General features: G+C 38.5%; 2 protein-coding genes across 2 annotated transcripts; one reads left to right on the forward strand and one right to left on the reverse strand.

The window, feature by feature from the left end:
- On the reverse strand, positions 33,206–33,946 carry LOC109823432 (mucin-7-like). The gene is made up of 2 exons (XM_020389708.1): positions 33,631–33,946; positions 33,206–33,570 (listed from the first exon to the last, which is right to left on the reverse strand). Exons 1-2 carry the CDS (start codon positions 33,944–33,946, stop codon positions 33,206–33,208), a joined length of 681 nt encoding a protein of 226 aa, XP_020245297.1.
- LOC109823433 (protein FAR1-RELATED SEQUENCE 5-like) lies at positions 40,303–41,274 on the forward strand. Its single transcript, XM_020389710.1, has 2 exons — positions 40,303–40,485; positions 40,666–41,274. The coding sequence occupies exons 1-2, from the start codon at positions 40,303–40,305 to the stop codon at positions 41,272–41,274; spliced, it is 792 nt and encodes a 263-aa protein (XP_020245299.1).

The raw sequence follows: 72,089 nt of genomic DNA on the forward strand, positions 1-72,089 counted from the left end.
GATAATGTCACATGAAATGCAAAGATTAAACGAGAAGCATCTTTTTGTATACATTGCTTTTATGTGGCTATATTTTAGTTTTAGACTTATTTGCACTTTAATATCTCAAAATCTCATACTTTTAACTACTACTATAGTGCATATGCATTGCACATAGATGTAATTATTTCTTTTTTTATTTTTTTTGACAGGAACTCATGAAGTGGCTTGAAGAAAAAAATAAAATAAAGAGTTAAGAAGACTGAAAATGCATAAAGAGTTAAGAATTTATTCATTGTTGGAAAATGGGTGTAGATCCAAAAACCTCGGCGAGCTTGAGCGACTTCAGGTGAGATCCAGTCGATGGCGCAGGCGAGGTGACGAGCTTCTGGCGAGTCGACACAGACGAGGGCGAGGCTTTGCAAGCGAGGTCGACAACAAGGGCAGGCAAGCTCGTGAAGGAGAGCTCCAGGAGAGGTCGAGCTCCCTCAGGCGAGGGTCTACAGGCTGCAGACGAGCTCGAGCTTGAGCAGGCTGTAGACGATCTCAAGCGGGGTGAAGATCTTCAGGCGAGTGCGAAAGATCAGTAGGCAGGGTCTCTCTCTTGGTAGGCGAAGTGCGGGACAGCCTGGATCCAGCCTGACTAGGGTTTCCTTATAAAAGGGAATCCTAGAGCACGAGAGCCCCTGCCCCCAATTCTTCTTCTCAGCAATTTAATTCCAGAGGCGGCGGCCATTTATTGAGGAGTTCCTGTAGCGGAGATTTTCTAGAAGAAAAATCTCACGTTGATTCTTGTAACGGTTTTATTGAGAAGAGAAGAGATTTTATGAGTTAGTAAAATCTCACGCCTTTTTAAGAAGAACAGATAGTTCATGTTGCTTCTCTTTTGAGAGAATCTCACGTCTTTTTAAGAAGAACAGATAGTTCATGTTGCTTCTCTTTTGAGAGATCTCATGTTTGAGATATTCTTTTTGTAAGCTTGTAATCTTCTTTGATATAAAAGAAATTATTTGTGTAGCTCCCGATAACGTAGGAAAGTTGTCAAACCTTGTTAAAACTCGATGTTCTCTTTTCTTGTAATTTTTTATTTTGCTATAATTTCTTATTTCTATTGTCTTAACACAAGATCCGGTAGGGAAAATTCCGCACGAGGGTTCATATTTGACAGGTGGTCGAGTAGCTTGAATTCCCCGATAACTGGTATCAGAGCTCTTATTCAGATTTGTGTGTAAGAAATGGCAGAAGAAGGCAAATCTAAAATTAAGATGTTTGACGGATCAAACTTTGCCTATTGGAAGTCAAAGATTAAGGACTATCTATACCAAAAATAACTTTATCGTCCGTTGATGGGTAAAGCAAAAGGAAAGAAGAAAGAGGAATGCGACAAGAACTGGAAATATTAGATCGAAAAGCCCTGGGGCAGGTCCGATTAGCCCTCGCAAAATCTATAGCACATAACATATTAAAGGAGAAGATGACGGTGGGGCTTATGGAAGTGCTCACAATAATGTACGAGCAACCATCAGCTGCAAATAAGGTGCATCTCGTCAAAACGCTATTCAACCTTAAGATGGCAGAAGGATGTTCTTTTACGATGCATCTCAGTGAGTTCAACATGATTGTTGATCAACTCATCTCAGTCGATGTAATGACCGTGAACTTCAAAACTAGTTAAAATATTTTTTGGTATTTTAAAATATTTAATTATTATTTTTAAAAGAGCAATTGTATTTTTCTCGATTTTCTAGATTTTTCTATGATTTAAAGTCCAAGTTTTATATTTATTTAAATGGTACTAATATTTATAAATTACTTTTATACGGTAAAAATTTTTAGAATTAATCTGTTATATTATTGATACGGTTACATATTATTTTTAAATAATACGTTGTATTATTAATATTATTACGTATTATTTCGTATAATATATTGTATTATTAATTATGTATTATTTGTGTAAACTATGGTATTATTTTAATTATTTTGTATCAGTTGTCGTATTAGCATAACTAGTACTTTTTACTGTGTATATAATTATCCCATAATTATTTAATTTTAAATATAAGTAAATATATTTTATTTATTAATTATTCTTATTTAATTGTACAATATGTGTATATTTTGACTATTTCGTATTAACTATCGTATTAGCACAACTGGTATGTTTTATCACATAGATAATTATTCCATAATTATTTGATTTTAAATATAAGTATTTATATTTTTTTATTAATTATTCTTGCTTAATTGTGTAATTTCTTACATTATTTCTACTGTTGCGTATTATCAGTTATAATACTACAACTTGTACATTTTGTAGATAATTTTTACGTAATTATTTATTTTTTCGTGATTATTATTATTTTTTATTAATTTTTAGGAACCCTAATCCCCTTCATATATGTATATTTATATATATTTTATATTTTCTTGGGTTCTCTCTCTCTTCTCTTCTTCTCAAAAACCTGCCGCCCCCAACATTATCTCCTTTCTCTTTCCTCTCTCTCATCTACCTCTCTCAGATTCAGTCGGTCTCCCCTCCTTCGACCATGCCGCCTCTCATCCCCTTCGTCGTGCCCATCAGCCCTCCCTGCAGCCCCACCGGCCATCTCACCGCCCTGAGCAGTCGTACCACGCTAAACCCATAGCCAAATCTCTATCTTCTCATCTCTGCTCTCTCTAGCCATTGACCACCACCGCCCTTCCCCTCAGTCGTCACGCCAGCCACTATCAGCGCTCGACCCCCGACCTCGCCGCAGTCCCTCTCCAAACTTATCTCCTCACCCCAGCATTGGAGTTCCTCGCTGCAGCCCAAGCCACGCCTCCGCTAAGCCCAGCCATCGAGATCGACCACCTATCTCCTCCGCTCGAGCTACCACTTCACCACTGCCCAATCTCCTTCCTCGCGACATCGATCTCCTCAACCACGCCTCAGATCCAAACTGTGCCAACACCGTGCCCTCCTCACGTCATCGAGCACACCCCTGTAGTCCCCTTCAGAGCCCCACCTTTACAGCGCCCCCAACCCCGCTGCCCCCCTCATCGTCACCGCCGCTATTGTGCTTGCCCCTAATATCGTCTCTGCCCATGTGTCCAGCCACGGATAGCCGCTGTCGATGCTCAGCCATGTCGCCTCTCAGATCTGAATCGCCATCCGCTACATCACCGAGATTCCCACCGACGTCACTATTTAGATCCGTCGTCTTCAGCGCCGACGTGCTGCACCATCAACATCGATCTGTTCAACGAACCCAAGGCAAGATCCCACTTTCCTTGACTTGTATTTCCATTGTTTATATCTATTATAAATTGATCGCATAGAATAGACTGCGATATGTTATAATCTGTGTGGGATTGTTGACGAACGATACTAAAATTTGATCTCATCAATTGTTAGCCTATCTCATGCTAAGATTGATGCCATGTTAGAAGTAGAGAACATAAAAAATGATACAGCTTCTTTTATAAATGAATATTTATGTTCTACTTCTAATGTTAATGCACATATGTCTAATGATGAGTTGAATATTGTTAAAAATCGCATTTCATCTTTAGATTCAACTCTTAAAATATGCATTGTTAAAAATAAGAAACTTATGGACTTATATGCAAAGTCTCGTGTTAATTCTTTCAAAGCCAACACTCACTATGCACATATTTATAGCAAAATTTACAAATGTTCAATTTGCGGTCGTAAAGGCCACATTGCTAAATTTTGCTATGATGCACACAAATCTTCTAAGACTAATGCTTCTTGTGCATCTCATAAGGCTTCTTCATCACATGCACATGCACAAACTCATTATGCTCATCATAAACATGCACATGTGTTTAAATGTGATCTTTGTGGACGTTTTGGCCATTTGGCAAAATTTTGCTATGATTTGAAAAAGACTTCACTTTTGCCAAATAATTTTAAAAGACCATAGAAGTTTAAGTGTGATCATTATGGTCGTTTTGGTCATTTGACTAAATTTTGTTTTGATTTGAGGAGAGTTTCTCGTTTGCAAAATAATTTTCAAGATAAACCTATTTTTACAAATGAGTCCCGTGCACAACCGTTTGGTCAACATAAGCAAATGTCTCCTTCCCATTGTACTTATTACAACCGTGTCCGTGCACCACATGCGCCCAAGAGGGTTCATAACCCTAGGGATTTGAGCTTGAATGATAGGGGTCATGTCCCTAACCAATCCGACACCAAGAATGCTTGAGTGCCAAAATCTTTTTAAACCAAGTATTTTAGTGTTTATCTTTTTTTTCTTGGTTTTGAAAATTATACTTTAATTTTTTGAACATGAAAATAATTTTTTTTCATTGATCAAATTCTTTTGTTTTCATGATTATTGGTTTTGTTTTGATGAGAGGTTTGTGTTTATATAACCCTCCAGGTTTATTGAGTGTTTATTCCCAAATCTTATTTACCGGATGCTAAAATGTTTATATGGATTGATACTAGCTCAAGAGCTAGATATAATTGCCTCTCTTGATTTTTGAAAATCTATGATGATTTGGTTTTATGTTCTTATATGATTTACTTGTGATTTATGATTTTATTGGTTGATTTGTTTTCATTTGAAAACTTTTTACATGATTCTCACATCTTCTTTCTTGTGATTTCATAAATCTATTTTATACATTGTTTTAATGTTTGTACATTTGAGACACTTTTTCATATTGATATATTTATATGTGTTCTCATTATCCTCTTGTATGTGAGTGATATTTAGCATATTTTTTATGCTTGCTCACATATTTGCCATGATCTTTTATTGCATATATTCTATATGACATTTTGATAGGGGGAGCAATCCCTATATTTTTATACTCACTCATGCATATTGATAGGGGGAGCTTTCGCTCTCTTCATTCTTTTATTTTTTCTTTATGCATACGCGGACTATATATAGGCCCAGAGGCTGTCCGAAAAAAGCCCGCCGGCATCCGGGGCCTGCGCCCGCGAGCACGCCCGCGGCTTGCCGAGAGAGCCGGCCAGATCCCGTGTCCGGGCGCCCCAGGCCCGCCCGAGCCTTCCGGCGTCGTCCCGGCGGCCGCCCGGTCCAGGCCCTGGCCCACGCCGAAAGGTAGTTTTTTCTCTTTATATGCTAGTCTATAATTATATGTATAATATATAATTAATATGTATTATGTGTATAGTGCTCGTGCGTGTGGTGTGGTTCAGCTTGTGGTGGGTATATATATAGTATATTATATATAGTATTATATATATATACTATATATGTGTGATGTGTGTGTGTGGTGGCTGCTGTGTGGGTGTGTTATGTAATATATATCATATATATTATATACTAATATATATATATAGATACTATATATATATATATATATATATAATACAAACATATATCATTATATACTATATATTATACTATATATATATATGACTATATATATATATAGGAGAGAGACTGATGTGATGACGAGAGCAGCAACGGGGCCTCCGGCGTCTATCAAGTCTCGTCCGTGAATTTTCCCGAGCGCGACAGATAGGTCACTTCTACTTCCTCCGTCGACACTCTGAGACGGCCGTGAGGCCCTTCTTGCTCGGAGCTCCCGGCTCGCGGCCCGCATCCAGGCGCTATTACGTCATGGCGCGCCACTCTCTATGCCCCTCCTTGGCGCGGGCCTTCAGCCGTCCCCTCGCGCCTCGGCACTCTCGGCTCGAGCCAAGCGGCAGTGGCTTCCCTCCCCCGCCGCTCCCGGACTCATGCCTGTGCCATCACGCGGTTTCTCCCCCGTCTCTCCGCAGCATCGCCCCTTCCGGCCTCCTTCCCAGGTGCGGGCATCCCCGCGCATGTGGCCCACACAAGAGTACACTGCAGAACGCGTTCGCAACCCTATCCTCCGCTTCAGTTGCTCGTACGAGTAATTGTTGAGACACCTATCCATAAGCCCCCACCGCTCATCTTCGCCTGAATCATGTTATGGCTGCTCATAGATTGAGGGCTAATCGACCCTGCCCGTAAAAAAGGCTTTATCGACTTCTTCAACTATTCCACGTTCTTGTCCGCCATTCCTCTTTCTTCTTTCCTTTTTGCCGTTTACTCCTTATGACCCTTCATCAAACGGACGCATATAAGTTATTTTTGCTATAGAACGCTCTTACTATCTTTGCACTTCCAATCTCGGCAAATAGCTTCTGATCCGCTCAACACATCTTGAATTTTAGATTTTTGCCTTTCTTCTTCTGCCGCCAATTTCTTACACACAACATCTGAATAAGCAGCTCTCGGATACCAGTTACTCGGGGCGAATTCAAGCCTTACTCGACCACCTGCTTCAATATAGAACCCTCTGTAGCCGGAATGTTTTCCAATCCTACCGGAGATCTTGTGTCTAGCACCAATGCTAGAAATAAGAAATTATATGCAAATAAATAAATTACAAGAAAAATGAGAACATCCTGAGTCTTCTCCAACAAGCTGTTTTGAGAACTTCCCTACGTTATCTGGTATCCTACACAAATTCAATTTCTTTCATATCAAACACAAGATACAAGCCTTTACATAAAAGAATTTATCTCTAAACTTGATGAGCATCTCTCAATAAAGAGAGAGCCAACATGAACTATCTGTCCTTCCTTAAAAGAACGTGAGATTCTTCTCAACAGAAGAAAGCCAGACGTATGAACTTATCTGCTTCTTGCATAAAAAGCGCTAGATTTTACGTAACTCATAAAATCTCTTCTCTTCTCCAATTAAACCGCTACAAGATATCAACAGATGAGATTCTTCTCGTCTTGAGAAAATCTCGCTCTACAGGAACTCCTCAATTAAATGGCCGCCCCGCCGATTAAATTGCTGAGAAGAAGAATTGGGCCGGCGGGCGGCCGCTCTGCTGTGCCCCTCTAGCGATTCCCCTTTTATTAAGCGGAAACCTAGTCAGGCTCGGCATCCCATTCCGAGCGCTGTCGCGCGAGCACTTCGGGACTTGCTGACCAGTGGAGGAGAGACCCTGCCACGCCCTTACTGATGCTTTTTACAGCGAACATCGCCTGAAAGATCCCTACCGAGGAGAGATGAGAACGCAGAGAGAGAGAGAGAGATTTGGGGGATTTCAGCAGCTTCTTGTGGTTTACAGCGAAGGGAATCATTCTTCAGCACACCTAAGGCGAGTAGCATCTCGCCCAATCCGTCTCCCATGTTTTTAAGAGTTTTTAAATGTTTTTCATGAGGTTTATTAATCCTAAGAATTATTTTCAAGTATAAACCGATGTTCTTATTAGTGTAGATGCTAAAAATCATGTGTTTCAAATCTCTAAATTTCTCACCAACGAATTTATGATGAAACCCAGATCTGGGAATTTATTTAAAGAAAAATAAAAATAAGTTTTATCTTGATTAATTACTCTCATACATGTTTAGTGATTTAATGTTACACTTAACATGCAAGATTTTGTTTCCCATGTTTTATCCGAAATTTTTCACTGTCACATATGCTTAGAATTGAATATATAAATTCGGGTTGGATAGATTTTAATTTTTGATGAATTTTCACAAAATGATCACAGTATGCTCGAACAGGGAAGCCCCCTGATCAGTCGACATTGGGTTGACTGATGTCTTCAGTCTACCATGGGTCGACTGATGTCTTCAGTCGACCATGGGTCAACTGATGTCGTCAGTCGACCATGAGTCGACTAACTAGTGAACTCTTCCAGCCCTCTTCTTATGAGTTGTTTCGGGCTAACCACCGTATCGTTTATATTCAAATGAGATTCACTACTTATCTCTTTGAGTACGAGGAGCCGCCTCGTTTATTGGGTATTAAATTGCAGTATTTATATTTTTCACCCACACATGTAAGATGATATTTTGACACAAATGTTGACCTGTACATAGAAATACGTGTGAGATTTGGATATGCATAACTTTGCACATATATACATCTGTGACACTGCCTAATATGAATATATATAGTCCACGTGTAGGACAAGCTTTCACCTTTCAGTCCTCGTGTTGGACTATAATCCATTAAAGCCCTCGTGTTGGACTATAATCCATCAAAATCCTCGTGTTGGACTATAATCCATCAAAATCCTCGTGTTGGGTTATAATCCATTACAGTCTTATGTTGGATAATTGCTAAACCTTGAGTATGATTCTTAACCGAGTTTAGAACACGACATATTATATGAGGCTGGGACATGATAGCTACCTAGGTTGGATATGACTATTATTGTAGCTTGACAAGTTTACGTTTATCAGTAGAGATGGGTTTGTTTTCTTTTTTTTCTGTATTAGACATCGGGTTTGGTATTTAGGGATTTACAATTTGAGATACAAGGTATATACATGAGGGTTTCCTTGTTTGGATTATTTTGCTCGACGTACTTACGCTCGTGTTGTAATTTCCTAAGTACCGAAACCCATTATTGTTAGGATAAATGATCTTATATTATTATGTATTAACTGTATTTTCATATACAACGAGCCCTATCCCTTGGGGTTGGTTGTGATGTTGCTCACTAGCGCTTTAATGCTCGTTGTCCCTCCCCTTTTAGGTAACGAGCCAGGAGCCCGGAGAATCGCAGGTTGAGGGCGATTCTTATTAGCGCCCGTTTATCCTCTTATTAGATGTATTTCATTTTGTGCTCCACTTGAGACATTTTTAGACTTGAGAGATTTATATTTTAGAGTTGTAAAGGCTGTGTGCCTTATTTCATGTATCAGATGTTATGTACTTTGAGACATGTTGAGATCTCCAGACTGTTATTATTCATTTCAGACATTAACTATGTATTCCAGCTTATTCGGTTGATGAGGTGTATTAATTCAAGTTCTATCATTTCATCATGTATTTATTGTAAAATCTTTCACTTGCTTTGTACCTACACCTGTTGTTGATTCTACTAGAGAGATAGTAATTATGATGGTGAAATATGTTATTGCACGGTGTGGTGCATGGCAGGTTTGACATTCCTGGTTTCACCTCAGACTGCAGCCTTGTGTGAACCCAGGGGCGTCACATAGAATATCAGAGCTCTAGTTCCAGTATCCTTAGGATCATCCTGTGTCGAGTCGTGGAGCTAGGATAGAGCACAGTTGGTATCAGAGCCAGGTTCCAGTATCCTTAGGATCATCCTGTGTCGAGTCGTGGAGCTAGGTTAGAGTTTCTTAGGATTCGTGTATAGAGTCCGCTAAGGATTTCCTAGTATGAGTGAGGACGGTATATGCGTATATCTCAAAATTTTGAGAAATTTTTTTTTTATGACAACCATTTTTTTTTTGCTTAAAGTATATGCGTGAATACTATATGATGTGAAAATCGTATTGTGATATATTACGTATGTATATATGTCTACTTTGACTCATGAACTTTTATTTTCTTATGACCAGAGAGAAATGGCAGGATGTGGCAGACCTCGCACTCGCAGAGCTGCTCAGGCAGAGTCGCAGCAGGCTCCACCCGAGTAGGAGCAGGCACCACCTGAGCCGCAGTAGGCTCCCCAGTACCTTATTGATCTCATGGCTTCCATCATAGCTAGGATGGCAGCGATTGAGGAGCTTGTGGCGAGTCATATCACGCCACTGACACCACCACCACCTCCTCCAGTAGTTCCACCACAGGGGATATCAGCCGTCCCAATCAGAGAGAGAGACTCAGTGGAAGCACCTACAGCTATTCCACCAGCGGTGCCGAATAGAGCCGCGGAGCAGGATGTTTGGCTCTGCATGATAGAGAGGTACCAGAAGATGAGAGCACCGGAGTTCCAGGGCTCTTTCAGACCCACTTGTAGCCCACAAGTGGAAGGAGGATATGAGTAATGTCCTAGACATACTCAATGTAGAATCAGTTCAGAAGCAAAGGCTGGCATCATATAGTCTGAAGGGGGATGGCGAGAGATGGTACCGGTTCCAGTTTCCATCAAAACAGCGGATGATCCTCACTTGGGAGGATTTTGTTTACTTCTTTGATGCACATTATGTTTCTTCCGCAGCACGGACTGGGAAGGAATTTGAGTTGTCCCGTTTGACTCAGGGGGACATGTCAGTTGCGGAGTTTGAGAGCAAGTACTAGGAGTTGCTGCATTTCACGGGGATGTGGCAGACAGGAGAGCGTCAGGCTCAGATGTTCCTAGCAGGGCCTCACCCTATTCTTCATCGATACCTCGTCTCGAGGAAGTTCTATTCAGTCCGGGAGGTAGCTAAGGCCGCCACCTCATAGGAGAATGAGGCGACTATGTTTCAGAAGGACAAGGAGGGGAAGACTAAGGCAGGATAGATTAGAGACAAGGGGAAGAACAAGAGGCTCTTGTCAGGACATCAGCAGCAGCAGCAGCAAGGCCCTCATAAGAGGGGACCCCAGTAGGATCAGAGGGCACATCAGCAGCGTAAGTTTCAGGGTGTTTGCTTTAACTGTCGCAAGGTGGGACACAAGGCATCAGAGTGTCGTAGTGTACCAGCAGGAGCTCAGCAGGGCAGGGGTCCGAACCAGCAGCAACTGCGACAGCAGGGTCGAGGTCAAGGTCAGCAGGTCAGGCTTGAGGCACCACCAGCAACGCAGAGGCCAAAGGGGCAGAATTGAGCAGTCCAGGAGGCCCCCCAGGGGCAGATTGTTCCATATTTTCCAGCACCAGCGGTAGAGCAGTCTTCAGCACCAGGCAGAGTATATGCAGTGGTTCCTCGTGATCATGGTGCCAGTGGTGCAGTTGTGGAGGGTACGTTCCTCGTGAATTCCTTTCCCGCCCGTATTCCTTTCGGTTCAGGAGCTTCACATTCTTTCATTTCGTATGCTTTCATGGTTAGACTCTAGCTCGTAGCTTATTCATTAGACACCCCTTTATCAGTCTCCACCCCTCTAGGAGAGGTATCACTTCTGGAGAGCGTTTGTAGGAGGTGTATTATCAGTTTAGACGAGTCCGAGTTCATAGTCGATCTGATAGTTCTGCATATGTCCGAGTTTGATGTCATCCTTGGTATGGATTGGTTGTCATCCTACCATTTTAGTATTGACTGTTTTGCGAAGACAGTCAGATTACGAGCATCCGATGGGTCCGAGATGGTTATGGCCACTTCTCAGGGCAATCGCTTTGCGGAGTCGTTTTTGGCGTTCATCGATGAGGTGATGCGACGAGATCAGAGTTCTGATTTGTTGGAGACTAGAGTTGTCTCGGATTATCAGGATGTCTTTCAGGACATACCTGGGTTAGCTCATGTGAGAGAGGTTGAGTTTTGTATTGAGTTGTAGCCGGGCACAGCCCCGATATCCCACGCACCCTATCGCATGGCACCAACTAAGATGAGAGAGCTTCAGACCCAGTTGGACGAATTGTTAGCTCAGGATTTTATTCGTCGGAGTCATTCTCCGTAGGGCGCGTCGGTCCTCTTCGTGAAGAAGAAGGACAGCAGTATGAGATTGTGTATAGATTATCGGGAGTTGAACAAGGTCACAATCCGGAATAGGTATCCACTACCTAGGATTGATGACTTGTTCGACCAGTTACAGGGGCACAGTTCTTCTCGAAGATTGATCTTCGTTCTAGTTATCATCAGTTACGGGTTTGGGAGATGGATATCCCCAAGACCGCTTTCCTCACGCGATATGGATCTTTTGAATTCTTGGTCATGCCATTCGGACTGACCAATGCACCCACGGTATTCATGGACTTGATGAACCGGGTTTTTTGTCCCTTCTTAGATCAGTTCGTGATTGTTTTTCATCAACGACATCCTCATTTATTTGAGATCGGAGGCAGATCATGAGCAGCATCTCCGATTAGCTTTGCAGACCCTACGGGAACACGAGTTATATGCCAAGTTCAGCAAGTGTGAGTTTTGGCTTTCAGAGGTTAGATTTCTCGGCCACATCATCAGCAGAGAGGGCATATCAGTAGACCCAGCTAAGGTTACAGTAGTGCTTGATTGGGAACCACCGAAGACGGTTACGGAGATTCGTAGCTTTTTGGGTTTAGTAGGTTATTACAGGAAGTTCATCCAGGACTTTTCAAAGATTTCAATGCCACTTACACGCCTTATGAAGAAGGGTGTACAGTTTATTTGGAGCACAGAGTGCTAGGAGGCCTTTGATACATTGAAGGCTAAGTTGAGTACAACACCGGTTTTGACTATTCCGAGCAGCGACAGGACATTCGTCGTCTACACAGATGCATCTTTGGAAGGATTGGGAGGTGTCCTGATGCAGACTCGGAGAGTAGTAGCTTACATTTCACGGAAGTTGAGAGTGCATGAGCAGAACTATCCTACTCATGACTTAGAGTTAGCAGCAGTGGTATTTGTACTGAAGTCATGGAGGCACTATTTGTATGGAGTGCAGTTTTAGTTGTTCACAGACCATCAGAGTCTGAAATATCTTTTCTCTCAGAAGGAACTCAACCAGAGATAGCGGAGATGGATTGATTTTATCAAGGACTACGAGTTCGCGATTCAGTATCATCCGGGGAAGGTGAACGTCGTAGTAGATGCTTTGAGTAGGAAGCGTCGACATCAGGTTGTGGCTTTGAGATGCTCGTTACATCGAGATCTTATCACCCTTAGCCAGTTTGATTTTAGACCTGAGGTTGGTGGTACAAGTGCTTTTTTGGGAGCTGTGTCAGTGCAGCCATCTTGGAGTGACAGAGTTGTCAGAGCTCAGTTGGAGGACTCTTTGATCCAAATCCGTAAGGAGGAGATTTCTAAAGAGCCTAAGGCCGATTAGACCATTGAAGCAGATGGAGGTCTACGGATGAAGGGTAGATTGGTTATGCCAGCCAGTACAGAACTGAAGAGGGAGTTATTTGATGAGGCGCACCGTACTCGGTACACAGTACATCCAGGGACTACCAAGATGTACAAGGACCTGAAGAGACATTTATGGTGGAGTGGCATGCGAGGAGAGATTTCAGAGTATGTGGCTAAGTATTTTACCTATCAGCAGGTGAAGGCAGAGCATCAGAGACCGGCAGGGACACTTCAGCCATTGTCTATTCCAGAGTGGAAGTGGGCGGATATTTCTATGGACTTTATTATAGGGTTGCCGAAGTCGAAGAAGGGGAATGATTCGGTTTGGGTGATAGTGGACCGGTTGACGAAGTCAGCACATTTTATTCCAGTGAGGACTACTTATACAGCCGAGGCGTATGCGAGGATCTTCGATCGAGAGATAGTTCGATTTCATGGAGTTCCAGACACGATCGTGTCGGATCGAGGATCAGTATTCACTTCACATTTTTGGAGGAGTTTCTAGGACTCGTTTACCAGCAGGCTATCTTATAGCAGTGTATTCCACCCACAGACGGATGGTCAGACGGAGAGGGTGAATCGGGTGTTAGAAGACAAGTTGCGGGCATGTGTCATTGACTTCCAAGGTAGCTGGGAGGATCATATTTTATGTTTGTACATTTGAGACACTTTTTCATATTGATATATTTATATGTGTTCTCATTATCCTCTTGTATGTGAGTGATATTTAGCATATTTTTTATGCTTGCTCACATATTTGCCATGATCTTTTATCTCATATATTCTATATAGCATTTTGATAGGGGGAACAATCCCTATATTTTTATACTCACTCATGCATATTGATAGGGGGAGCTTTCGCTCTCTTCCTTCTTTTGTTTTTCCTTATTCATAAGGACATATATAGGGGTGTCCAAAAAGCCCGCCGACCCAACCCGGGCTGTGGCCCGGGAGGCCCGTCCAGGGGCCTGGGGCTCGGGGGGGCTTGCGCCGAAACCGGGCCCAGACCAGGCCCGGCGGGGCCCGATCGCGAAATAGGTATTTTTTTTTATTTTTTTTATTATTTTTTTTTATATTTTATATTGTATATATATTATTATATATATTATATATATATTACTCTCTCTCTTTCTTTAGTATTATATATTAAGTATACTCTCTCTTATATAAGTTATAGTTGCTCATTATATTTATATATATTTATATTTATAATATATATTATATATTATATATATATTATTTTATATTATTAATTATATATATATATATTATTATATATATATTATATATATTATTATATTATATATTATATATATATATATATATTTTTATATATATATAAATTATATCACACATATAGATTCACATATATGTATATTATTACACATATATATACACATATGTGTATATATTATTATATATATATATATATATAGTATATATTTTATTATATATATATATATTACTTATTACATTATATATACATATACTTTACATATATGTAATAACATATATCTACATAATTATATATATATTATATATATATATATATATATTATATATAATATATATATAATATATTATATTATATATATTATATTATTATATATATATATATATTATATATATATATACATATATACATATATATACATACTATCTAAATTATGTATATACATATATCTACATATATATATTATATATATATATATTATATATATATATATATATATAATATATAATGATTATATATATATATAATACTATATATATAATATATTATATATTAATATATATTATTATATATATATTTTGTACACTAGTATATTATATAATACAGCATATATGTAATATATATACTATATGGTATATATATATATATGATTATATATATATTATATATCTATTATATATATATTATATATACTATATATTATATAATATATATATATATTATATATATATATATATATTACATAATATATTATATATTATATATATATATATAGGTTAGACGTGTCCAAAAATATATATGTATATATATATATATGAATATTTATTGGAACCTCTATAAAAACCTCACTATCCTAAAAACTAAAAACCAATCCTCTCCATTGGATCTAGATTCATCCAATGGCTGAGATTATAATACTATTACAGCTGCATAAGGGTAATCAGGTAAAATTAACAGCCACCAAAGAGAGGTAATGAATGCCTGTGTCTGTTGAGTTCTCCATGCAAGTGTAGTTTTTCATTTCCCCGTGTGATCTCACGGCTCAGGCAACCCATCAGTCACGAACAGCAGATCTCTCACTCCACAACCAGCATCTCTCGTTCATCATCCTTCAGCTCTCTCTCAATCGAGAAATCGTCTTCTAGTCACTCCACAACTAGCATCTCTCCTTCATCGTCCTTTAGCTATCTCGTTCGTCGTCCATCAGCTACATTCTTAAACATTTTATGGAGATTTAAATGAAGAGCTTGAATTCATGTGAGCACGTTCTAGTTGTTAAAGCTTGAATTCGTCGTCCATCAGCTACATTCATAATATATTCACATGTTTACTGTAGTGAATTTGGATTCATTGTAGTGAATCGAGATTCACTACAGTGAATCCAGATTTATTATATTGGATCCAGATTCAGTATATTAAAACTTAGTCATATGATTTATTATCTAGGAGCTTACATTCTTAAACATTTTATGGAGATTTAAATGGAGAGGTTGAATTCAGTTGAACACGTTTTAGTTGTTAATCTAGATTCACTATATTGAATCGAGATTCATTGTTAGAGACTGCATTGATTTTCATAATGTCTTCACATGTTTACTGTAGTGAATCTGGATTCAATGCAGTAAATTAAGATTCACTCCAGATTAATTAGCAATAATCTGGATTTAATGAAGTGAATCTAGATTCACTCCAGTGAATCCAGATTCATTGTAATGGATCCAGATTCAGTATATCAAAACTTAGTCATATGACTTATTATCTAGGAGCTTACATTCTTAAACATTTTATGGAGATTTAAATGGAGAGCTTGAATTCAGTTGAACATGTTCTAGTTGTTAGAGACTGCAGTGATTTTCATAATGTATTCACATGTTTATTGTAGTGAATCTGGATTCAATGCAGTGAATCGAGATTCACTCCAGTGAATCCAGATTCATTGTAATGGATCCAGATTCAGTATATCAAAACTTAGTCATATGATTTATGTTGTTTTATTTTTAGTTGTAGGCAGCAATGAACAAATAAAGGAACCACATGTTATAAATGCATCGGACAGTGATTTTAGGGAAGATGGAATGGACGATGTTAGCTCGATTCCTTTTCAATCACCAGGTGGTGGTATGTATTGGAAACCTCGGGTTGAAGCTGAATTTAAACCTTATCTAAACCAAAGCTTCCGATCACTAGAGGATGGTATAGTGTTTTACCGAGAGTATGGACGTAAAAGTGGGTTTGAGATCAGACGGCATACAGAGAAGAAACATGAGAATGGTACAGTTCTTCTTAAACACATTCTTTACAGTAGAGCTGGCAGAAATGAATCAAAGATGGATGTTGATTTTGAGGATTTTAGTAGCATTTGGAAAAAGAGAATGAGAACTGTATCTAGTAGATGTGGTTGCAAATCTAAAGTCATTTTTAAGTTCGATGGTTTGAAAGGATATAATGTTATCTCATTCATTGAAGAGCATTCTCATTTTTTGGTGTCCGGGAGTGGGAAACAATTTTTGAAGTCAAATAGAGATCTGGGTCTCGCACATAAGAAACTTGTATTTGATGGTGCAAAATCCAACATGGGGCCTAACAAAACATATAAGTTTGCTAAGGAGTTGTGTGCAAGTTATTCTAATGTTGGTGCTACGTGTACCGAGTTTAAAAATTAGAGTAGGGATGTGAAGCTTTATATTGGTGATTGTAGGCTGTCTAAAAATCACAATGGATAGCTGATCCCTATCAAGCCCCAACAATGGAAGTTACAATCAGACGACTTTCTAATCATTGCATCCGCAACTCTACAATCGCTACAAACACGGCCTCATATTTGAGATGATTGATCTTGATGGCTTCATTGCATCCGCAACTCTACAATCGCTACAAACACGGCCTCATATTTGAGATGATTGATCTTGATGGCTCCGACAACAACATGACTAATATTATATTAGCAACTATTAGAGATGCTGATGAGTAGTATAATGATTTTAGAAATAAAAAGTTAGACTTAGTTGATAAGTTGCTTGGTAGAGAGCTGTGGGCAAATATTCGTCTAAAAATCACAATGGATAATTGATCCCCATCAATTGCTTGGTAGAGAGCTGTGGGCAAATATTCGTCTAAAAATCACAATGGATAATTGATCCCCATCAAGTTCCAACAATGAAAGCTACAATCAGATAGCTTTCATGTCAACAAACGAAATCTGCAAAAGGAGGACTTTTCACATAGATCGAGAAGAGTTACAATTCAACGATACTTCCGACAACTGATGAAAACTCTATTCAACAGTCTTCACAATCTACAGTGAAAGTTACAATCTGACGACTTTTACACCCCACAACGTCTAAAGCTAGGATTACTGAACAACGGTCATTGCAATGCTTTGTAGAAGAGGTTACAGATCAACTAACCCCTTCTAAAACGCAGAAGTCATCCCCGTGTTACAATTCTGGAAATGCAGGCAACCCCCGCGTTTCCAAGCTGCAACAAGCAAAACGCGAGCGACCCTCGCGTTCTTGATGTTCAACCAACACCCGACCCCCGCATTTCCAAGCTGCAACAAGCAAAACATGAGCGACCCTCGCGTTCTGGATGTTCAGTCAACACCTAACCTCGCGTCTCAATTCTAAGACACGAAGTTAGGATCCTGAACGCCAGATTTGGCGTTTGACTCGTTCAAATATGAGTCGAACGGTTTTAGAACTATTTTCCCACGATCTGAGGAAATCACGCCCACTTAGGAGCGGATTTAGAGGGCAGTTACAACCTCTTATCCACCTATAAAATCTCAACAAACTCAACTGAGTTAAGGGCTGGCCTTTTGGAACGGAGAGGCAGCAGCAGAGAGGATTCTTCAGGATCTCAACCGCACAGAGAGGCAGGAGAGGCGAATTCCTTGGAGATAGAAGATTTGAATCAAATTCAGAAGATCAAATCTAAGAGGATTCTTCAACAACAGAAGATCTGCTAGGTCATTAACCGAATTTTCGGTTCTAACAACTCTCGTCACAGAGTTCTAACTCGTTCAGAGTTCTTAAACTCGTTAAGAGTTACCCATCAAACTTTCCACAGAAGTTCAACGTTCCCACGAGATAAGACGGTCGTATCGTCAATGGAGAGCAAATTAGACGCGAACAATCGAAGGAGGCACTCCATCGCTACCGAGAAGAACCCAGTTTTAAACAAAGGGGAGAACCAAATTCGTTCTCTTCTCTTTTATAATCAAATTGTAACCGGGATCGAAGAAATACAAGTCAAGTTTCTTTTATTCTCTTTATTGTAATTTTTTCCAACATACAAAAGATGGCGACTCTGCTGGGGACTAGCTTTTCTGACGAAGAAATGGTGGCGCAGTCCAACGTCCACCTCATGGGAACGACTGTTGAAACTCTCGTCATGGAGTTTGACCAAGCAAAATACGAGGAAGCCCTCTCCTCTGGATCGCTTAGCCCTAAGGCTAGGCGTGATGTCCGCAAGATCTCTAAGGAGGTCAAATCTGTTGTTGAAACACCAAAGAAAGTCCTCTCCTTTGGCCAAAAATCGTCAAACAGCCCCTCCGCTTTAGGAGCGGGCTCAGCCTCTGCTGAACTCGCACAGCGAGTCTAATATCCCGCATCTGCGTCAGCAAGACGCACTTCAGGCCATAAATGGCCTCTAGGGGAGACAAGCTCCATAAATGTCAAAGATGCTGCTACTAAGGCTTTGAAGCAAGCCAAGAAGAATGCCGTTCGCAGACGGAGAAGATCCATACGGCGAGCACATTTGCGCGAAAGCCGAATGTTGGCCCAACGCGAGGATCGCGTTCTTGAAACTTTACCCGAGCATAGCGTTCCCAAAACAGAACGCTCGCTTCGCGGCAACGAGCCCGACTACGAGCCTCGGCTGATACAGCTGAAATGCGACCCTAAATGGCGCGTTGTTCCCTCAAAACGCAGCCCTCAGAAGGAAGCTGGCAAAGATAAACGTGGCCCTCACGTGCGCGTTCAAACGAAACATGACCCTCAAGAGTCTGTTTTACCAACCAAACGCGACCCCCAGGGGCGCGTTCAACCAAAACATGACCCTCAGAGGTCTGTTTCACCATTTAAACATAGGCCCCGGCCTAATGTTGGTAAATCCAAATGTGACTCTCACGTTTTTTGTCAAAAACGTGACCCTCGCATTTCTCCCCAAGCACGCGACCATCAAGCGGTCCATTAAGTTCAAAATGGCCCACATGGGTTTGAAATCCATGTTCGACGAGAGCAGGGGGTGCCATCCCCTTCACCTTGTTCGGAAAGGGATTCCTCCCAAGTTTCTGATTTGCGGGAATTATTGTCAAGAGGAAAACCAGCGCAACAAGCAGCTCACTCATGCCAATGCGAGAGGCTTATCTCAGCAGTCCTTTCAGAATGCCATTATTGCGCATCCGTACCTCGGCAGTCCGTATTCGACAGGTTGACGAACGTCGTTAGACCTGCCAAACGACAACGCCGATATAAAAAGAAGACAGCTAAAGCGGAATACCCTCAGGCCACTATCAATATGATTAGCCGAGGGAAAACCTCGCATACCGATTCTAATGAGTCACAAAGAAGTCATTCCCCGACTGTCCGGGAAATTTGTGACGAATTCGAAGGAGTATACCGGCGTACTCGGACTCGGACAGGAGCTATCCGTCCGGTTAACTATCAAAAGTTAGCTAAGGGGCTTACACTGAGTGATGAACATTCGGCAATTGCTGAGTCTCAATCTTCGAGCTCTGTTGGAGCACAAAAGATTTCTGTTTACATGACAGGAAACTATGAAGACTTAGCTAAGAGAGTTGACGAACATCACGTCATGCTCCAAGCGCAACAGGAGACACTTCTCCAAGTAAATGATATGTTGGCCCAGCTCCTTGCTGAAAAAGGCCAAAGACCCGAGTCTTCCCGGAGGACTATGTCAAAGGGAAAGCAGAAGGCGCACGAACATTCAGATCGTGAGACTCACAACCTAGAATCTTCTTCTGAAAATGAGAAGGAGATGGAAAAAGAGAACATTCAGATCGTGAGACTCACAACCTAGAATCTTCTTCTGAAAATGAGAAGGAGATGGAAAAAGAGTTGCATCCTTAGTCCGCTAAAGTGGATGAACTGGAGGCTCGCCTCAACGCAATCGCCAACAGAAGCGAGCTCTGCGAAGAAGGAGTAGTGCGGCCTTACCCTACTGAGTGGGATACAGCTCCCTACCCACCGAAGTTTAAGGCCCCTACCTTGCAACCGTTCGATGGCACAGGATCGCCGAATCAGCACATTTACTACTTCAAATCTCAAACTGGAGATGTGGTAGCGAACGACGCTATTCTAACCCGGCTATTCATCGGTACCCTCAAGGGTGTCGCCTTTGAGTGGTTTATGAAACTGCCTGCCGGATCTATCCAGAAATGGGTGGACCTAGAAAGGCTATTCTTGGCCAGGTTCTTTGAGGACGACACAGAGGTCTCAGTCCCGACTCTTCTCGCCACTAAGCAAAGGAAAGGAGAGTCCATCAAGACCTATGTTGAGAGATTCTGCGGCATGGCACTGCGATGCCCGTCAGGTATGACCCAATTAACCTTGGTTGAAACTTGCAGGCATAACTTACAGACCCAGCTCCTTGCTCAGATGGGAGTAGCGGAGTGTCACTCCTGGAGACAACTGGTTTCACAGGGAGAACAAGCCGAATAGATCATGGCGCGAGTTAAAGCTGAAGAAGTGTCGCAACCCAAGCCGCAGCAGCAACGCAATCAACACAATGCCTAGCGGTCTAAGGGAAAAGAGACTATGGCGGCCGACGCCAGCACGAGAGCACCACCTCCTGCTAAACAAGGCAAGGCGCCAAATCAACAAAGAGCGCCCAAACAATATTCGTTTAAAGAGGAGCATGTGGATACCTTGTTCCAGTTGCTTCGAAAGAACAACAAGCTGCAGCTGCCTGAAGTCAGGAAGCCAGACGAAGCGGGGAAGGTGGATGACCCTAACTATTGTCGTTATCACAGATTCCTTGGACATCCTACCAGAAAATGCTATGTCTTCAAAGACATTTTGCAGAATTTGGTGAATACTAATGTGCTCACTTTAAAACCCGAGCAGAAGACCGTATCCACCAACTTAATAGCGGTCCAATTTGGTGACTTCTCACCGGTAGCAACTGCAAATGGTGTCATTCCCGTCTATAAGGGAGAGATGCATATGAAGAATGCTGACTTGCACAGTCAGAAAGACAGGGGGTTGGTACCCCTCACTACCTCAAAAGGGGAAATTATGTGGGTCCACCCTTATCTGCTAGGAGATCAACAGTGGACGAACACCTCGTCCAAAAAGAAGGGAGGCAAGGCTAAGTCTTCCAACATGATTAGCCCCTCCGTCACTGAGAATGATGACCACCTTAAACCTCTTACTGATTCAGAAGAAGAGAGGATTGCCCTGGCAGCGTACCCAGGAGATAACCCTGGAACTCGGTCAGTAAAGGCTTACTTGAGAGACTACAATCAGAACGCTCAAGAAGCTGAAGAACAGCCCCAAGACGCTGGGGGTTCGGTGCCAAAGAAGTCGGTCGATAAAGGGAAGCAAAAAGAACTCCGGTTCAACAAAAATCTCCACCAGGAGCTTGGAGAATCGAGCGCTCCTTTCCAATTTAATGTCATGGTGCAGCTGGCCAACATACCGGCCAGGATTACCCTATATGAACTCTTGAGGTTGTCCAAGACTACCAAGGAAGCTCTAATTGAAGCCTTAAAGAACACGGAGAGCTTTATTACACAAGTCGCTCTAATCCCTGAAGCTTCTGAAGATCAACCTTGTCTGCAATGCCTACAAGCAACAAGAAGTCTACCATGCATATCATTCACTCAGGAAGACATGCAAGTCAAGCACAAGCATGATAGACCGCTGTACTACATGGGGTATATCGGATCCTCCGAAATCAGTCATGTTGAAGTTGATCCAGGCTCAGCGCTTAGCATCATGCCTTACAGGGTCATGCAGGTCTTAGGAATTCCTATGTACCGACTGAACACCACCCAGACTACCATCTTCGGGTTCAACGCTAATAGCACCCGACCCCTGGGAAAAATCAAACTCAGATGCCAGATCGGAGATCTTAAGTCCAAAGTGACTTGTTACATCATAGATGCGGACACGTCCTACAATCTTTTGCTAGGACGACCATGGATACATGCAAACCGTATTGTCCCATCTACCCTGTATCAGGTCATGAAGTATGCCAACGACGAGGGGGAAGTCCGAACCTTAATTGCGAAAAAATACCCTTTCCGAGGAGTGGAAAATTTCCACACCGACTCTGTCTTCTATCTGGAGTCCCAGGAGAAAGAAGATGTGGACAGCGGTAACGAAGCTGATATCGAACCGGATCCCAAAGAAGATTGTCCATGGGAGTTAAACTTCGATGTAATGGGTCAAGATGAGAGTAATAATAATGTACCGAGCGAGGGCGAGTGGTGCATTAATGAAGATTTTATTTTGGCGTACTTGTCTGATGTCTCCTCTAAAAATAAACAAATAAAGAATGATCCTAATGCAGGTACCAACCCATGGCACGTACTGTGCACAGAGGCATCGCTCACATTGCCAATCGAGTCATCCTTCGCGTCAGATGAAGAAGCAGAAGATGCACAAAAGGCTTTCTTAAAGTCCCGTCCAAAAGGAAAGGGCAGAGGCCGATCCATTTTGGTAAAGTTAAACCTGAACAACTCAAACGAGGAAGTTCAGAGGAAGATGATGGAGTTCCCCAATTCCATTACCATGAACTCAATTCTATACGCTTAATGAAACGAATGGGGTATAACTTTAATGAAAAACAGGGCTTAAACTTCGGGAAAGGAAGACGAACACCGATCCAAATGTCTCTCACTCCCGAAGGAAAACCTCTGGACTACTATCAAAAAACCGTAAGAGGCGTGGGTTACATCACAACTCCCTCTGTCTCTGAAAATGAAATCAGTAATTATCTGTGTCAGGACCATTCATCCGGAACATCTTCATGGGAATCCGATGTCAGTGTCGGACCTTTCTTTAAAAGTCTGACTGTGAATATGGTTTCGACTAGTCATCCAGATGAAGACGCAGGGGGTGATGAAGTTAATCGAATCAACCAATGATCCTTGGATCAAACGCCTCAACATCTTGCGGGATATACGCTTCGAACAACGCGAACCACCTACTAAAGATAAAGTGATCCAGGTCAACATGGGAGACGAATCTGACCCTAAGCCTATTTTTATAGCTGAAAACCTATCATCATCCGAGAGAGAAGACCTTATATCTCTCATTCAAGAATATATAGATGTCTTCGCTTGGAATTATGAAGATATGCCTGGCCTTGACCTGAAGGTTGCCATGCACCATCTTAACATTGATCCGGATGCAAAACCCGTTAAACAACAACAACGCAGGTTTCGTCCAGAAATCATGGAATCAATTGAGTCAGAAGTTAAAAAGCTTATAGATTCAGGTTTTGTTAGGGAAGAGCAACACCCGGACTGGGTGGCCAACATTGTCCCAGTGCCCAAGAAAAACGGTAAGGTCCGTATATGCATCGACTTTCGTGATCTTAATGCAGCCTGTCCAAAAGTCGAGTTCCCACTTTCTATCACAGATGTTATGATTGACAACACCTGCGGATATGAAAGGATGTCTTTCATGGACGGATTCTCCGGATACAATCAAATCAAGATGCACCCGGAAGACAAAAAACATACTGCTTTTAGAACACCACTGGGGGTGTATTGCTACACAGTGATGCCCTTTGGCCTGAAAAACGCAGGTGCAACTTATCAACGTGCGATGAACACGATCTTTCACGAACACCTACAAAAGAAGATCGAGTGCTACGTTGATGATATAGCAGTAAAGAGCCAATGTAAATGTGATCATCTTGCAGATCTGAAGACAATGTTCGAAATCATGCGAGCACATCAGCTGAAGATGAACCCGACAAAATCGTTCCTCAGAGTATCGAGCGGAAAATTTCTGGGATTTATCGTTACCTCCAAGGGAATTTCTCTTGATCTGGAGAAAGTGCGTGCCATCCAAGACATGCCACCTCCGAAGAATGAAAGTGCGTGCTATCCAAGACATGCCACCTCCGAAGAATCTCAAAGAGCTCAAGGGTTTGCAAGGCAGACTGGCCTACATTCGAAGATTTATATCGAACCTTTAAGGGCGTTGCCAACTTTTCTCTAAGCTCATGAAGAAAGGAATATCCTTTGTTTGGGATAGAGAGTGTCAAAAAGCATTCGAGGAGATTAAGAGATATCTCACTCAACCGCCAGTTCTCGTGGCCCCGATATCAGGAAAATCATTCCTGTTGTATGTGAGAGCCATGGACCATTCTCTTGGAGCTTTGTTAGCCCAGAATAACGATCAAGGTCAAGAGCAAGCCATCTATTACCTAAGTAGGACCATGATGGGAGCCGAACACCGGAATAATCCGGTCGAAAAAGAATGTCTCACCTTGGTATTCGCAATTCAAAAGATGCGACATTACCTAGTTGGACAGACAATTCAGGTCATCTCTAAGGTGAATTCCTTGAGAGTTCTGATGACGAAACCATCATCTCTAAATTGCCGGCTCACAAAGTGGGCCATTCTCTTGTCATAATACGACATGCAGTTCATGCCTCAAAAGGCGGTCAAAGGTCAAGCACTGGCAGACTTCCTAGCCGATCACCCAGTATCGGGAGCGTCTAAGTTGTATGAAGAATTACCCGACGAAGTTGCCGAAACTTGTGTTACTCAAGAAGCTATGCAAGTGTGGAAATTATTCTTCGATGGTGCGTCTAGAGCAAATCCTCATAGAGCGATCACCGCAGGAGTAGGAGTAGTATTAATCTCTTCGAACGGTCACGTAATCCCAAGAGGATTTTCCTTAATCGAACCCTGCACCAACAATGTAGCCGAGTATAGAGGATTTTCCTTAATCGAACCCTGCACCAACAATGTAGCCGAGTATAATGCTCTGCTATTAGGAATGCAATTTGCTGAAGAACTTAATATTCAGCACCTCGAGGCTTACGGTGACTCTCAGCTTATCGTTAATCAAGTCAGAGGGGAATACGAAGTACGTCATGAGGATCTAATCATGTATTACTTTGCAGTACTAAAGCAAGCGGAGAAATTCGAAGATTTCTTTATCGAATATATTCCACGAGCTCAAAATGCGTATGCAGATGCTTTAGCCACTTTGGCAACTTCACTAGCCTTGCCACCAGGGGTTAAAACAATGATTCCGGTCACGGGACGCGAACTATACTTTTCCAAGATTCCTATGGAGGAAAACCCAGACAAGACAACGACAGGAGAAGTCTGTACAACCTCTATGGAGTTCGAATCTAGGGATTGGAGATTCCCATATATCGACTATGTCCTGTACGGAATCCTGCCCGATGACCCTAAGGAAGTGGCCTCTATCAAACGAAAGGCCCTCCGATTCTATTACGATGCAGTTTCTCAAGTCCTGTATCGTAAATCGTATGATGGAGTTTTGCTTCGCTGCCTCTCTCGGAAGGAGGCAAAAGAGGCCCTCAAGGAAGCTCACGACGGAATGTGCGAAGCTCATCAGCCCAGAGCTAAATTAGGAGATCGCTTCCGACGAATCGGCTATTATTGGCCAAAGATGTTCTCAGACGCAGCTGACTACGCTAAACGTTGTCACGCTTGTCAAATTCATGGGGACTTCATCCACCAAGCACCTGGGAACTTACACCCCACATCGGCGTCCTGGCCATTCGAAATGTGGGGTATGGATATCGTTGGACTGATTTCCCCTCCGACATCCAAGGGACACTGGTTAATTCTAGCTGTGACCGACTATTTCTCCAAATGGGCGGAGGCAATCCCGTTGAAAGAAGTCAAGACTTCAAATATAATCAAGTTCATCAAACATCACGTCGTCTACCGTTTTGGAGTCCCGAGACGAATAGTTCATGATAATGGGACACAATTCGTCAGTTTTGGGTTTCAGAGATTTTGTGACAAATTCAGAATCCAAAGTGTCGTATCTACGGCATATTATCCGCCAGCGAATGGTCTTGCAGAAGCTTTTAACAAAACCGTTGTGAAGCTTCTCAAGAAGTTTGTTTCCAAGAGCCGACGCGATTGGGATGAAAGACTCGGCGAATGTTTGTGGGCCTACCGCACAACAGTGAGGACCCCTACGAGAGCTACACCGTTCTCTTTAGTATACGACTGTGAAGCTGTATTGCCACTTGAGATTCAAATCCCTTCCCTGAGAGTCGCAATTACAACTGGACTAACAGAAGAAGAAAAACATCAACGATGTCTGCAAGAACTTAAAGTCTTAGACGACAAACGACTTCAAGCTCAGCAACAGATCGAATTATATCAAGCCCGTATTTCTAAAGCCTATAACAAAAAGGTTAAAGAACGGATTTTTAAGAAAGGCGATCTAGTTTTGGCCAACAGACGACCCATGGTGATGACACACAAAACCAAAGGGAAGTTCAATTCCAAATGGGAAGGGCCCTTCGTAATAGAATCAGTCTATTCGAATGGAGCTTATCGCCTCATTGATCAAAAAGGAGACATGCTCATGATGCCAATTAACGGGAAATTTCTTAAAAGATATTTTCCATAAATCATGTAGCCCCCTAAACTCCAGCCAAGTCAGGCTGGGGGTTGCTAATTCATAGTGTATTTTAGGAATAAATTTTTTTTTCCTGTCTTGTATGTCGTCATGTTAACATTACACCTCTGACGATTGAAATTTTCTGGAATTATTCTAACTAGTAATAAAGAGAATTTCGTTTTCATGCTAAGTTAACACTACAGCATTTGCATTACTTTTCATTATCCTGAAATAGATTTCAACAAAAGAAATGATGAAAGGCAAAATGATATCATTTTTATTCAATATTGTTAATTTGAATACAAAATGAAGACAATCGAAATGAAAATGATACAAACTTATTCTCTAGCTACAAAGCAATGCAAATCCTAGGCGTTGGGGCCCATCAGCCTAAAAGACTTGAGCTTAGACTTCAAAGCCAATATTTTCTCCTCACGAGCCTTTTTGACTTCCTCTGTTATCTTGCTCTTGAGCTCCTCTTCATTTGGTGCTACTTCTGCAATCTCTCGCCTAATCTTGTCGGCAGCAACAAGTTCATCGTAATAGCCTTTGAAAAGCCCATCACAGTAAACAGCTAACTCTTTTATAACTTCCATATCGTCAGCTAACTGAGCATTTATCTGAGGTAGCTCAACACCAGCACGGGTAAGCCCTGCTGCAGTATCTCGGATACCCATAGCAAAACCGCCCAGGTCCACTTGTACTTGGAAATGTTCCCCACGCAGGCGGGCAATACAAGATTCTGTTTCAGACAGACTCTTCTGAAGAGCCTCTTGGTGTTGTGCTTTCAAAGCTTTGGCCTGATAAAGAGCCCGATCCACTTCTGGTTCTATGTCGTCGCGTTGTAGCATTGAAAGGAAGTCCAATTCATATTCTAGAATAACAATGCTCTCACGACAATTGTCAGTCCATAATGCATTCCCCTGGTTCCTAATCTTGGCGAGACACTCCAGCAGATGGGGTTCAAAAACCTTGAAACTCACGTCCCCGAGGCTAACGACGTCTATAGTTATTTGCACCCAATGCTCTAATCGTTCGATAAGCTTCCTCAAAGTTTCCGAGCTTGGGGGTGGAGCAGTCGGATAAATAAAGCAATTTGCATAATCAGTGCGAATGGGGCGATGGTCAGCTTCAGAAGATAATTTTTCAGGCATATTTGACAATGAACCTGGGGTGGCCGACCCCTGCCCGCCTGTTGTCATCTCAAGACCGGGAGGAGTAGCTTGAAGCATAGTATCCCCTCTGTTCTCAGGAGATGCAGCACGCGCCGACCTTATGGCATCCCCCATTAACTTGGCCCTTTTGGAATTTTTGGCCATGACAGATATTCGTTTATGAATTCTCCTGTCGTACTCACTTTCCTCAGCAGCAGAAAGTGCCTTCTTACCTGATCACGAAGAACGGAATTCAGGATCAGACGCTTCTGCAGGAATCTCTTCAGTCACCTTGTCTTCGGGGGAATCAGCAATTGGTGTTCCCTCTTCAATCCCTATAGGGACCTCTTCCTCAGAAGGTTCTATGGTGGGTGAATCCCTAGGGGCTTCAACGGCTCCGGTCGCTTCCTGTTAGACGAGTTTTTGTAGAACTGCTCTTCGAACGATACAATTCTCGAATCTTATTTATACAAGAAGTGTAAATATCATATCCAGGGATTTGAGAAGCTTCATCATACCAGTTGCGAAAATCGACAGTAGTGGAGCAGCCAGGCGGTGAATTGGGTAAAGTAAAGTGCGCGTGGGTCCCCCCAGCGGAGAAAAAGTACCATGTGTGAGCTCCTTCATACAAATTCCCAATTTGAGCTAACGACGGGTTAGGATTGCCAACGTAAAGTTGATCATATCCAAACTGTCTGGCGAACCGAGAAGGCACATAAGGCTCAATGATGCACTTCTCCCGCAAGCGATAGACCAGGTAGCCCAACCTGATCATAAGAAGCCAGCTAAATGTGCCCTCTTCCAAAGAAGACGAGCCCTCAAAAAGCAAGTCCATGAAGCGGGCATCCTCCACGTCAGCTCCGTCAAAATTAGGAGCGCAACAGAAAATCCGGTAATTGTCTTCCCGGGATAGAAGCTGTCGAGCCCTGACTATATAGGAATTATTCCATGTGGCTGACTCCAATCTCTGTACGAAGGGAATATAAGTGTCATCACCCTCATGTATTCCCGTCATCAACGAAGGGCAATGCAGCACGAACCAGGCCACCAAATACGTATACGGCACTGGTGTACGTGGCTGAGGAGTTTTCCCGGCTTTCTTTCTATTAGCCTTGATTCCCGAGGCGCCGAGAAGCTCGGAAGTCAACATCCTTAGGCCGTTTTGTATGCAGCTGACCATAGCAATAAGGAGGCTCACATGTCTCCCATGCGCCAATAAAACAGCCGGGTATACAACCTCAGCTAATATCGCCTCTATTAGCCTCGACGGTACCACACACCGCTTCAACCAAATCATGAAGAAACTAGCAAGAAGAGCCATGTCAGAAATAGGAACCATGGCTTGGTAGTAAAAGCTTTCAAATTCGACACCAGCCTCAAAATCATCCTCTGCAGGCTCTGTCTTGTAGGTAGCATTGGAAGCCTTAATTCGAGCTTTGGCGTCCTCAGGAGAAATAGCTGCAACACGAGACACGGCTATGGCTTTCCGGTTTAAGTTATGAAAGAGGTATTCCGCCCACGTGGTATGCATAATGCCCCCCTCCACGTATCCCAAAGACTTGAGCGCATATATGGAAGTGGCACATCAACTCCCAGAAAGTAGACTAAATTTCAGGATGTGCTGCCCTCCATAAGGAGAGTTCCTCGGTGGTAGGAACAAATTCTTCGTATGGCACTCTGTCAAACGGCAATCCCGATACTACCTGCATCTCATGAAGAGCGAAACCTAACTCCCCTGTAGGTGTGAAGAATGTGCAGTTGTCCGAATTGTATCTCTCCAACATAGCAAAGAAATTGTGATAACTCTGCACGACTCCCCGTCGAGTAGCTAACACGGGAACTGTGAGACCCGATTGAAAAGAAATTGTGATAACTCTGCACGACTCCCCGTCGAGTAGCTAACACGGGAACTGTGAGACCCGATTGAGCGAGTGGTTCCTTAAGCTCCTCAAGACCCCGTCGAGTAGCTAACACGGGAACTGTGAGACCCGATTGAGCGAGTGGTTCCTTAAGCTCCTCAAGAAAGAAGTCAACCATAAGGGTCCACTAACCTCCTTCTCCAGAATAGACCCATCCGGGGGATCTGAACATCTGGGTAGAGAATTCACCCTGAGTTGCAAGGAATTGGCGAATAAAGATGTTCGCTGGACGTGGTATCTCCTGAACCAGACCCCTCTTCTCAAATAAGCCGGGTCTCAACCCCTTGAGTTATCCCCTGATTTGTGTACGAGCTCGCCGACCAAATCCAAGCGACACATTCTCTTTCTCTTCGACTATGTCGAAGGTCAAACCCCGACGACAGCTCATATTCAAGAAATAGGAGAGGGGATACATCCTCTTCATGTTGGGGAGGAATAAGAAGTGATTATCAGCTCTCCGCATCATCTTTGAATCTTCTGCATGTGTGAGGTGATCATCGACTGGTATACGATCTCCGAATATGAACGCTGGTTTGGAAAACTGGGCACGACCGGTAGGGGTCTCCATGTCTAAGTCAGTGATTAGAATCCTGAGAGTAGAGCATCGAGAGAATTTAATCATGTCCGCTCTCTCCGAGTCAGGGAAGGTACACAGTGGAATTCTACTCTGAAGACTGAATATTTCATTTGCGTCAGGTCCACTGATATATCCAAAATGATGCTCTGGTGAAAGCGACACGTTTGGGAGAAGCACTGCACAATCAAAAGCAGAGGTTAGCAGCTAGAAGCGAGCTGTTAACATAAATACAAAATCTCAAACGCGAAAGTCGAGCCTCGCATCAGAAATCTCAAACGCGAGAGTCGAACCTCGTGTTGAAAAACTTAAACGCGAGAGTCGAGACCCACATGGAATCCCAACTCCACGTTTTCATCGAACAGAAACGAGTAATCATTCTCGTTGTCAAGAAGCCATCTAGGGTTTTCAAAGAACTTGCCAAGGAAAGTTATTTCGGTCAACACTTACCACGACAGGGGAGCTCCTGCGACGGTGATGACGACGACGATGTTCCCGCACGAACAAGAACACCGCCAGCGTCCTCAGCCGACGGCGTTTCGGAAGTCGCTCCAGCGACTTTCTTGGAGCTAGAACCCATTCTCCGAGGCGCCATCGATACAGTCGTTTCGGAAGTCGCTCCAGCGACTTTCTTGGAGCTAGAACCCATTCTCCGAGGCGCCATCGATACAGTCGATCGGAGGAAACGCTTTTGAACGAGGGAGACGGAGTACATCAGAGATCTCACCGAAATCAAACGAGAATTCTCGTTCTTGGAAATAGCCGAAAATTTAGAGAGTCAAGCGACTCTTGACGTGACCACTCAGGTCTATTTATAACAGCCGTCAAGCTGTTAAGATGGCACGGGATTCTAGGAGTGAATCCCAACCATCTTTGAAACGCGAAGTTCACAACCGCGTTCAAATTCCCAAGTGCAAGGCTCAAGCTAGCGTCACGAAGGCTTATAACCTCGCGTTTTGAACCTCAAACGCGAAGGTCACCTTAGCATTGTAATTCTTCTAAATGAAGGACCTACACCTGTGTCTTCAAACACGACACTTATTCCTCAAAGTCATGAGCCCTCTTAACAGAGTGTTAATCAAAACCTCTGTATCTTCTCAGCAGAATCTGAATTCTCATTGGGTTAATATTACACCCCAGACAGTCATCACCCCTACAGAGTTTAAGTTTAGCTGGCATTAATACCATTACGGCTATAGCTCCTCTGTCAGAATCCACTTATTGATTCTCATTAATAGAACGATAAGTCTCTAAAACCATTCAGATCATTGTCAATTTATTAGCTCTCCTCAGCAGAGTAATAAATAACCAGTTTCCAGTGGGATAATAAAATTCCTCAAAATCTTGTTCAAATCACAAGTATCACAATTCATCGCTCTGATGATAAAACACTTAGCCATTCTCCCCAGCGAGACAAAATATATATATATTTTCTCCACAGATGTCATGTTAAAATCACACCTCTGACAAAATTAACTTATCGATTCCCGTCAATAGAGCGATAAGTCCTCAAAATTGCCCTGATCGCAATATTTTTCCTATCACGTTAAAATCACACCTCTGACAAAATCAACTTATCAATTCTCGTCAATAGAGTGATAAGTCCTCAAAATTGCCCTGATCGTAATATTTCTCCTGTCACGTTAAAATCAAACCTCTGACAAAATCAACTTATCGATTCTCGTCAATAGAGCGATAAGTCCTCAAAATTGCCCTGATCGCCTTATCGATTCTCGTCAATAGAGCGATAAGTCCTCAAAATTGCCCTGATCGCAATATTTCTCCTGTCACGTTAAAATTACACCTCTGACAAAATCAACTTATCGATTCTCCCAATGGAACGATAAGTCCTCAAAATTGCCCTGGTCGTAATATTTTTCACGCTAAGTTAAAATTATACCTCTGGCGCTTATAGACTTCTTTCAGTGTTCAAAGCAAAAATAACACAGGAAGAATTATACTAGTCAGCCCCATTATGGGAAAATAATAAAGTATTAATCCTCAGTAGTTTGAAATTTTTTGGAGTTATCTTAAACGATAATAAAGAGAGTTTTCTGCATCAGAACCATTGTGGAGACCTATTCTAAGTCGGGAATACATCTCGGTCATTTCTCGTGATTTGTTGCTTAAAATCAGAACATGATAAATGCAAGAAACAATGAGGAATCAATATCACTTTTTATTCAAGAACCAAAAGAAAGTGATACAAGACAAACTTGTTCTTATCAAAAGAACATTACAAGTGCAAAATTCACTCGCGCATCAAATCAAAAGAAATAAGTTGGGTCCTAACTTCAGTTAGCTCCTCCTCGTGAGTGGCTCGCACCATGGCTTTAGCCTTTGCCCGGAGTTCTTCCTCACTGGGTATGATGATAGCCGCTGCTTCATTCCTGGCTTGTTCCAAGGCTCGAGCCTGCGTGTGATATTCCAAAGCGCCAGTAGCATTTTGGATGCTAAGGATATTGACAATGTTTTCTTCACGGGAGAGTTCAGCCTTTAATCGCAGGACTTCAGCCTCAGCTTCAACAAGTCTATCACGAAGCGAATTCATAGAAGTAGTCGAGCGTTCTAACTCTTCTCGCTTCCGAATATTACGCTCGTGAAGCTCCGTGATTTGACGCTCTCTTGTAGCCAAGTCCCGCTCTATCGCCTCCCGACGAGCCACTTCTGCAACTTGAAGACCAGCCAAAGTAGATATAATTTGTGGCTGAAGCTCACGAGCCACTTCTGCAACTTGAAGACCAGCCAAAGTAGATATAATTTGTGGCTGAAGCTCTCTGCGACCTAAGGCTTCAAAATGCTGTAATTGTTCTTCCAAACGAAGGATAATCTCCGAACAGCGCTTGAACCACGGAGTGTTCCCCACACTTCTGACTCCGTTTAAGCCTGCCTCCAGAAGAGGTCTGAAGGAATTAAAAGTTCCCTGACCACTCACCATATATTCAATCACCTTCTTCGCAAGGCTATTCAAATACACCAAGGAAATTTGAAGGAACTCAGGTGCGCCCGCAAGACTTGAAGTGACACTCGGGGATACTCCCCTAGCCATTGAAATTGGTGCAGGAAACATTCAATTGTGATGGGCTTGAGGTCAAAGCCATCATTGCCCTTGCCTGAGATGTGCTTGGCCGTGCCTCTGCTGGAGTAAGTGAGATCTTCAGCAATGCGGTAGGCGAAGAAACTACAGTGGCTGAGGCAGGCAGAGGCTGCTCTTGCGCAGGAGCTGACACCTGCACGAGCTGTTGTTCCGGAGGAGAAGTCATGGTAATAGCCCCAGGTAATGCTGCAGTTGAAGCAGTTGCCATAGGTGAGCCTGGTAAGCGTTGCTCTTGTAAAGGAGTTGGCACCTGCGCGACCTGTTGTTCTGAAGAAGGAGGAGCAGTAGTAGTCCCTGGAGGAGGTGAACCTGCACGAAAAAAAAAAGGTCAGAACGCGAAAAAAGCATGTGGAAGAATTTGAAACAAACCCGGCTTATCGGTGAGATAAAAAGGAGTATAACTAGATGCTTTATTAGATGGAGCCTTGGGAGCATCATCAAAAGTAGTGATATCATCCATGGAATCATGTTCGTCATCACCTTCACCGTCACCTGACACGTTGCCAATTTTAGCATCCTCATCACCTCTATCTTCGTCAGCTGCATCACCAATCAAGGAGCCTTCATAATTAACTCGCTCCTCATCATCCCGGGTAGCTGAAGGTTCAGGAAGATTTGTGCCAGCAGCTGGTTTAGTCATAAGTCCTGTTGTCGGACTAGGACTTAAACCACAACCTTGCGACATTAGTGCTGAAGGAGGAGGGGATGGATTCTCTTCGAGACCCCCTGTTCTAATACAGGAGACTTAGGAAGGTCCATCATCGGAGCAGATTCTGCATCTGCAGCCATTAATTCACCCTCTTCGTCCTCGGGGGATGGTAAGAAGAAGCTTCGCTCGATAGGGCTGGGCCATGAGAACGGAGCCCAGTTCTATATGGCAGGCCTGCAACTGAAGATTCGTGTTGGTCTTCATCTTTAGCAGCTCTAATAGCATCAGCCATCAACTTGGATTTTTGCTGGCCTTTAGGTGGAGGAGACTCAACCATCAACTTCCAACGGATCTGCTTATCGTATCGGCCGGCTTCATCCGCAGAGAGTTTTCTTTTCCCCGCTGCTTTCGTTGTGGGAGAATCAACCACTTGTTGCTCCTCTACTGGAATAGGCTCAGCTCCTTGTTCTTCTTCGTGCCCAGTAGGCTGATTCTCAACGGATAGAAACTCGTCAATCCCTCTCAAGCGGGATGTCTTTGACCCCCTTCTCGAAGCATACATATGCCTGATGTCTTTTAGGCAAGACATATTCAAGTTGTAATTAGGAGTCCAGGAAGCGGCAAAATACCAGTTGCAGAAGCTCATGGAAGTGTAGGAGTTAGGTGTTTTGTGGGGAAGCCTGAAGATTGATCTGGTACAACCTGCCACAGAATAGTACCAAGCCCTAGTCCCTTCATATAAGTTGCTCACAACTGAGAGCTGAGGTCGAGGGTTCCCAACGTACAACTGATCATACCCAAATTGGCGGGAAAACCTATAGGGTTGGTAAGGTTCGAGGAAACATTTATCACCCTGTCTGAAGATCAGATAGCCTGGCCTGATAGAGAGAAGCCAATGGAAAACACCCCCGCTCAGCTGGGTGAATCCGTTAGGACCCGCCACGTCCTGATACTCTGCTCCATAGACACAGCCTTCAAAATCAGGGAAACAACGGAAGATATGGTAGTGGGTGTCTCGCGATAAGATTTAGCGAATCCTAACCATATAACCTCCCTCCCATTTTGCAGATTCTAGTCGTTGCACAAATGGGATAAATGAGTCTCCTGGGGGAGAGGCTGCACTCATTAGGGGAGGGCAGTGAAGCACATACCAAGCCATTAAATAGGTATAAGGCAATGGCACCCTGGGGTTGGGAGTTTTGAAAGCCTTGTTACCCCCAGACTCAACCTCTGTAACATCAGTGAAATCCAAAGCCAACTCACACAGTCCATTCTGCAAGCAACCCACCATAGCAGTAAGGAGGCTCACAGGCCTCCCATGCGCCAAAAGAACAGCTGGGTAGATCACCTCAACAGCAAGAGCATCGATCGGCCTGGTAGGAACGACGCAATGCTTGAGCCACAGTATCAAGAATCCAGCCAACAGCGCCGTGTCAGAAATAGGAATCAAAGCTTGGTAGTGGAAGCTTTCAAATTTCGTATGAGCCGGGAAAACATCTTCCTTGGCCTCGTTGGTGTAGTGGGAGGTAGCATCATTAATTCGGGCTTGGACCTCCTCCAGAGTGCTTGCAGATAATCTGGTCACTGAGGCTCCCTTATTGGTCAAGTTCTGGAATAAATATTCCACCCAAGACACTTGTTTAATGCCGCCTCCTCGAGCCCCCGTCTGCTGCATACAAATGTGGAAGTGACACATGACTTCCCAGAGGGTGGAATAAATTTCGGGGCTGGTCTTCTTCAAAATATTAAGTTCCGCTGATCCCGGAACAAATTCTTCGTACGGTAAATCCCCAAGAAGGAGACCCAAGACTTCATGCATCTCGTGAAGAGCGAAGCCTAACTCCCCCACAGGGGTGAAGAAAGTACAAGTCTCAGGATTATACTTCTCTAAAATGGAGAAGAAATGAAAGTGGCTCTGGATAATCCCGAACTTAGTAGCCCGTACAGGAATCTGCAAGCCAGCTCGAGCAAGAGGTACTTCCAACTCCTCCAAAACAAACTTAGTCATCCGGGTCCACCACCCTATCACCAGAGAATGAACCCAGCCAGGAGTTCTAAATCCTTGCGCGGGAAACTCTCCTTTCTTTGCCATAAACTTCTTGACAAAGGTATTCGCCGGACTGGCCACTTCACCGACAGGATATTCTTTAGCAAACAAGCATGGCCGTAAAGCTGTCACTAGTCTGTTGTAACCAACTGTGCGGACCCCTTGAAAAGTCAGGGTTCCGAGAACAGCTCCATCCTGATCTTTAACCAGGGGCCAATCCATACGCCTTGGGATGGAAGCGCACTGAAAGTAGGATATGGGGAACATCCTCTCCATATTGGGCAAGAAAAGGTTGCGGTCCCCAACTTTCCGCAGCCACTTGTAGTCCCCATCATAAGCAGCGCCTGCCTCGAAGTCAACAAAATCCCCGAAGAGGAATCCAGGTGTAACCAATATCCTAAGGGTCTCAGGAGAAGCTTGGGTGATTAGTTCCACGCGACTCTTCTCCTTAATTCGGAAAACTAGGAGTTCTTGGCGCAGGTTGAAGGTCATATTCAGATCCACACCACCTTCGTGCCCAAAATAGTGGTGAAAAGGGAGAGGCTCGCTGGTATGACGCACTGCAAAATAAAGAAAAGTTAGATAACGCAAAGGCAAATTTTAGACGCGGAGGTCGAACCTCGCGTTGAAAATCTCAGACGCGTAGGTCGAACCTCGCGTCAAAAAGTTCAGACGCGTTGAAAATCTCAGACGCGTAGGTCGAACCTCGCGTCAAAAAGTTCAGACGCGTAGGTCGAACCTCGCATCAAGAATCTAAGACGCGAAGGTCGAACCCCTCATCAAAAATACTAAACAACGGAGTCCAGCCCTGCGTTATTGAAACGAGTTTCCTCGTTGATCCAAAGATCAGAACTTGCCGAAGCAAGTTTAATGACCACGGAGGTCGTACTCACCACCGATCAAAGGAAGTTAGGGCGGCACGTTCGCCTGAGCAGTAGCGCCCGGCCGACGCGCAGACGGCACTAACCCCTGAGCCATGGCGACGTCGGACTTGGAGGGACGAGGAACAGCCTTCTTGGGTGCCATGGATCTCAGTCGAAAGAGAAGATGAGCAGTTCTCGTCGGAAATGAAAACGAAAATTTTTGTTAAAGTTTCAAGAAGAGTCGAATGACTCTGATTTGACCCCCAGCGGTCTATTTATAGACCGCTATAGGCTGTCAAATCGGAACGAGATTCTAGGCCAGAATCCCGCCCAAACTCGATCTCAGCGATCGAGTTGGTTGAGATTCCAAACGCGAGGCTCAACCACACGTTCAAATTCTTAAACGCAGGGCTCATCCACGCGTTCCAATCCTCAAATGCAGAAGTTATCTATGCATTTGGACCATTATAATAGCAGCTCCTCGACTACCAAGGCTACGACACAGCCCCAGATAAATAAAAGAAGAGCTAACAGCGATCATCAAGGTGACCAGAGCCGAGAAGAAACAAACGACTCCGCTGGGGAGTCTATTGGAGGAGTACAGATAGATTACAATCAACAACATTGAAATCATCTGGCTCGATCAGACGGAGTGAATAATCAATCCACTAAATTTTGGGATCCAAAGTATTCTGAAAATTCGTCCCAGACAACCGCGAACTTTCGAAAACTTTGGAGGGGGTTCTGTAGGCTGTCTAAAAATCACAATGGATAGCTGATCCCTATCAAGCCCCAACAATGGAAGTTACAATCAGACAACTTTCTAATCACTGCATCCGCAACTCTACAATCTCTACAAACACGGCCTCATATTTGAGATGATTGATCTTGATGGCTGTGACAACAACATAACTAATATTATATTAGTAACTATTAGAGATGCTGATGAGCAGTATAATGATTTCAAAAATAAAATGTTGGACTTAGTTGATGAGTTGCTTGGTAGAGAGCTGTGGGAAAATATTCGTCTAAAAATCACAATGGATAATTGATCCCCATCAAGTTCCAACAATAAAAGCTACAATCAGATAGCTTTCATGTCAACAAACAAAAGCTGCAAAAGGAGGACTTTTCACATAGATCGAGAAGAGTTATAATTCAACGACACTTCCGACAACTGATGAAAACTCTATTCAGCAGTCTTCACAATCTACAGTGAAAGTTACAATCTGACGACTTTTACACCCCACAACAGCTAAAGCTAGGATTACTGAACAACGGTCCTTGCAACGCTCTGTAGAAGAGGTTACAGATCAACTAACCCCTTCTAAAACGCGGAAGTCATCCCCGCGTTACAATTCTGGAAATGCAGGCGACCCCCGCGTTTCCAAGCTGCAACAAGCAAAACGCGAGCGACCCTCGCGTTCTTGATGTTCAACCAACACCCGACCCCCGCGTTTCCAAGCTGCAACAAGAAAAACGCGAGCGACCCTCACGTTCTGGATGTTCAGTCAACACCCAACCGCGCGTCTCAATTCTAAGATACGAAGTTAGGATCCTGAACGCCAGATTGGGCGTTTGACTCGTTCAAATATGAGTCGAACGGTTTCAGAACTGTTTTCCCACGATCTGAGGAAATCACACCCACTTAGGAGCGGATTTAGAGGGCAGTTACAACCTCTTATCCACCTATAAAATCTCAACAAACTCAACTGAGTTAAGGGCTGGCTTTTTGGAACGGAGAGGCAGCAACAGAAAGGATTCTTCAAGATCTCAACCGCACAGAGAGGCATGAGAGGCGAATTCCTTGGAGATAGAAGATTTGAATCAAATTCAGAAGATCAAATCTAAGAGGATTCTTCGATAGAAGATTTGAATCAAATTCAGAAGATCAAATCTAAGAGGATTCTTCAACAACAGAAGATCTGCTAAGTCATTAACCGAATTTTCGGTTCTAACAACTCTCGTCACAGAGTTCTAACTCGTTCAGAGTTCTTAAACTCGTTAAGAGTTACCCATCAAACTTTCCACAGAAGTTCAACGTTCCCACGAGATAAGACGGTCGGATCGTCAACGGAGAGCAAATTCGACGCGAACAATCGAAGGAGGCACTCCATCGCTACCGAGAAGAACCCAGTTTTAAACAAAGGGGAGAACCAAATTCGTTCTCTTCTCTTTTGTAATCAAATTGTAACCGGGATCGAAGAAATACAAGTCAAGTTTCTTTTATTCTCTTTATTGTAATTTTTTCCAACATACAGTGATCGAGATGCTCAAATGATCATCGAGAAGTTCACGGATAAGAAGGAGATGTGTGATGGATTTTTCTATGATTATGCAGTCGATGAAGGAGGTCGATTAACTCGCATTTTTTGGGTAGATGTTATTGGACGAAGAAATTATGATGTATTTGGAGATGTGATATCATTTGACTCTACATATTCCACAAACAAGTAAGATTTTATAGTTAATCTCTTACGATTTTCAATGAAGAATCTGGATTCACCTTAGTGAATCGAGATTCACTATGTTTGATTGAATACAAATTCACTCTACTAAATCGCGATTCACTTGAGTGAATCTCGATTCACTCCAGTGAATCGCGATTCACTGTAGTGAATCTCGATTCACTGAAGAGAATCGAGATTCACTCAAGTGAATCGAGATTCAACTACAGTGCATATTGCAATAATCTCTTACGATTTTCAATATTGGAATTATATATCATACTGAATCTTATATTTTTTTTTTGTATGTAATACAATAGGTACAACATGAAGTTTGTTCCATTCACTAGGCTTGACAATTATAAGAAGTGTGTTGTATTTGCAGCAGGATTGATAGCTAAAGAGGACATTTATAACTATGTCTGGATTTTTGAGGTATTCATGAAATGCATGATTCGCGAGCCAAAGTGTATTGTTACAAATCAGTGCCCTGCCATGAAGTACGCTATACCAACCATCTTTAGAGAAGCACGTCACCGTTTGTGCATGTGGCACATCATGAAGAAATTTAACCAAAAGGTAATGAATCCCACATATAAACATCATGAATCCTCATTAGATAAATATTGAATCTTTCGTTATATATTTATATTGTAGTTGGCAAAATGCATTTTGAAGATGGATGATTTCAAGAGCAAGATAAATGCACTGATTTGGAGTATAGATATAGATCCAGCAACATTTGAAGTAGGTTGGAAAGATGTTATGAAAGAATTTAAGCTTCAAAGTAATGAATGGTTGTGTGAACTGTATAACATTCGGGAGTCATGGATTCCAGCCTATTATGCTGATGATCCAATGGCTGGATTATTGCGTACTACATCAATATCAGAGAGTGAGAACAGTTTCTTTGACAAATTCAACCGTAGATCTGACACATTGATAGAATTTTATCTCTGATACGAGAGTGCTATGGATAAGCAAAGGCATACAAACGCAAGATTAAACTATGAAGGAACAAAGTCGATGCCAAGAATGGACACGCCATTGTTATTGGAGAGGGATGCAGTAGAGTTGTACACTCGAGCAATGTTTTATGAGGTACAGAAAGAGATAATGTCATCCTGTTATGATATGAGTATCAACAGTATATCAGAACAAGATGGTGTGAAGATTTTCTCCATAAAGGACAAAAAGAGACATGGAAAAATATTTGAGGTAAAACTTAATAATGGAGATTGAAAAAATAAAAATTGAATCGCGATTCAATAGAGTGAATTGCGATTCAATGAAGTGAATCTCGATTCACACCACTGAATCGCGATTCAGTGACTATTTCATGCGCTTGTCATTTTATTTTTTATTCAGTGCTAATATACATTGTTTTTTGAATTTTAGGTGAAACACGTTGTTTTGAACAATGACCTGCAATGTACTTGTACGATGTTTGAGAAAATAGGTATAGTATGTAGACATGGGTTTTTTGCACTGAACCAAGCTGATGTAACAAAAATACCAAGACATCTTGTTGTGAACCGATGGACAAAAGGTGCTGAGATGAGGCATTCATTGCAGTTCAAGGAAATATCAGAACAGTGCAATGCAATTGAAGTTACAAATCGCAAGTTGAATGACATATGGTATGATTTCCAATCCTGTGTGAGTTTGGCAGGTTTAGATGGTGAGAGACTTGACTACTTGGAAGGGAAGTTGAAGGAGTTGAAGCACAGTTTGCGTGAATCTAGTGGGAAATCTGACACACAAAACAAAAATGATGTAATGGAGTTTTTTGTTGGCTCAAAAATACCAATTGAAGTGATTGTTAAACCTCCCATTGAAGGTAGAAACAAGGGGTGTGGACGGAGAATTGTTGGTGATTATGAGAAATCAATTAGTCAACGAAAGAAGAAGGTGCCAAGGTTGTGTAATATATGCAAAAAAAAACTCGATTTTCATGACAAATGGACATGCCCATTAAAGAAAACATTACAGCAGAGTGATGTTTAATTTAGTTGTCATATTTCGTTTCAAAATCATGTTTAGTAATACATTTCTTATTAGAATTGCTGAATTGTGTAATTCTTAACGACATATATTTACTAGATTATTAATTACATGGTTACGTTGTGTCATGTTAGTATATTGAATAGAGATGTACTCATATAGCATGTAAATTTCATTATTAGTAGTTGTATTATTTCAATAGGAATGATAAAGTAGTTGTATGCAGTCATCAAATTAAAATTGATTCGCTTTAAGTGATTCTAGATTCATTGTAGTGAATCTGGATTCACTGAATTGAATCTGGATTCACTATAAGGATTCACTATAATCATTCAAACAATCAAATTATTTGATTGATTCGCTTTAAGTGATTCTGGACTAACTATAGTGAATATAGATTCATTGTAGTGAATCTGGATTCACTGAATTAAATCTGGATTCACTATAGTGAATCTAGATTCAATCAAATAAATTACTAATAACTTAAGATAATATTGAACAAGTGAATCCAGATTAAATACATTCAATCCACAATAAGTATGATTAATTTACTAAATCTTTCATTGTAGTGAATCTGGATTCACTATAGTGAATCTAGATTCAATCAAGTGAATAACTAATAACTTAAGATAATATTGAACCAGTGAATCCAGATTAAATACATTCAATCCACAATAAGTATGATTAATTTACTGAATCTTACACAAAACCTTGAATTATAACTCACATTGTCTGCTTAAATGAAATTCTTTCAATTGCATTCATTACCTTCATAGTATTTTTATATATCCAAACTATTCACAAATCTAGAAATAAAATTATGACAAAGCTATTATATATTATAAAGTATATTTACATAGAAAAGCAGATCAAAACAAACTGTTATATTCAATAACATTAATTGACAATGTATATCAAAACAAACTGTTATACTTCAACAATTCAATTATGCTGATGACAGAATATCATTTTCTATGAGATCTTGTGGTCTTCCTCCTCTCTTGTTTGACATTGGTAGTTTCAGCATGGTGCTGTTAGGCTTTCCTGATGACTTCTTTGGCCAATTCATTTGTTGGATCAGTAAGAATTTGGCAACAGTATATAGACCTCAGTCTATGTACGTAGCTGATTTTTTAATCGCTCCTGTCGATATGAACAATAATTCAGTTCAAGATTCAGTAGCTATATTCTAAATTTTATTAATTCATAAAGACTAACTGTTAATTATCAATACAATATTAGTTTAAACACTTACACCCTCTCTATGGAAACCAGAGTTCCAATTTGCTGTACCACCGCCCATGTAGGTCTCCATATGTCTCATGACAAAAATACCACAATCAAATTCATTTTTGGCCGTTCTCCGCTCCATCTCAAGTCTGTCAGTCTTTAATCTCTTTATTTCACTCGACTTGTGATGTTTTTTGTGTGCCAAATATCTCACAAAATTCTTGTGCTGTTTAATCAAAATTAATCAGTGTCACATAAAAAATCCAAATTATCATACAGTAATGTCTAATGTAATATACAAATTGTTTTGGTTGTTTATATGGAAACAATATTCATGACAGTGAATCTCGATTCATTGGATCTACTTCGCCAGGATTTAATAGAGTTAGTTCACCTGGACTCAATCTAATGAATCTGGATTCACACTAGTGAATCTGGATTCACTAGAATTAACTATAGCTAGTGAAGTGATTTCCTAGTGTGAACACAGATTCACTAGCTCTAGTTAATTGAGATTCACAGAAAGATGTGAATCCAGATTCACTAACTCTAGTGATCGAGATTCACTAGAGTTAGCGAATCTGGATTTCTCTGACTCTAGTGAATCGAGATTCACCAAAGTGAATCCAGATTCACTTATTACTGTATTCTGCCAGTAAATGCTTAAAGCACATACGTAACGTGGAAAAACATACTAAATCCTCAGGACGACCTTGATATTTTTCCTTGTAGTCTGGATAGTTTTTGCTATTATCAATCAGCTCCATACTTGGATTCTTTAGCCCATAGCACACAATGTAGAAATGCTCAAACACATTTATGGGAAAGAAGACCTAATGGTTGTGAAATTTAATCAAGCACACAATGTAGAAATGCTCAAACACATTTATGGGAAAGAAGACCTAATGGTTGTGAAATTTAATCAGTGATTTTACAGATATAGTTAAAATTGGGTTAAAGAACAAAAACATTGTCTTCGAATCTTTACCATATCAATCTCATTAAACTTCATATGTAGATACAGAGTAAGTTGCTCATCCATCCGGGAAGCAAACCTATTGTATCTCAATTCATCATTGGACTCATCTGTCCAATGAATGTTGCAAAACTGTACAACATAAAACTGGTTAAATAAAATGTAACTCAAGTGTTAGTTTAAATAATATAAAGGAAGATACGTACGGCTGTCTCAACATTGCAGAAGAATCTAAGTGGAGAATTTTCAGATTTCATTTTTTCTCTGCTGTTCAAAATATAGGACAAAATGCTGATTAAATTTGCCTCAATGTCCTCAGAAGGAAGGAAAGTCTTGAAAGCAGGTAAGAAACATTCAATTTGTCTCCACTTAAAAACTATTTCACTGAAAAAACAGTAATAATATTCAATTTAATAAAGGGACAAAATACTAAAAAGAGGGAGTCTCACACCTAAAAATAAAAGATCAAATAAGATTTATGAACTCACAAATTCTCTTCTTCATCAGATTCATCATCTGAATGCCTTGCTTCTTCTCTATGCACCCAATTCCATATAATTCTTTCCAGCTGACTTTGCCTAGCAGTAATCTCAGATACCCTCTGCACCCATGGTGACCGAAGAGACGTTGCAGGCTTCACCATCCTCTTTTCTTTCCCCCTTCCCGCATGTCCCTTATTTTCGGTCACCTGAACTTTCTTACCTTTACGTTCATCTACTGCAGCAGCATCTTCAACTTGTTTATCAGTTCTTCCTATAGAGTCATCAATGATCTCATATTCACAAGCTCTAGCAATCTGTACAACATCAATTATTTCCACTGTCTCAGTCTGAGTATCCTGTGTCAGCCCAAGAGAAAAACTAGGTTCTTCAGTCTGTGCATTTCCAGATTCGTTAAGCTTGCGCCTCACTGGTCTGTCAACCTTACTCATGCTAACAGACACTATAATCTTATCAACCTCTTGAATAAAATTTGGGGAGACTTGTGTTTGTGGTAACTCAGGTGATATTGGATCACCAGCAGGGGAGCCATGCATATCTCTACTCACCTCGGTGTTCACATTAGGGGTATCATCAACAATGTTTCCCCCAGTTGTTTCATTATCACAGGTACTTCCACGATGTCCACACCCCTGCACAAGAACATTTGAAACTCTCTGTTGAATTTGAAAGAGCTCGTTATCATTGGGGAACAGCTTTCTCATTGTCTCACACTCTGCATCATATCTACCTTTTGCAGATTCTAACTCAGCAGCTCTCTGTTGCACCCTCTCAATACAATCCTACAGTTTGAATATCACAGACATTGGTCACCATAAATTATTAACATGGCGAGAGACTAGATTCGATAGATTGAGATTACATTCAATGTATTTGAATCGAGATTCAAATTACTGAATCCAGAGTCGACTAAAGTAAATCCAGTTTCACTTTAGTGAATCGAGATTCAATAGCAGTGAATCCAGATTCACTTCAGTAAATCGAGATTAAGTATCATTGAATCCAGATTCACTTAAGTGAATCGGAATTCAGTTTAACTTAATCGATAACAACTGATCTGAAACAAGATTCAGTATTAGTAAAACGATTCATTGAACTGAATCGACATTCAGTTTAAGTGAATCTCGATTCACTTTAGTAAAACGATTCATTGAACTGAATCGACATTCAGTTTAAGTGAATCTCGATTCACTCCTACTGAATCGAGATTAAATTGAATAAACAAAGTCTTGCAACTTAATTTGCTAACCTTTCGAATTGTCTCAACACTTTTAGGAGAGTTTCCAGTACCACTCTGCATTCGAGATGAAGGTGCAAGTTCAACCCTCTCTGTAAATGCACCTTTGCCAAATGAATTTGTACTTATTTCCTCTGCCTGTCTTTCCTTTAAGGCCAAGTCAGTCCAGCCTAAAAATGTAGGGGTTGTTCTCTCAACCAACCTCCTCCTTTTGAACAGAACCCAATTGGCATAGAACAGCTAGAAAGATGGAGATAAGAAATAAAGCACACCAATTAGTAATCATCAAGTAAAACTACTTTAACTACAGTAATGTAAAAATAAATCAATATTATACAAGTGACTTACAATCAAAAATGCATGAGGACCCGTGTAGAATTGTTTTGTCGGGTCTACCTTCCACTTGTGTTGGCTTTCTATCATTGAGTCAAGCAAGAAAGAATACCAATTCTATTCAGAGCACTGATCAACATTGTCACCAAGAACTAGAATCTGTTGGTTGACATACGGATTGCTAAGCGATTGGATCATGCTGTTGTGGAAGAGAACCAAGAAATTCAGTTTAAAAAGCAGGTTAACATCAGAACTCTGCTTTAGTTTCTCAGACACAGCCCCTGGAGTAATTTTCCAACCAACACTGTCTGTGAATTGAGCCCTCCATTCATCCACCAATGCTGACTTCCCAATACTAAAGGCTGATATACGCTTCCTGCCCAGAGGTAATCCCATCACTTGATGTACATCTTCCTCTGTGATACTGATTAATCCTCTGGGAAGATTAAGCGCAACGGCCTCACTGTCAAAGGACTGCAGAATCTGGTACCCTAACATATGTGGCAGTTCCTTTAATCCAAATTATAAAAGACCTCCAAGTCCAGCTAGTCTCACCCATTCTTTTTGGGACTCAGAGAGTGACAAGACCATATCAGAGAATATCTTTGGAGAGACCCGTATCCTAGTCAACTCCTTAGGTTCAGACTTCATATTTGCTTTTTTCACAACCTTCTCCAGTGACAAAAATAATATAATTAGATCAAATTATCCATCAGTTAATACACAAAAAAAATTAAAGATGTTTAGTACACCAACCTTTTTCATCCTCTTCCTTCCTTTTGTGATCTGTTCACTGTCTTGATCCCTCCTATGCTTTGATGTATCCTCACTGGCAGGATTATTTGGGGGGTTGATGAAGTCATCGTCACTACTGGGCACGTTCACAGTGCGTGTTGTCCTATGTTTCCTGTCTGATTTCTTTTTATCTGGCAATTGAACTTGAAGAGGTATAGGTGTAAATACCTCAACAATCTCAACACATGTTGTTTGTTTGTTCCTTGAGCTAGATCGTAGACCTGATAAACCCATGACAATTCATTTTTTAATGAGACCAGCCTTTGAATAATGCATGGTAAGCATGAAGGTGGAATCACATTATTGAATCAAGATATTATAATCTGAATCGCGATTCACTCCAGTGAATAGCGATTCGTTGAAATGAATCTCATTTCACTCCACTAAATCGTGATTCACTTGAGTGAATCTCAATTCACTCCAGTGAATCGCGATTCACTGTAGTGAATCTCAATTCACTACAGTGAATCTCGATTCACTCAAGTGAATCGAGATTCAACAAAATGTATTGAGATTCAGCAAAGTGAATCCAGATTCAACATAATGTATCGAGCTTCAGCAAAGTGAATCCAGATTCAATGATATGAAACCAACTCCATGCCATACCATACATTGTTTTAGTCGCTCGTCCCTCAACACAACAAGGAAAAACTGATCATCGCTACAGTTTAATTTCACTGTTAGTATACATAAAGCATATAATTTTCCATCCTATATACTCGGCCTCGGATCATATTTGGGAAAGTTTCCATCCTATATACTCGGCCTCGGATCATATTTGTTATTTTTTACAAACAAACAAACAATCATGATAAAGTTGAAGTTTAAAGAACGATCATTTTTCCACAACTGGCCAGAAAATCCAATATATGAATCTCGATTCACTATGAAGAATCTGGATTCACATTAGTGAATCGAGATTCACTATGTTTGAGTGAATACAAATTCACTCCACTAAATCGCGATTCACTTGAGTGAATCCCGATTCACTCAAGTGAATTGAGATTCAACTACAGTGCATATTGCAAAATCCAGACAACCAAAATTAATCGCTACCCATTTAGAACAAATGAAAACATCTTACAATATTAAAAAAACTTAACTTATTCTCACAAGAACAAGTAAACTGTAAAAAATAAAAACCCTAAACTAGAACATGCATCGATAACATTTTATAAAGCTAAAAAAATAAAATAAAAAACTATTCAACAACATGCAAGTGATTCATCTAAAAATTTCGAAACTTTCCTCACTGAATCTATGAAAAATGTTCAAACTTTGATAAAAATATACATTTTTAATATGAGGGTTGGAATCGTTTTACCCCTTCTTGAAGACGAGGGTTTTGGAGTCTTTGAGTTGTTTTTCTTCATCTCGAGCGTCGAAGGCTTGCTGTTCATCTTCGTTCGAGTTGTAATGAGATGTTGAAAGAAACCGAAGTGTTGAGATATCGACGGAATGTGAAGAATTTAGTTGTTCGGGTAGATAGAAGATGAAACTGAAAGCTTGATAGAGTGAAACTGAAAGGACTTTTTCGTGAAAAAGAGTGTTTGACTGGTTTTGCTAATTAATTACAGTGTGTTTCATTAATGAATCTTTCCTAAATTATCCCTTTTACATTTATTTTGACAGCTGATGTGTATTTATTTTCAATTCTGCCATTTTCAATTTTGACTATTGGATGAAATAGATTGTAGGGTTAGGATTGGTTTTTAGTTTTCTAGGTTTTTATTAGAACCTCTCCCGTCAATCAGCACGGTGGAAGCGTGGAGCGAGACGGCGAGCAGCAGATTCGAAGAATCCAGTTTTCAGCTCGTGAGTCGACTCACAACTCATCATGAGTCGACTCATCAGGTTGAGTCGACCCATGACTGTCATGAGTCGACTCATGATATCAAGTCCCGTTGTCAAAAGTTTCTGCTGAGTCGACTCATCAGTTTATAAGTTGACCCATGAGTCATGAGTCGACTCATAACTGACCATGAGTCGACTCATCGAGGGTGTTCTTGTTTTTGCGGTTCGGGTTTGTTTGGGTTTGTGGGTCGGGTTTTAACTGTTCAAATATTATCTCCTCTACCCGAAAACACCTCTTTTCATCAGTTCTCCCCAGAGAAACCCTAGCCTCCTTTCCCCCTCTAAACCCTAGTTCGTTTTTCGGCGTTTTTGGGAGATTTTCGGGGGATTTCAGTAGCTTCTTGTGGTTTGTAGCGAAGGGAATCATTCTTCAGCACACCTAAGGCGAGTAGCATCTCGCTCAATCCCTCTCCCATGTTTTTAAGAGTTTTTAAACGTTTTTCATGAGGCTTATTGAGCCTAAGAATTATTTTCAAGTATAAACCGATGTTCTTATTAGTGTAGATGCTAAAAATCATGTGTTTCAGATCTATAAATTTCTCACCAACGAATTTATGATGAAACCCAGATCTGAGAATTTATTTAAAGAAAAATAAAAATGAGTTTTATCTTGATTAATTGCTCTCATACATGTTTAGTGATTTAATGTTAGACTTAACATGCAAGATTTCGTTTTCCATGTTTTATACGAAATTTTTCACTGTCACATATGCTTAGAATTGAATATATAAATTCGGATTGGATAGATTTTAATTTTTGATGAATTTTCACAAAATGATCACAGTATGCTCGAACAGGGAAGCCCCCTGTTTAGTCGACCTTGGGTCGACTGATGTCTTCAGTCGACCATGAGTCGACTGACTAGTGAACTCTTCCAGCCCTCTTCTTGTGAGTTGTTTCGGGCCAACCACCGCATTGTTTATATTCAAATGAGCTTCACTGCTTATCACTTTGAGTATGCGGAGCCACCTCATTTATTGGGTATTAAATTGTAGTATTTATATTTTTCACCCACACATGTAAGATGATATTTTGACACAAATGTTGACCTGTACATAGAAACACACATGTAAGATGATATTTTGACACAAATGTTGACCTGTACATAGAAATACGTGTGAGATTTGGATATGCATAACTTTGCACATATATACATCTGTGACACTGCCTAATATGAATATATATAGTCCACGTGTGGGACAAGCTTTCACCTTTCAGTCCTCGTGTTGGACTATAATCCATCAAAGTCCTCGTGTTGGATTACAATCCATTAAAGTCCTCGTGTTGGACTATAATCCATCAAAGTCCTCGTGTTGGACTATAATCCATTACAGTCTTATGTTGGATAATTGCTAAACCTTGAGTATGATTCTTAACCGAGTTTGGAACACGACATATTATATGAGGCTGGGACATGATAGCTACCTAGGTTGGATATGACTCTTATTGTAGCTTGACATGTTTACGTTTATCAATAGAGATGGGTTTGTTTTCTTTCTTTTTTTTTTGTTTCCAGTATTAGACTTCGGGTTTGGTATTTAGGAATTTACAATTTGAGATACAAGATATATACATGAGGGTTTCCTTGTTTGGATTATTTCGCTCGACGTACTTATGCTCGTGTTGTAATTTCCTAAGTACCGAAACCCATTATTATTAGGATAAATGATCTTATATTATTATGTATTAACTGTATTTTCATATACAACGAGCCCTATCCCTTGGGGTTGGTTGTGATGTTGCTCTCTAGCGCTTTGACGAGCCAGGAGCTCGGAGAATCGCAGGTTGAGGGCGATTCTTATTAGCGCCCGTTTATCCTCTTATTAGATGTTTTTCATTTTGTGCTCCACTTGAGATATTTTTAGACTTGAGAGATATATTTTAGAGTTGTAAAGGCTGTGTGCCTTATTTCATGTATCACATGTTATGTACTTTGAGACATGTTGAGATCTCCAGACTGTTATTATTCATTTCAGACATTGACTATGTATTCCAGCTTATTCGGTTGATGAGGTGTATTAATTCAAGTTCTATCATTTCATCATGTATTTATTATAAAATCTTTCACTTGCTTTGTACCTACACCTGTTGTTGATTCCACTAGAGAGATAGTAATTGTGATGGTGAAACATGTTATTGCACGGTGTGGTGCACGGCAGGTTTGACATTCCTGGTTTCACCTTGGACTGTAGCCTTGTGTGAACCCAGGGGCGTCACAATATATATATATATATATATATATATTATATATATGTAAGTAATATAGGTATATATAATATATATATAATAATATTATATATGTATAATATATATATAAATAATATATTAATTATATATATATATATATTATATATTATTATATAAATAATTTGTTTATGTGTAATATATGTATATGTAGGATTTGAAATAGATACACTAGAACACTAGAGAGGGGGTGAATAGTGTTCTTTTAAAGTTTATACAAAGTAGATTTTAAATTGCAAAGAAAAATGGCAATCTCAGAAATTTATAAACACAAACACAAATATTTATACTGGTTCCACCAATCCGGTGTATAGCCAGTCCCCAAGCAAATCTCGCTTGAGAGTTTCCACTATGATTTTGAATAAACTTACAAAATCAAAAAGCAAACCTGACCAATTTGCAAGTCCCTGTAAATTGCAACACCAATTGACAAACACCTTGCCAATTTGCACACCAATCTCTAAACCAAGAGATTAACAACTCTCACAACTTGAGAGAACTTTTGAAGCAACAATTTCAATTCCTATAAGCCTTGATTTGTAGTGTAGTGTAGTAGTGGCTTAGGAATGATTCTAACTTCTGTAAATTTCCTAAACAATAAGTATTTGAATGATGTTCAAAGGCAATTTCAGAAACTTTTCTTTTTGTTCAAAATCTGAATATTTTTCACTTGAAAAAATGCACAAAGATCAAAGCTTATGGGTATGTAAGTCTCTTCATTTTTTCTGAACAAATAACCTATTTATAGCCCTTGAAAAGACAATTTTTTGAACTTTAAAACGTTTAAAAACGGCTATAAACAGTCATATATTCAAACTTTAAATTCTGGAAAAACTGTATCTGCAGTCGACTACAAGACAGATTAGTCGACTACACTGAGTTTAAACAGACTCTGTGAATTTAGAAAATTTCTCAGTAGTCGACTATAGAGTTCCTTAGTCAACTATACTGTAATTTCACAGAAACTTGGAAAATGAATTTTGCCTTCTGTAGTGGACGATAATGTCAATTAGTCGACTATACTATAAAATAAAAGAAACTTATGTTTCTGTCATAAACTTGAGTAGTCGACTATTATCCATATTAGTCGACTATACTGTAAATTGGCAGAAACATATATTTAAGACATATACATGAGTAGTCGACTAATATTCTAATTAGTCGACTACTAAGAGTTAGAAAATGATATGAATTAAATGTTTTGACACTCCATTATTAACTATAACGCTAATGATTAACATAAGGGATTTCTATAGTTAACCAACACACTAAGCCTGTGTTAGTGTGTTCTAATATTTATGTGTGTGTGTGTGTGTGTGAGTGATCAAGGCTTGTACAATAATTCTAAGTAAAAAAAATATAAAACACATTATCTCATATATTCTTCATCTTTTTCACTTCATAATGCCTTGAATCTCAACTTGCACTTGTTCATATTTTGATATTGAAAGCTGCATATAAGAGTTAGTGCATTTGTATAACACACATTGTATAAATTGTTATCATCAAAATAATACCATGGAGATATGATAATCAACATTCTCCCCCTTTTTGATGATAACAAATAATTTATGCATAAGTATATATATATTATAACCAAGTTTAAACATTATGAAATAACCATACTTACAAGTTTGGACATTATGAAATAACCATACTTACTAGTTTAAACATTATGAAATAACCATACTTACTCCCCCTGCATATATGCAATCTAATATAGATAATCATTTCTCCCCCTTTGTTATCAACAAAAAGAGATAAACATATATGCTAAATATGACATTATTTCTTCAACATGAGCTAATACTTCAAATAAATCATCCAGATTATGAACATAGTCCATAACTTCACCCATCCAAATTGGTAGGCAAAGACTTGCCATAAAGACCAAAAGTTCCACAATGTTCATCATCATGATCTATTTAAAATATATAGCACATATATTAACTATCCAAACAACATCATAGTAAAGTAAACACACAATCAACATACTTGACATTGTAGCAACATAACTAACATATTACATATGTCTTAATAACAACTCACAACTACATAGTTTTTTATACTTAAACAAAAGATAACTAACAAAATAACATAATTTTAATAACAACTCACAACTACATAGTTTTTTATACTTAAACAAAAGATAACTAACAAAATAACATAATTGTTTTGAAACTCAACATTAAAACATCCAAATATAATATGATGCATGCATAAACTTCTAAGGTGCTGGAGGAGGTTGCTGTCCTTGAAAGTATGCACTAAGCTTTGTGTCCAAGTCATCAAACTTCTTGATTAGCTCTTCTTGATTACTAATAATATAGGAATTCTGAGAATATAGAGCTCTTTGACCAGTTTCAAGTTCAAGAATACGTGCACTTAGTGTGTTGTATTGCACATCTGAAAAACATGAAGGTTCTGTAGGATATGGTGGTGGTTGACTAGAAGAAGTTCCTGCTTGAGTTGAAGATTATGGAATATCTTGTGGAATTTCTTCTTGATGTGGATGAGGTTCATCTTCAGAATTTTGTTCTTGAATTTTAAAATTTGTTAACTTCATCCTAGTTAGGGCATTGGAATCAAAGAATTCAATGGAACGGACAACAGAATTTTCAGATTGAAGATACGCATGAAATTTGTCAAAAGATTTTTGTTAAAAGGCACCATAAGGAAGAAATCCTCTTGGTATTGTCAGAAGATTGTCAAAGTAAACTTCAGCCCAATTAACTTGGATATTTCCTATTATAGCATATAGAGCTTTTGCTAAGTCTAGGGAAATGAAATGGAAACTCCCAGTTTATGGAAACAAGTTATACGCTAAGATTCGTGCAATGAACCTAGGAATTGAACGAAGTTTGTTTGAATTATTTAAAGGTTTACTATAACCAGGAAGAAATATATGATTAGATAAAAGATCTGAATCATTCATCCTAGTTGACCTAAGAGAGACTCCTTGATAAGGAATATTGAAAATTTTTCCAATTGACTTTGTAGTCAAGTCAGTTTCTATTCCTTTAACAAGAGTTTTAAGTTTTTTAGAACCACCAATAGTTCCAACACATTTTATATTTGTATAGAACAATTGGACAAGAAAAGGATATGTGGGTTTTCTATATTCAGCAGAGAATAATTCAAGCAATCCCACATTATCAAAATATGATCCAAAGTTCCAGGGAATAAAATCATCAAATTTTACAAATCGTCCTGGAAGAACTTCAAAAGTGGATATTTTGTTAAATTCTTCTAGTAAATCAGGACTTTTTAAGTAAATGATGATTTCATCGTTAATATTAGTATGGATTTGCTTAGCTTTCTTAGCTCTAGACATGATGAAACCGAAAAATAACAGAAGATACAAACATCAAGTTGAGAATTTTACCACAAACTGTTGAACCCCTAGATTAGTCGACTATAATTTGGTGTAGTCGACTACAGAACCTGAGAGACTGCAGAAAAAGATGAACTTAATGAAAATTTTGAGGAGAAAGACGATGCCCTAACTTGGAATCGGTGGGTTCAGAAGAGAGGAAGAAGAAGACTCGGTTTTGGGATAAGTTAGTGGGTAGTTTTTAGGTTTTTTTTTTAAGAATTGCATTGTATGGTCCAGATTTAACTGTAAAATAAATGAAAGGTGAAGATTTTATCTTAGATATGTGGCTAGGATTGATAGAGTTAAAAATCTATGGTTGAGATGAACTCTACTTAAATGAAACGGGTATTGGGTTTTGGGTTTGATTAAAAAAATCCAATAAGCTTTAAAAACTGTAAAACTGTGAATTCAGTATTAGTAGTCGACTAGTAACAAAAGTAGTCGACTACACTGTAATCGACAGAAAGTTAATTTTTAGATTTTGACTCAGAGTAGTCGACTATAGGTGAAATTAGTCGACTACACTGTAAATCACAGAAAAACTTATATGCAATGCTTGTGCATGTAGTCGACTATAGGTCAAATTAGACTACACTGTAAATCACAGAAAAACTTATATGCAATGCTTGTGCATGTAGTCGACTATAGGTCAAATTAATTAAGGGTATGTATGCATATGTGTTGGTTTTAAAATTTTAATTTAAATCTTCAATTGAACATATACCTAATTCCCTTCTTAATTTAACATAAATTTCTTCTTTTAAGGGTTTTGTTAATATATCTGCTATTTGTTTATCAGTAGGTATAAATTCTAATGAAATGTCACTTTTAAGCACATAATCACGTAAGAAATGATGTCTAATATCAATGTGTTTTGTACGTGAATGTTGAATAGGATTTTTAGATAAATTAATTACACTAGAATTATCACACATTATGGATGATATGGGACAACTTATGCCATAATCAGATAATGTTTGTTTCATCCATAAAATTTGAGCACATGCAAGACTTGCAGCAATATATTCAGCTTCAGTTGTTGATAATGATACTGAATTTGGCTTTTTACTAAACCAAGATACAAGAGAATGTCCTAAGAAATGACATGTTCCACTTGTACTTTTTCTATCGGATTTACATCTGGCAAAATCAGCATCACTATATGAAATTAAATCAAATGAACTATGTTTTGGATAAAACAAACCATAATTTGTAGTATCTTTAAGATATCTAAAAATTCTTTTCACTGCTTTAAGATGTGATTCTTTAGGATTAGATTGAAATCTAGCACATAAACATACACTAAACATAATATCAGGTCTACTTGCAGTAATGTAGAGAAGTGATCCAATCATACCTCGATAAAGCTTTTGATCAACATTCTTACCATTTTTCATCTTTGTCAAGTGATGTAGTAGTACTCATTGGTGTTGGTTTGCTTGTTGTATTTTCCATTCCAAAGCGTTTGAGTAAATCTTTTGCATACTTGCTTTGATTGATGAATATTCCTTCTTTCAATTGATTAATTTGAAGTCCAAGAAAGAAATTCAGTTCACCCATGTGACTCATTTCAAATTCATCATGCATAGTCTTAGCAAATTCTTGACAAAGATTATTGTTAGTAGAACCAAAAATAATATCATCTATATATATTTGAATTAGTAAAATATCTTTATTTATTTTCTTAATAAATAATGTTGAATCAACTTTTCCAATTTCAAAAGCTGAAGTTAAAAGAAACTTCTTTAATCTATCATACCATGCAAGAGGTGCTTGTTTAAGACCATATAAAGCTTTCTTAAGTTTAAAAACAAGATTTGGAAAACTTTCATGTTCAAAACCTAGAGGTTGTTCTACAAAAACTTCTTCGTTTATAAAACCATTTAGAAATGCACTTTTAACATCCATTTGAAATAATTTAAAATTCATAAAGCATGCACGTGCAACTGGTGCATAAGTTTCATCATAATCAATTCCTTCTTCTTGATTATAACCTTGAGCAACTAATCTAGCTTTGTTTCTAACAACTTGACCAAATTCATCTAATTTGTTTCTAAAAATCCATTTTGTTCCAATAATAGATTTATTTTGAGGTCTTGGTATAAGATCCCAAACACTGTTTCTAGTAAATTGATTTAGTTCATCTTGCATTGCAATTATTCAAAAATTATCAAGTAAGGCTTCTTTTATATTTTTAGGTTCAATAGCTGAAATAAAAGCAGTATGAGCAATCAAATTAAAATGAGATCTAGTAGTTACTTTATCAAAAATATTTTCAATAACTAAATCATGTGGATGATTTTTAACTTCTACAAAATCTTTAGGTAAATTATTTTGTAAATTATCATCTTTTGTAATATATAACATTGGAGTATCATGAATAGTATTAATTATATCATCATCATTATTTAAAATAATAGATGGTTTAGAAAAAATTTCATCAAATGAAACATGTAAAGATTCTTCAATAACTAGTGTTCTTTTATTATATATTCTATATGCTTTACTATGATTAGAATATCCAACAAAAATTCCTTCATCAGATTTAGAATCAAATTTATCTAAGTTATCCTTTGTGTTTAAAATAAAACATTTACAATCAAAAACTTTAAAGTAAGATACTTTAGGAATTTTGTTATAAAAAAATTCATAAGAGGTTTTCTTTAAAATAGGTCTTAACAAAACTCTGTTTAATACATAACAAGCTGTTGATACAGCTTTTGCCCAAAAATATTTTGGTAAATTACTATCACACAATATGGTTTTAGCACATTCTTGTAAAGTTCTATTTTTCTTTCTACAACTCCATTTTGTGGAGCAGCACGAGGAAAAGAAAAAGTATGTGATATACCATGTTTATCACAAAAATTTGCAAATAATTTATTTTTAAATTCACCTCCATGATCACTACGTATAGAGATAATAGAAGTAGATTTTTGATTTTGAATTCTTTTGCAAAATATGGAAAACTCATTAAAAGCATCATTTTTATGTTTAAGAAAAATTACTCATGTGAATCTAGAATAATCATCAACAAGAACAAATGCATATCTACTTCCATTTAAAGATGCTACTCTAGAAGGACCAAAAAGATCTATGTGAATTAATTCTAATGGTTTGCTTGTAGATATTACATTTTTAGATTTGAAAGAAGATTTGTGTATTTTTCCTTGTTGACAAGCATCACAAAAATTGTTTTTAAAAGACATCTTAGGTAAACCATTTACTGAATCATTTTTAGAAATCTTAGAAATGTGTTTAAAGTTAACATGTCCAAAATGTTTATGCCATAAAATAGAATCATTAGATGATGCAATAAGACAATGTTCATTTGAAATATTTTTTATAGATAAAACATATATGTTTTTCTTTCTATGTCCTTTAAAAATAATAGTAATTAAATCAATATCATAAATTAAGCAAGATTCTTTTTCAAAAACAATTTTAAAACCTTTATCCCAAAGTTGACTAATACTAAGTAAATTAGGTTTAAGATCATCAACTAATAGAACATTATCAATAATAGGTTTATTTGAATTACCGGCAGATCCAATACTGATGACTTTTCCTTTGTTGTTATCTCCAAAAGTAGCAGTACCATCATCCTTGTTTTGAAAAGATGACAACAATTGTATGTTTCTAGTCATATGTTTGGAGCAACCACTATCCAAAATCCACCTATCTTTCTTGGGTACCTGAAATAATGAACATTTACAGTTTTGGTACCTATACTATGTTGGGTCCCTTAAATTAGCCTTTAGGAAACCAAACCCATGAAGAGTTTGATTTGCCTAAATAGTTAGTTGATACACAAATATTTTTAATAATATCAGAAATATAAAAATTCTTATGTAAAGAAGATAATTCTTTTGGAACCCAAATAGAAAAGAATTTTGATTTCTGTTTACACAAATTTTCTTTTTTAAATTCATACAAATAACAAGAAGGTTTTACAAAAAATGTTTTCTTTGGTTTATTTTTATTAAATTGAAAACCTAATCCTTTTGTCTTTTGTGATTCTTTTTAAAAAGAAAGAATATTATTAAGATTTTCTTTACCTTTATTGAATTTGCTTACATTCAAACATAAATCCTCATATTTTGATTTAAAAGAAGAAATATCTTTATCTAAACTATTAATACGAATTTTTAACTCATTACATTCTGATTTTAAATAAATATTTTCTTTAGATAAACTTTCATTTTCTTTAAGCAAAGAATAATTTTCTTCTTTCAATTCAATTTCTTGAGAATTAGAATTAGTAGAGGAATCAGAAATTTCTTCAAGTAATCTTTTATTTTCACCTTTAAGAAAATTATGTGATGTTTTTAATCTCACAAAAGTTTCATATAATTCATTGAAAGCATCTAAAAATTCTTCATTGTCACTTACTTCATCTTGTGCCATAAAACACATGTGAGCACTTTCCTTTTCTTCAATTTCTTCATCTGAAGATGATCATCACTATCATCCCAAGTGACTGCCATTGCTTTCCTTTTCTTGTTATTTTGAATATTGTTGAAGTTGTTGAAATAACTTGATTTTTGCTTATTCTTCAACATTGGACGATCTTTCTTCATATGACCTGGTTTATTACACTTAAAACAAAGAGGGATATTTGGAATTGAATTCTTGATTTAAAATTACCTCGTTTTATAAATTTCCAAAATTTTCGTGCAAACATGCCCATTTCTTCATCATCATCATCAGAATCTTCTTTATCGGAAATAGTATTGAATGCAAGAACTTTCTTGTTCTTTGATTCTTCATCATTCTTTCTATCTTCAATTTGAACTTCATATGCCATAAGATTACCAATAAGATTTTCAACCGTAAGAGTTGACAAATCATTGGCTTCTTCAATAGCGATAACTTTCTTTTCCCATTGTGGAGTAAGTGATCGAAGTATCTTTCTTATCATCTCCACTTGTGTATATGTTTTTCCAAGACCAATGAGAGAATTTGTGATGTCGGTGAATCTTGTGAACATTTCTCCAATAGTCTCATTTTCCTTCATCTTGAACAATTCAAATCTGTGCACAAGAATAGAAATTTTAGATTCTTTAACTTTATTTGTACCTTCATGAGTTACCTCAAGTGTATGTCAAATATCGTATGCAGATGTGGCCGTTGACACCCTATTGAACTCATTCTTGTCAAATGCACAAAATAATGCATTCATTGCTTTTGAATCTGAATTTGCATTATTTCTTTGAGAAGTAGTCCATTATGCAAAAGGAGTTGTTGGCTTCTCATATTTTGTTTCCACGACGTTCCAAAGTTCGTCGCCAATTGATTGAAGGTAAATCTTAATTCGGCACTTCCAATAGTTGTAGTTCAATCCATCGAACATTGGTGGACGATTTGTAAAGTGACCTTCTTTAAATTGTGATGTATTTGTAGATGCCATCTTTCACATTTCTCTGATACCAAATGTAGGATATGAAATAGATATACTAGAACACTAGAGGGGGGTGAATAGTGTTCTTTTAAAATTTATGCAAAGTAGATTATAAATTGCAAAGAAAAATGACAATCTCATAAACTTACAAACACAAACACAAAGATTTATACTGGTTCCACTAATCCGGTGTACATCCAGTCCCCAAGCAAATCCTGCTTGAGAGTTTCCACTATGATTTTGAATAAACTTACAAAATCAAAAAGCAAACCTGACCAATTTGTAAGTCCCTGCAAATTACAATACCAATTGACAAACACCTTACCAATTTGCACACCAATCTCTAAACCAAGAGATTAATAACTCTCACAACTTGAGAGAACTTTTGAAACAACAATTTCAATTCCTATAAGCCTTGATTTGTAGTGTAGTGTAGTAGTGGCTTAGGAATGATTCTAACTTTTGTAAATTGCCTAAACAATAAGTATTGTAGTGGCTTAGGAATGATTCTAACTTTTGTAAATTGCCTAAACAATAAGTATTTGAATGATGTTCAAAGACAATTTCAGAAACTTTTCTTTTTCTCAAAATATGAATATTTTTCACTTGAAAAAATACACAAAGATCAAAGCTTATGGATATGTAAGTCTCTTCATTTTTTCTGAACAAATAACCTATTTATTACCCTTGAAAAGACAATTTTTTGAACTTTAAAAACGTTTAAAAACAGCTATAAACAGTCATATATTCAAACTTTAAAATATGGAAAAACTGTATCTGTAGTCGACTACAAGACAGATTAGTCAACTACACTGAGTTTAAACAGACTCTGTGAATTTAGAAAATTTCTCAGTAGTCGACTATAGAGTTCATTAGTCGACTATACTGTAATTTGATAGAAACTTGGAAAATAAATTTTACCTTCAGTAGTCGACTATAATGTCAATTAGTCAACTATACTGTAAAATAACAGAAACTTATGTTTCTGTCATAAACTTGAGTAGTCGACTATTATCCATATTAGTCGACTATACTGTAAATTGACAGAAACATATATTTAAGACATATACATGAGTAGTCGACTACTATTCTAATTAGTCGACTACTAAGAGTTAGAAAATGATATGAATTAAATGTTTTGACACTACATTATTAACTATAGCTCTATTGGTTAACATAGGGGATTTATATAGTTAACCAACACACTAAGCCTGTGTTAGTGTGTTCTAATATTTATGTGTGTGTGTGTGTGTGTGCAAGGCTTGTACAATAATTCTAAGTAAAGAAAATGTAAAATACATTATCTCATGTGTTCTTCATCTTCTTCACTTCATAATGCCTTGAATCTCAACTTGCACTTGTTCATATTTTGATATTGAAAGCTGCATATAAGAGTTAGTGTATTTGTATAACACACATTGTATAAATTGTTATCATCAAAATAATATCATGGAGATATAATAATCAACAGTATATGTGTGTGTATATATATATATATATATACATATACATATATTGAATGACATGAATACTTTGGGCTACTTAGTATATAAGTATATTCTCTCTTATATATGTATATATCTCTTATATAATTATATATATGTATAAGTATGCTCTCTCTTATATATGTGTACAGTGTATACTCTCTCTTATATATATATTTATACTCTCTCTCTCTCTTAGTATATAAGTATACTTATATATACACATATATAAACATAAACTTATATGTACATATATAAGTATATTTATATAATAGTATAAATACATATAAGAGTATAAATATATATTTATATATCTATACATATATATAAACATAAACTTATATGTACATATAATATAATTATATTTATATAAGAGTATAAATATATATATAAAAATAGTTGCAAATGATAGTGATATAGGTTAGTAGGTGCCAACCTAGTTGGGATGTACTTATCTATTATGATGCGATGAATTCTAAAATAAATTTATACTTGTAATTTATAAATAATTTATTAATTATTAATAAAGAATTTATTTTTTTAATTTTTTATTTGTAATTTATGTCATTTTAAGTGGTTAATAAAATTATTTTTTTTTAATTTTTTTGTCTTTTTTTGTATAATTTAAATTTTTAAATAGAATTAAAAAAAGAAAATAAACCGGGCCGACCCGGAACCAGGCCCGGTCGGGCCTGGGGTACTCGGGTCTGGGTCCGGGCTTCGGTTTTGCTCGGCCTGGGCCCGGATTTCCAGGTCAGGCCGGGCCGGCCCGGATGGACACACCTACACACATACACGTTTTGGATTTGTATATATATAGTTATATATATACATATATGTTCTGGTTTGATAGTTTTCAAGTTTTAATATGAAACAATTGAATATAATTAGAAAACATATTTTTGTTTCATACTTACATGCATATATATGATTTCATCAATGTTAATTTTATTTAGTTAAACATATTTTTGTTTCATACTTACATGCATATATATGATTTCATCAATGTTAATTTTATTTAGTTCAATAAAATCATATTTACTTTTAAATTGTTTGCAAAATATGCAATTTTATGAAAATATTGGTTTCTTGGTTTATGGACTTAATAACAATCATTTACATCTTTTATTAAGTCTATATAAACATTTTGCATTGTTTCAAAACATTGTTAAGCTAAAATGTTAAAACTCATATGTTTACATTTTTATGTTTTGGACTATTTTGCAAAATGATGATATTTTTCATTTGGTAGGTCCTTTTTGAAAACCAGTTTTGTAGCATGTTTATTATCATGTCTACAATCATTTTCCAAAGTTTCATAATTTTTAGAATTTATTTGATATTTTTAAACAGGGTTTTAAAATCAGAAAAATATTTAAAACCTGTCAATTTCATATATCAGTTTACGGTCGACCGCCACGGTCGACCACCCCTGAGTCCAGAGACTCAGTAAGTTTTTTAGAGGCTCAAGGTCGACCGTGGCGGTCGACCAGATGAAGTCCAGAGAGTTTCGCGGTCGACCGTCATGGTTGACCGGCTATTGTTCTTGTGCCAATTTTTACTTTTGAGTTGCTCGTGGTCGATCGCGAGTTTTCCACGGTCGACCGCCGATCGACCAACGGCTCTTTTTGTACAGAATCTGATTTCTGATTCTGTGGGCTGTTTGGTCTTTTGATTGGGGTTTTTGCTGTTGATTTCTCTTCCTATATAAACCCTCAAACCCCTCTCTACCAGAGTAACCAATGAAATGTTTTAAACAAGTTTAAAAGAGTTTTTTAATAAGGGTTTAAGTTTGGTTTAAAGTTTGTTTGGTTTGTGAAGTTTGTTTTACAAGTGGAGGAGATCATCTATATTGATTGAGCTTCATCTTAATCCATCTCTCCATCTTGTTGTTTTACAAGTGGAGGAGATCATCTATATTGATTGAGCTTCATCTTAATCCATCTCTCCATCTTGTTTTTTAGAGAAGAATTTCTAAACTCATATCTAGCTTTACATTTGCATATTTGTTTTGATTATCATTCTTTAAAGGTAGTTTTTATATTGAGTTTAGATTTGATAACTTGTTGTTACACACACCCACATTGAGCTTATTGTATTCATGCATAGTATATTTAGGTTGGTGAGTATTGTAACATTGAGTGTAAGCTTACATTAAATTCTCATCTATTGAAGAGAACAAATCATTTATAATATTGTGAGATTGTAAAGTTTCCGGTTAGCTAGAAAACCGAGTGTGAAGTAGAGATTTCCTCGAGGTGAGGAGCGGAGACGTAAGTCATGGGGACCAAACTCCGTGAATGAAATTGTGAGTGTAAACGTTATTCGGGTGAGCGTAGAAAACCCGGTTGTGATAGTGGATTTCTCCCCGGGAGTGGGGAGCGGAGATGTAGGACAGAAGGTCCGAACTCTGTGATCATTTGCTTGTGTTTGAGTTTGCTTTGGCGTTTTATTTGTGCTTAGTGTTTATTCATTCTTGTCGACATTGTCTATTACCCTATCACTTTTGTAGATTGTTTATTTCACCCTTGTGTTAGTTTATATATCTCTGCATATTTTTCACTATATATCTCATTGCTAGGATATTGCTCTTTGTTCATATTGCTTATCCTAGCTTATATATCTTGTTGTATTTCATATTTGCTAGGATAACTTGTTAATTAGTTTTAATTGGCATAAAATCAGATTAGATTAGCATAAGACCCTAATCACGCCCCCTAGGGACTAACATGATGTGCACCACATGCGGATCTTCAGGTTCCTTCTGAACACTCTCGATCTCGCGTGTTGTATCCAATACGACGTCATGAGTCGAAAGTGCCCTACCAGCCAGAGCAAACCTGACATACTTATCCTGACTCTTCTAAAATTGATGTCTCCTAATGGTGGGGTCGATAACCAAGTGAGGAGCATACCGGCTAAGAGAGGAGAACGCAGCCTTGTACTCATCAACTGATCGACCTCTCTGCTTGAGCTTGACAAATTAACACGGAAGCTCGTCTCTGGCAAACTGGCGAAAATACTTCCTATTAAAGCGCTCCGTGAATGTCTCCCACGGAATTGGCCTCACAAGATGGGTCTTCTCAGCTGTCCACCAGATCCATGCAGTATCAGTAAGTTGGATATCCATAAGATCTACCAACTCTACAGGAGTAATACGGGTCACCATGAGAATGGTCTCGGTAACCTTCAGGAACTCTTCTACTGCTAGAGGTCCTTCAGCACCAGAGAAGGAAGGAGGTCACATGTGTCGGAATTCCCTAACACCAGACTCTGTACGAGGGGGAGGCTGGTGTTGAGACTCCCACTGTAAGTGCCCAGCCAGATGCTGCTGATTCACAACCAATCCCTGAATCATTGCTAGAAGTTGTTGCAGGTCTACTTCAGGCGACGGGTGACTACTACCGGACTGGTTACCATTACCACGTAACCGCCATGGTTCTGAAGGAAGGTGAGGATCAAGAGGAAAATCAAGGTAAAAATCAAAAACAAAATTGAGTAAGGTAGGAACTAAAACATAGTTTATTAAGATAATAGGATAAGTGCTTAAGTATAGTCTTATGAATGAAATAATGATATGCATCTAAATTATCCATTATATTATTACTAGTGGGAACTCAGGACCGGGACCTGCATGTGCCACCATAAAAACCTGTCACGCCCCACTTTCTAAAATACTAGGAATCAGGACGCGAACAAGCCTGCTATGTATTAAACTAAGGAGAAATAAATACTAAATCATTTCTACTCAATCTAATACGCTAAGCATCAAACAATAAAGTGCAAAGTCATAGGTCCCCGATCACAATTAACAAGAATATAATAAACAACTCAAAACAGAAATGAGCCATATCTCAAATAATATATCATCCAAGGTACAAAATTTGGGTCAAACATGCCCTTATTACAAAACAGTCCAACTATACTAAAGAAATATAAAAATACATTACCAACAGAAATAGAAAGGAAGTACTGCAAAAATAAACTAAAAATCCATCAAATAACTAAAAGGGGTAATTAAGCTTTGTCTTCTTCTTCAGCTCTGTCTGCAAAACACTCCTGCTGAGGATACTCGGGCTCAGCATTGTCTCCAAACTGGACATGTCTGTCCTCTATGTCTGATGTACAACCCGAGAGAACAGGAGTACGTCAGCGTGCATGGCACACGGTAAGATCCCACAAGGGAGAATAGAAACGGGCGAACAACCAATGCAAGAACAGTAATAATAATAGAAGCATGGTATTAAAATTCTAACAATTTAAATGCGATCCACCACTATAATAAATAGTAGAATCAACCGAGTAACGAAATCATGCAGCTAGCCATCCTATAATAGGTCTCTGGTCCATATCTCACATAGAGTCAATGTTTTTATTCTCGGATAACTGACTGTTCACAAATCCTCTATGCGCATCCAATCTCGCTATACATACGGCCAGAGGACTACATGCAATCCAATTTCGGCCTGGTCCGAACTCAAGAAAAACTCAGGTGAATAAATTTCACTGACCAAAGTGACAACACCGATTCACTTTGATCCAACAAACCAACCCTAGTGCTACATGATCTCATTGGTGCGAGTCAGGAAGATACATCAACAGCCTTATCCGATCACATGAACCATGACTTTCTCATCCCAACTCTTCTTATTTTCTAAGTCAACACAATACATGTTTCTATGTCTTATACACGACACGTAAGGCCACTAAGGTCATGAATTACTAACGGTTCTCAATCGCAATAAGGAAATATTAAATGAATACAACCAATCCTGTGCAACAATGTCATGGCATGTCAATTAATTAAATCTAAGAATCATAAATTATAAGTAGCATCTGTGTAATTCAGAAATAATCTTTTTTTCCAAAATAATTTATTTTAAATTATTATAATCTTCCTAAAATGATTCTTTTCATAAAATTAATTCTTTTAATTTATAATAATTATTCTAAAATATTCCTTAAAATATTCCTTTTCTTTGAAATAATTCTTTTCTCCTTTTTTCTATAATTAATTACTAACATAAATAATTTCTTTATGGCCCTTCTGACGCGGAGCCCACTCTGCTGAATGCAAATGACGACTTGCTCAGCCGCACTGCGCCCTACCGTACCCGGCGGATGACGCGCCTGGCCGGCCGACAACAAGCGATGCGCAACATTGCACAGTCAGATGCGGACGGTGAGCCCTCAATAGGCTTTGGGCTGCCGGAGCAGCCGCATTGCCCGCATGGCGCGACATTGCAGGCGACGCACCCATTAGAAGCAGTAGGGCCGGCTCGGCCCGCGTCGGAGCCTGCCCGCTGACGGCCAGACCGGCGGCGACCAGCGACGAGAGTAGCCGCGATGAAAGAGAGGAAGAGGTGGCCGTAGGTGCGGATCTGGGCAGGGGTCGCGGGTTGAGGGGGCTGGAAGGAGGACGTGTGAAAAGAGAGGAGGGGAATAGAGAGAAAGATATTATATAGGAAAGGGATTAGGGTTAAGGAGAAAATTATAAGGATAATTAGGGAGGAAAATAAGGATAAAAATTAGGTAGAAAATCAGGGAGAAAATTAATGAGAAAATCAATATAAAATAATTAAAAACAATAATAGTAATAATAACAATAATAAGGATTTAAATATTAATTTAAAAAGGCTTTACCGTAACAATTAAATTTATAATGAACAAAACTATATAATACCGGATTTTTAAATCATAGAAATTTCTAGAAAATCGAGAAAATATAAACACTCTTTTAAAAATAATAATTTAATATTTTAAAATACTAGAAAAAAATATTTAAACTAGTGTTGAAAATTCATGGTCATTACAGGCATTCTAGACTAAGACATGCTAGTATTTCAAAAATAAAAGAAATTATCAGAATGAACTTACTTCATGCACTATCTAATGTTCAACTGCCACCATGTGAACATTGTTTTTACTGACAAAATGACTAAAAAACCTTTTATTAGCGGACAAAGAGCCAATGAACTTTTAGGGTTGATACACTCGGATATTTTGTGTTTTCCTAAATGTCAAAACTCATAGTAATAAAGAATATTTTATTACTTTTACAAATGATTATTCCAAGATTGCACATGTCTATCTTATATCCAGAAAATTAGAAGCTCTTGACTGCTTTAAGAGATATAAGACAGAACTTAAAAACTAACTTGGAATGAAAATCATAATTTTGAGAACTGATAGAGGTAGGGAATATAACTTTAAAGAATTTGAAAGTTATTGTATTCAGTATGGAATTAAAAGGCATACAACAATGACGTATACACCATAACAGAATGGTGTTGCTGAAAGAAAGAACAAAACATTACTGAATGTAGTTAGATGCATGTTGTCTTATTCTGGTCTCTCTAAAAACTTTTGGAGAGAAGCATTGTTAACTACAAACTATATTTAAATAGAATTCCCACCAAATCAATTACATCTATACCTTATGAATTATGGAATGGGAGAAAGCCTAATCTGAGTCATCTCAGGAAGTGGGGATCTATAGCCCATGTTCTCATTCCATATCAACTTAGAGATAAGTTTTATTTTAAAATAATAAAGTATAGATTCATAGGATATTCAGAAAAACCAAAATGTTATAAGTTCTACAATAAAGTAAAAGGGGTCATTGAAAGCAGAGATGTTACATTTCTAGAGAACCTATAGGAAGAGGAACGAGTTTGAGATGAAACAGAACCTCTAACTATAATAGATCATAATTATTATAGTGTTGTTCCCACTAATGACCCTGATATTATGAACGATCCTAACCTTAAAAATGATGAAATACCTATAGAAAATAATATACCTTATCAACTAGTTGTAGGCAACTAAAGGCCAATAACACAACCTTCATGGATGGATGATTACTATTTGTATTCATGTGAGCTAGCCTGTTTCTCGGTAGATACAAATATAGAAGAGCAAGATCCCTTAACCTTCTTTGATGTTATGAAATTGTATGAATCAGCTTTATGGCTAGAATTCATGAGAAAAGAACTTGATTCTTTAGAAAAGAATAAGGTATGAGAGTTATGTGATCTACCGGAAAATAGAAAAGCCATATGATGAAAATGGGTGCTTAAAAAGAAATATTATGTTGATGGATCTATTGATAAATTCAAAGCACGGTTAGTTTCCAAGGTTTACAACCAAAAGACATGAATAGATTTTCAGGAGGCGTATTCTCCTGTAGTTAAATTTGCATCTATTAGAATCATTTTGGCTATTATTGCATATCTTGATTTGGAGCTATTCCAGATGGATGTTGAAATTGTATTCCTTAATGGAGAGTTGAAAGAAGCGATATATATGCAACAACCTGAAGGTTTTTAGGTGAAAGGATAGAAATATAAAGTTTACAAATTAATAAAATCTCTTTACAGTTTAAAATAGTCTTCTAGACAATGATATCTCAAATTTCATGATGCAGTCACTAAACTTGGTTTTATTCAAAATAAATTAGATAATTGTGTATATGTCTTGTAGAGTGGGAGAAAAATTACTATATTATCATTATATGTGGATGATATATTGCTGCTAGAAATGACATATAAATGTTGAATAAAATTAAGGCAGATCTTAGCGAAAAGTTTGAGATGAAAGACATGATAGATGCATCATATATTCTTGGAATTCAAATAATTCGAGATAGAAAGTCTAGAATGCTAAGTTTAAATAAAGAAAAATATTTAAGATCGGTTCTTAAAAGGTTTGGAATAGAGAATTCTAATCCGGCGTCAATACCGTTGGTCATGGAAAAGAGATTATGTAAAGAGCAAAGCCCTAGAGAGGGGTAAAAGTCATTAGATGTTCCTTATGCTCAAGCAATTGGAAGTTTGATGTATACAATATTGTACACCAGACCTGATATAGCTTATACTGTAGGTCTAGTCAGTCGATATCAAAGTAATCCAGGACCAGCACATTGGAAAGCTGTTAAAAGGATTATGAAGTATATCATAGGTACATTGACTCATAGATTAGTTTATTAAGCTGATTCACTTGAACTCCTCAGTTATTCCGATTCTAATTTCGGAGGTGATAAAGATGATGGAAAATCCACTTCGGGATACTTGTTCATCGTTGGAGGAGGAGTTGTTTCTTAGAGTAGCAAGAAACAAGAGTGTGTTGCTAGATATATACAAGAAACTGAATATATAGCTTACAGTATGATAACTACACATGATGTCTATATAAGACGGTTTTTGAGTGATCTAGATCTCAATTTGTTAGAAGGGCCTGTTAATATTTATTGTGATAATCAAGTAGCGATTACCTTGATCAATAGAGGTGCGAATAGCTCCAATGGAAAATACGTTGAGATCCAATATTACTATATTCGAGATATTATAGAAAAGGAAGAAGTCAAAGTGACTTATATCCTTACTATAGATATGATTGATGATCCTTTGAGAAAAGAAATACTAACAGAATCTTTTATCAAGCATGTAAGTTTGATGAGACTTAGGAATAAATAAATCCAAGTAAAATTTTATGAATAATAAAATAAGAGCCACTCTCTACGGATAGTGGGAGTAATGGTAAGGAGAAACATATTATCTCACAGATAGTGGGAGGCATGTCACTTGGTTGATTTGATCAAGCGGGAGATGTAACTCTGACTTGGTCTTGTGTGACCAAATCAACGTTTTTTTCAGTTGAGAAAAACGTGGAAAACATGGAATTGAGGTTTGTTGAGAGAAAATCTCTTAGAGGCAGATTGGGGGGGAGATGATGAGATTTTTGGCCTATAAATAGTAGTGTGATCTCATTGAGAAAAACACATCAACATAGAAAGAAATTCGACAAGCCCTAACTGTTATCGGAAGCCAAGCCCCCACCCCACCCTTCAAAACACAGTTGTTCTTTCTTTTTCTCTATGCATCAAACAACATTGAACATAGAGGGGAAAATATGCAAATAAGGAAGATTTGTAGGGTATAATGTTAGATTTCTCTTAGAGGGAAGAGGGTATTGTTGCCATAATATCCCTCTTCAAATTAAGAGTGTTTTAAACAAGTTTAAAATGGTGTTTTAAGATTGTTTAAGTGTTTGTTTACAAGTTTGGTTTGTGAAGATTATTTCATAAGAAGAGGAGATCAACTTTGGTTTGAGCTTTCAATTTCATATCTCCATCTCTCTCGTTCTAGAGAAGTTTTTCTAAACTTAATTCTAGCTTTGTATTTATCTTGTTTATTATTTATCATTTCTATAAGCTAGATTTTCATATTGAGTTTAGTTTGATTTTTACTCATTGAACACACACAACCTTTGAGCTTTTAGTTTTTCACATTAAGTATAATTTGGGTTGTGGTGAGTGGTTCTTGAGTGTGAGTTAAATTGAGTTCTCATCTATTATAGAGAACAAAACTTTGTAATTGTGTATTTATTGTGAGATCACTTTGTAATACACTTGTACACCGAGAGGAGTGTGTGGTGAGAGACGGGGTCTATTTTAAGAGGAGTGGCGTCGCTAGTAAAGCCAAGAGAGAGATTGTAAATCCGAGCACTTGAGGAGGGACACGGGCTAGAGACCAACACTAAGAGGGTGTAGAGTGTGATTGCAAGTGTGTGTATTGTGAAAGTTTTCGGTGAGCTAAAAAACCGAGATTGTGTTATTATAAAGTTTTTGTCACGTCCCGCTTCCCAAAATACCCGGGAATCGGAACATGAACAAGCCCGCGACGTATTACATTGAGAAGAAATATACACTATTGTTTTTTTTCCTTTTTTCTTTTCTTCTTAATCCAATACGCTAAGTGTCTGGAAATAAATACGATGCGAAGTCACAGGTCCCCGATTACAATCAGCAAGAATATAATAGACAAACTCAGAATAAAGAAATATCATATCACAAATGAAATAACATCCGAGACATAAAAATATGGGTCAAACATGCCCTTATACAAAACTATCTGAATGAAATACTGGAGAATATAAAAATACACTGATCAAAAGGAAACGAAGGTGCTACAAAACAAACTGAAAGGAATGACTAAGCTTCGGCTTCTTCTTCTGCTACGTCTGCAAAACACTCATGCTGAGAATCCTCTAGCTCCTGGCGATCTCCTAGCCGGACCTGTTCTTCCTCTAAGTCTGACGTACACCAGAGAAAACAGGTGTACGTCAGCGTGCATGGCGCACGGCAAGACCCCACAAAAGAAAATAGAACGAACTAAAACTCAAGCGAAAAATGATACAATAACAGAAACAACAAAAGAACGTACAACTGAAATCCATAAATCAACATGGAAACATTACTAAATCATGATAATATTAAGCATCCAAAATCGATCAGGTAACGAGATCATGTAGCTAGCGATCAGTCTAATCATCCAAGTAATAGGGGCATACAATAGACGGAATTAATACCTAAAAATCTATAATAAGAGACGTAGTACGTCGAGCGAAATAATACAAACAAGGAACCCTCATGTATATACCATATGTCTCAAATTGTAAATGATTAAATATTAATCCCGATCTATGTATGAAAAGAAACACAACTGCACGCTATAACCGGGTCAAGCACTAGCCATCCTAAAACTCACTGGTCCACATCTCACATAAAGTCAACATTCATATTACCGGATAACTGACTGTCCACAAATCCTCTACGCGCATCTAATACCGCTACACGAATCGGTCAGAGGACTACACGCAATCCAATATCGTCCCTGTTCGAACTCAGGCAAAGCTCAGGTGACGAAACAGGTCACGGACTAAAGTGACTACACGAATTCACTTTAACCCAAAAACCAACCCTAGTGACTACACGAATTCACTGGCGCGAGCTGAAAGATACATCAACAGTCACATCCAAGCACATGAACATTAACTTCCACATCCCAACTCTTCTCGTTTTTCTAAATCAACAATCGTTTTCCATACTAAAACTTTGGTTCACCACCTAAACTCAGTCAACACACCCACACATGTCACTAGGTCTGTTCATGACGCACGAGGCCACTAAGTCATTAACTACTAATAGTTCTCAATCACAACAAATAATAACAAAAACAACTGATCATGTACAATAATATCATGGCAACCAGGTAATCGAAATTAAGAGTCATAAATTTATGAACAACCAACTATGTAATTCAAAAATTAATTGTTTTTCCAAAATAATTTCTTTTAAATTATTATAATTTTTCTAAATGATCCGTTCTCAAATAAATTCTTTTTACTTAATATAATTATCCAAAAAATGATTCCACTACCAAAATAAATTCTTTTAATTCATAATAATTATTCTAAAATAATCTTTTCTCAAAATAGTTTAACAAATCAAATAATCCGTTTTTCTAAAATAAATTATTTTAGATTATCTATTTAATAATTATTCAAAACTAACTCTTTTTTTTCCAAATAATCTCTTTTCTCATCATA

The sequence above is a fragment of the Asparagus officinalis genome, chromosome 9, assembly GCF_001876935.1.
Source record: "Asparagus officinalis chromosome 9, Aspof.V1, whole genome shotgun sequence".
NCBI classification, from domain to species: Eukaryota; Viridiplantae; Streptophyta; class Magnoliopsida; order Asparagales; family Asparagaceae; genus Asparagus; species Asparagus officinalis.

Bases quoted from the DNA above. Each gene is read 5' to 3' on its own strand.
- LOC109823432 (XM_020389708.1), bottom strand. From the start codon at position 33,946: ATGTCGCAAGGTTGTGGTTTAAGTCCTAGTCCGACAACAGGACTTATG. The intron at 33,571-33,630 runs GTTTGTTTCAAA...TTTTTCGTGCAG, and splicing joins TTATCTCACCGATAAGCCGG to GTTCACCTCCTCCAGGGACT.
- LOC109823433 (XM_020389710.1), top strand. From the start codon at position 40,303: ATGGACACGCCATTGTTATTGGAGAGGGATGCAGTAGAGTTGTACACT. The intron at 40,486-40,665 runs GTAAAACTTAAT...TTTGAATTTTAG, and splicing joins GACATGGAAAAATATTTGAG to GTGAAACACGTTGTTTTGAA.